This window comes from Schistocerca nitens, chromosome 9, assembly GCF_023898315.1.
Source record: "Schistocerca nitens isolate TAMUIC-IGC-003100 chromosome 9, iqSchNite1.1, whole genome shotgun sequence".
In the NCBI taxonomy this organism is placed as follows: Eukaryota; Metazoa; Arthropoda; class Insecta; order Orthoptera; family Acrididae; genus Schistocerca; species Schistocerca nitens.
This window is the reverse complement of record NC_064622.1, coordinates 182,287,572-182,359,660: the sequence shown is the minus strand read 5'-3', so window position 1 is coordinate 182,359,660 and position 72,089 is coordinate 182,287,572.

Here is a 72,089-nt window from a genome sequence, read left to right as displayed (position 1 = left end):
TGCCTCTGCTTGGGCCGATATGTCTCATTCCGAATTGTTCCCTTATCACTGCTATCCCATTCCCGTTGCCAGCTATCTGACCGCCACCTCTTTAAGCAGGGACTTATTTCTTCCCATTTTATGGTAGTTATTCTGTTAAGTCTTCCCTCCTTCCAACATGCTGCAGCGCGATGTGTGAAGGTGTAGTCTATCGTGTACACTCTCAAAACAGCAAACAGAGCTTGAAGTGATGTGTTCCTGAAAGCCCCCGACAGTCTGAGCAACACACATCATTGCCTTCTCCAAACAGCTGTTCTACTAGTAACAAAGCTAAGGTGGCTTGCCCATGTACCTAGTCGCAAAGCGTACAATAGACTCAGAGATGGCGCAGTGGCATGTACGAAGTGTGACAAGTGATAATATAAAGTGTTCAGTGATTACCCTGGCTAATTTGCCTAGTAGTCGTTTAGCCTTCCAGGAGACGATTTGTATGTGGTTATGAAAGCTTAGTAGCTCGTCAGTATGTATGCCAGCGTATCGTGTTTTCCTGTGATGTGTTATGGAAACGTTTGTTTGTGCACTACTGACCATTAAAATTGCTAAACCACGAAGATGACGTGCTACAGACGCGAACTTTAACCAAAAGGAAGAAGATGCTGTGATATGCAAATGATTAGCTTTTCAGAGCATTCACACAAGGTTGACACCGGTGGCGACACCTACAACGTGCTGACATGAGGAAAGTTTCCAACCGATTTCTCATACACAAACAGCAGTTGACCGACGTTTCCTGGTGAAATGTTGTTGTGATGCCTCGTGTAACGAGGAGAAATGCGTACCATCACGTTATGGCCTTTGATAAAGGTCGGATTGTAGCCTATCTCGATTGCGGTTTATCGTATAGCGACATTGCTGCTCGCGTTGGTCGAGATCCAATGACTGTTAGCAGAATATGGAATCGGTGGGTTCAGGAGGGTAATACGGAACGCCGTGCTGGATCCCAACGTCCTCGTATCACTAGCAGTCGAGATGACAGCCACCTTATCCGCATGGCTGTAACGGATCGTGCAGCCACGTCTCGATCCCTGAGTCAACAGATGGGGACGTTTGCAAGACAACAACCATCTGCACGAACAGTTAGACGACGTTTGCAACAGCATGGACTATCAGCTCGGAGACCATGGCTGCGGTTACCCTTGACGCTGCACCACAGACAGGAGCGCCTGCGATGGTGTACTCAACGACGAACCTGGGTGCACGAATGGCAAAACGTCATTTTTTCGGATGAATCCAGGTTCTGTTTACAATATCATGATGGTAGCATCCGTGTTTGGCTACATCGCGGTGAACGCACATTGGAAGTGTGTATTCGTCATCGCGATACTGGCGTATCACCTGTCGTGATGGTATGGGGTGCCATTGGTTACAAGTCTCGGTCACCTCTTGTTCGCATTGACGGCACTTTGAACAGTAGACGTTACATTTCAGATGTGTTACAACCCGTGGCTCTATCCTTCATTCGAACCCTGTGAAACCCTACATTTCAGCAGGATAATGAACGACCGGATGTTGCAGGTCCTGTGCGGGCCTCTCTGGATACAGAAAATGTTCGACTGCTGCGCTAGCCAGCACATTCTCCAGATCTCTCATCAATTGAAAACGTCTAGTCAATGGTGACCGAGCAACTGGGTCGTCACAATACGCCAGTCACTACTCTTGATGAACTGTGGTATCGTGTTGAAGCTGCATGGGCAGCTGTACCTGTACACGCCATCCAAGCTCTGGTCGACTCAACGCCCAGGCGAATCAAGGCCGTTATTACGGCCAGAGGTGGTTGTTCTGGGTACTGATTTCTCAGGATCTATGCACCCAAATTACGTGAAAATGTAATCTAGTACAATATATTTGTCCAATGACTACCCATTTATCATCTGCATTTCTTCTTGGTGTAGCAATTTTAATTTCCATTAGTTTAGTTAGCCTAGTAACGTTATGTAGACTGGCTGCTATGTTAATAAACATACCCTCTCCTGTCAGCAACTTAAGCCTATTCTTGCACCGAAATGAGTGAAGTTGCAGCCGTAGAATAAGTGACCATGTAAAAGTTCTGGTAGCTAACGCCAGCGTTAAAACAAAATAAAGTATTTTGTTCTGGTAGGTAATGCCAGTGGTAAAAACAAAATAAAATAATTTCTACTTTTCAGCGCCCTCTACTCCATATTTGAACTTATGAGTTGAATGCATATACGGCTGAATGAAATTAATAAAATTTTTTTTCAGCTTAAGGCTGAAATAAAAAATACAGTTATCTAAAAGGCCAACATATAACTACCTTTGTAAAATTACTGACGCGCCCCACATAATGCTAACTTCCCGTAAATGTGACCCACAAGAGAGGGAAGAAACTTAAAATGCAGTATTGTCATTGAATTAAGAGACTGTCTCCTTTAGGTCTCATGACATGCCCTGAATTGCGTCAGGATTATGTAACTTATATGAACCCCGCGAAGCATCGTAAATCTACCTAATGTTATCTTACGTTTGGTGCAGTTAAATGAACGCACTATTCAGGGACTACGCAGCTTACGCAGAATGTGGAAGATTGTTTAAGATGGTCCTGGTCTGGAGGCGCTAGGCGAGCACTAAAGTTTGCACAGCTCGTCGCCGTAAAATGTATCTCTTGGACCTCATTATGTAGTGCAGATAAGGTGCAAACTCTGTGTTGTCTTCAGAGAAGTGATCGTGTGTTAAGTTCGCTGTATTTCTAAGCGCAAACGTACTCTGAAGAGCTACGAAAACTGGTACACCTGCCTAATATCGTGTAGCGCCCCCGCCAGCCTGCGGAGTTGCCGCAACATGCCGTGGCACGGTCTCGACTAAAGTCTGAAGTAGTGCTGGAGGGAACTGACACCATGACTCCTGCAGGGCTGTCCATAAATCCGTAAGAGTACGAGGGGGTGGAGATTTCTTTTGAACAGAACGTTGCAAGGCATCCCAGATAGGCTCTACAATGTTCATGTCTGAGAGTTTAGTGGCTAGCGGAAATGTTTGAACTGAGCCCAGTGTTCCTGGAGAAACTCTGTGCCAATTCTGGACGTGTGGGGTGTCGTAAAGTCCTGCTGGAATTGCCCAAGTCAGTCGGAATGCACAATGGACGTAAACGAATGCATGTGATCAGACAGGATGCTTACGTAGTGTCACCTGACAGTGTCGTATCTAGATGTGTCAGGGGTCCCATATCACTCCAATTGCGCACGTCCCACATCATTACAGAGCCTCAAAAAGCTTTACCAGTCCCCTACTGACATGCAGGATTCATAGATTTATGAGGTTGTCTCCATACCCGTAGACGTACATCCGCTGGGTACAATTTAAATAAGACTCGTCCGACCAGGTAATATGTTTCCAGTCATCAACAGTCCAATGTCGGTGTTGACGGACCCAGGCGAGGCGTAAAGCTTTGTGTCGTGCAGTTATCAAGGGTACACGAGTGGGCCTTCTGCTCCGAAAGCCCATATCGATGATTTTTCGTTGAAAGGTTCGCACGCTGATACTTGTTGGTCCAGCATCGAAATCTGCAGCAATTTGCGGTAGGGTTACACTTCCGTCACGTTGAACGATTCCCTCCAGTCGTCGTTAGTCCCGTTCTTGCAGGATCTTTTTCCAGCAGCAGCGTTGTCAGAGGAGTGATGTTTTATCGGATTCCTGATATTCAGGGTACCCTCGTGAATTGTCGTATTGGAAAATCTCCACTTCATCGCTACCTCGGAGATGCTGTGTCCCATAGCCCGAGTGGCGATTGTAACACCACGTTCAAACTCACTTAAATCTTGATAACCTGCCATTGTAGTAGAAGTAACCGATCTAAGAGCTACGCCAGACGCTTCTTGTCTTATATAGGCGTAGTCGACCGTAGCGCTGTATTCTGCCTGTTTACATATCTCTGTATTTGAATACGCATGCCTATAACAGTTTCTTTGGCGCTTCAGTGTATATATTACTGTAAAAGTAAGATGATTGGTAAATCCTAGAATTAACTGGTGAAACGTAAGGCTTACCATCGCGGTGTGGTAAAAGTCCGAAGTTTCTTATTATATGCAAGGATTTCGAACTTTTACCGTATTCACTAAAAAAATCAGTTTCTCAATTTGTATTTATTGAAATATTACGTACTTTCAACATTCTTGCATTCCATTGTGATTAGGCACTCCGTCTTCAGGCCACAAGTGGCCCATCGGGACCATCCGACCGCCGTATCATCCTCAGTTGAGGATGCGGATAGGAGGGGCGTGTGGTCAGCACACCGCTCTCCCGATCGTTATTATGGGTTTCTTTGACCGGAGCCTCTACTATTCGGTCGAGTAGCTCCTCAATTGGCATCACGAGGCTGAGTGCACCCCGAAAAATGGCAACAGCGCATGGCGGCTGGATGGTCACCCATCCAAGTGCTGACCACACCCGACAGCGTTTAACTTCGGTGATCTCACGGGAACCGGTGTATCGACTGCCCATTGTGATTATATTGAGCAATATTCCATATTAGAGAAAATGTTGTAAAAAATGTTACCATGTGAACGTTAATTTTTGTTACAACAAGGCTGACTATTGTAGCATGTCGAATTACATAATATGGAAGACGATTTGGAGAAGCATGTTTTAGCTAAACACTTTTTTAAGCAACTGCACTTTTTGAACCCTTGTCCTCCAACAAAACTTTGTTTGGCAACCACTTCCCGTAGACTAATTTCTTCTCTTGCTACTTCTTCGACGTTGATTAAATTTTCCTAGTGTACAATGACTTCCGTTTACCAGATTTGGGACGTCCGCTGTGGCCGAGCGGTTCTAGGCGCTCCAGTCCGGAACCGCGCTACTCCTACGGTCGCAGATTCGAATCGTGCCTCGGGCATGGATGTGTGTGATGTCCTTAGGTTAGTTAGGTGTAAATAGTTCTATACGAGGCTGATGACCTCAGATGTTAAGTCCCGTAGTGTTTAGAGCCATTTGAACCATTTACCAGCTTTGGTACCAAGATGGTAGCATTCGTCATCCTGAATATTTACTTACTTAATGGCTCATTGCTTAAAGCGTTCAGCAGCTCTTTTCAAATCGATGAAAAGCAACATATGGCAGGGTTAGGAACTTCAAATCGAAGGTTGGACACACCAGTATCTATTTATAACACGTCAGTGCAGGATACCTAGCTACAGATAGAAGTTAAGACCTGCAGTGTGTCAGGCAATTGTGTGATAAGTTTCATAATAAAATAAATCTTGTAGAGTCTTACAAAAATTTTCTTCTTCCACATAAATTTCTATAACTTCACTAGTGTGCAGTTACGATTATGTTGTTTGAACCTGATATTTGTGCGAGGAAGGTTTTCCCGCAATGAAGGGAACGAAGTGTAGCCGCCGAAGCTCACTGAGAGAATTCAGTTTAAAAACTTATGTTCGAATTATCAGCGCTCAGGAAGTGGTACAAGACATTGACGCTTCAGTGAGAAGCAAAATAAGTATTTATTGATATGCAGTATTTCTATGTTTACTGTGAGAATAAAATAGTCACAAACTACAAATAGATGTCGCTGCGTGTGAATTCCTAAGGGTCCAAACTGCTGAGGTCATCGGTCCCCAGACTTACACACTACTTAAACTAACTTATGCTAAGAGCAACACACACACCTGTGCCCGAAGAAGGACTCGAACCTCCGGTGGGAGGGGCCACGCAGTCCGTGACATGACGCCTCTAACCGCACGGCCACTTCGCTCAGCAAATTAGATGTCAATCTAAACTTTATCCGAAAATGATATTCATCCTAAGACAGGATCAACTGTAACAAATATCATGTTTCGTACTTAACTGTTCCATGTTCTTCACCACGTCAATTAAAATATACGTAAATTTCATTACGTTATCATTTCTCAACAATGCAGCTGCTTTAGGAAATCACTTTGCTGCGAAAGGCATTAATTAACCATAGTGCAGTGATAATACCCGTAGAACTACTAGCGGCCGTAGAACAGAGTCGTCAGCAACAGTTTCTCGTGCGGAGCTGCCTTGTTCCATTCCTCCTCCCCTCCCTCTCCTCTTCTTCTTCCACAACTCGGCGTGGGCTCGCCAGTTCCCCACCGATGGAGCGTGAGCATGAAATAGCTCTTATGAGGAGCGGCCGTTTGGGGCGATAAGCTGAGAAACCATGTAGGGAGTGCATCATAATTATTTAGTCGACCTCAGTGTTTCTTCACCTGGGCGTGATGGCGTGAGGGCTCTTCGATCGGCATATCGTGAGTTTTTGTTTTGGAATTCACGAGGACACGCTGAACCAGTTGATAATATGTGCACAACTGTCCTGAAAGCATTCACAGATATGTCCTGAAGAAGAGACACCACCCATTTATGTAACTGATTCACCTGCATGGGCATTGCATCCACCTTCTCCAGTGCGGATGCACAAGTACCTCCTGTGAGTTAACGTGCATTTCGCTCTCATTTAATTATATGGTCGAAAGATTCAGCCTTCAGGAATTGTGAAACGAACCCTGTTGTCGAGGACCGAGTGCTACAAAGAGCGCAGATTCGCCATGAGATGGGGAAATCGTGTATTTTGCTGAATGAAGCCTAAGCGCTGTAGTATGCGAGTGAGACAGACGAGAACCTACGTCATAGGGAAACCCTGTAGAAGCTGTGGTCAAGGAGACATAGCAGGGTCAAATATGGCGGATCTAGGATCGGCTGTAAAGGAAAACATTTATGAAAACTATTGAATTCTGTAGCAATTCCGGGAATGAAGCCACAGCAATTTTAATCTACCATCCTTCATAAATTTTCATGGTAATCACAATAGAACTTCAATATTGTTCATATCTATAATAGTTTAGGATTTACTGTTGAAGTGAAATTAACAAGTTTTGTAACAATGATCTCAATGCTAAAATCTGAACGCTTTGGTCGATCTTAACGAGCGATATTTCATACAGAAGAGCGTCATTAAAATGACAAACGTTGTATATATCAACTCTGTAACTTTATTTGTTTAAAAGATATAGTTAATTTAAATTATCAGTATTCTCAGTTAAGCATCAGATCATCATTTCCTCCACACAAAACACATTGAACGATGACAGCATGACACCTTATTCAATCATTAGGTAATAGAATATTTGTTTTAGGTTTAGTGCATGATAGTTACTTGTGTTCTTTATTTATTTATCAGAAAGCACATTGATACAATGCTACTGGCCGTGACATACAAAGTTAAGAAGGAAATTGTATTGGTTATATGTAAAAGAATTTAACGTTTATTATTTAATGGATATTATTGTTACTTTATTTATAACGTGAAAGTGGTCAAGCTTTGATTATTCAAATATGTTAAAATGTAAAATAATGTAGAATAAGCTGTAGGCAATCAGATGGATGGCCTCAGGAAAGGGAGCTGTCCTCGTCAGTTGAGCGAAGATGTTCGGCGCATGGGTAAACGCGACCGGGGACAGGCGGAGAACAACACTTCGGATTGAGACGCGAAAGTGGATAGTCGGTCTTTAGGCCGCAATTACGTGAAACGACTTAGAAAATTTCGCGTTGTGTGGTATCGAGGGACTTAGTCTCTGAGCGCAGAGCAGCCGCCCACCTAGTGCAAACTCTAACTTTTCGTGTAAATGACGAGGTGGAGTATCTGACTTGTGTTTCGCGAAGAGATTGTGAATGATCGAACTGTGTCAAATGGATGTGCTCTCGAGTGTAACAGTAACTCTAAATACGACCACTTTCGCTGTTGGTTCGCTTTCTGAATAAACATGATTCTAACCAAATCGCAATTGTGTGGCCTACATCATTTATGGGTCGTTAATTTAGTTCCCGATATTGTTATTATTGTTAGTGGTAGAGAAATTGCCCGCGAAAGGCAAAGGTCCCGAGTTCGAGTCTCGGTCGGGCACACAGTTTTAATCTGCCAGGAAATTTCATATCAGCGCACACTCCGCTGCAGAGTGAAAATCTCATTCTGATTGTTAGTGTATGTTACATTAACTTTGTACTTCGCAAACTTGCCATCAGCCAGACAATTTAACCAAAGGGTCGCAAGTGTCTAATTTAGTGCGTGTAATGCGACACGTGCGGTTCAACCCGTAGACGAGTTTGAGCCAAGACATTTCGATGAAGGGGAACCGCATGTGATCCGGAACGTCTCTGGGATGTTAGCTCGCACTCCGACCTCCTGCGGGAATCTCAGAGTAGTGCGCATTGAGGAAATGGATAGGAACTGCGGATCGGTGGCGCTCGGTGTGAATGTGGGTCAGCCGTTAGTCGTTCTGAGACAGCCCACGCAGTTGTGATAACACAGTGTCCCGTATGGCCAAGTAGTTAACGCACCTTACTAGTAAGTGCGAAATCCTGGCTTCGAATCCCGGTCCAGTGTACCCTTTTCAGTCATCGCCGCTGATTCCGCATAATGTTCCGACACAGGTGACATCGGTAATCTTCTTCCCCCCTCCACCTTCAATTTACATACCCCTGTACTTGTTTACTTTAACGTCACCGCATTATTAAGATAACGATCAAGCGGGTCCAACTGCAATAATATCGTGGTCAAGTAGTAGTACGATAACAGAAACTTAAACTTGGATCCGCAATAGACCCGTTGCGAGATAATTGCGAGCTGCCATAAAGTTCTTTATCAGTTGAAATTGCAGCCCAATTACGCTGCAGATTTTGTAGGCAGAGCAGTCACAGCCTCGACATATAGTTTTGAAGACAACGCCGTTTCATATGTAAGTTTCGCAGCTTTCTGGCTACATCATTAGGTGCAGTAAAGTGAAGTCATGATCCGCTCGAGAGAAGAGAACCGCGCGATTATAGTCAAGAGTTTTCACTAAGTAATGGACGTCAAACATAAAAAGCGTAAAATGACATAGAACGTTCCAATGATACTCATGGTAACACAGAAGCGTATCACGTGAGCTTTCTATATTAATTTATGCTGTTTTATGTTTTGGTTTTCCTATTCCAGGTAGATAGTGACTTAATGGAATAGTTTACAGTTTCATTTTTTTTTTTTTTTTTGTTTGAGTCACGATTCCTCTCTTGTGACAACCTTTTCATCTCACAGTAGCGCTTGCAACCTACGTCCTCAATTATTTGCTGGGTGTATTCCAATCTCTGTGTTCGTCTATAGTTTTTGTCCCTTCCAGCTCACTCCAGTATAATTGAAGTTAGTCCCTAAAGTCTTAATATATGTCTTATCATCGTGTCCCTTCTTCTTGTCAGCGTTTTCCATGTATTCCTATCCCCGACGGCTAATCGGAGAGCATTCTTATTCCTTGTCGAAGTTGGCCCATCTAATTTTCAACATCCTTCTGTAGCGCCACATCGCAAATACTTACATTTTCTTCCGTCTGGTACTCCAAAAATACATTCTCAGAAATTTCATCCTCTATTGATTCTATTAAACTTCTCTTGAGCAGGAATGCCTTTTTATTTAAGCTAGTCTGCTTTTTATTTCCATCTTGCTCCGTTCATAATGGATTATTTAACTGCCTTTGTAGCAGAATTCCTTAACTTCGTCTACTTCTTAATCACTAATTTTGGTGTGAAGTTTGTCGCTGTTTTCATTTATGCTACTTCTCATTTCTTTCGTCTTTCTTCGATTTACTCCAAATCTATACTGTGTACTCATTAGACTGTTCATTCCAATCAACACATCACGTAATTCTTCATTTTTATTGAGAATAACAATGTCATCAGCGAATCTTGTGACTGATATACGTTCACTCGGAATTTTAATTCCACTCTTTAACGTTTCTTTTCTTTCCGTCATTGTTTCTTCGATGTATAGATAAAACAGTTGGGGCAAAAGACCGGAGCCCTGTCATACACCCTTTTTAATCAGTACACGTCATTGTTTGTCTTCCAGTCTTGATATTCCTTCTTGGTACGGGTACATATTGTATATTACCCATCATTTCCTACTGTTTACCCTACTTTTTCCCAGAACTTCGAACATCTGCCATCATTTAATATTGTCGAACACTTTTTTCAGGTCGACAAAGCCCATGAACGTGTCTTGATTTTTCTTCAGTCTTGTTTCCATTATCAACTGCAACCTCAGAACTGTCCCTCTGGCGCCTCTACATTTCCAAAGTCAAACTGATCGTCATTTAACAGTTCCTTAGTTTTCTTTCCCATCCTTCTGTGTATTATTCTTGCCAGCAGCTTGGATGCATGAGCTGTTAAGCTGAATGTGTGATAATTCTCGCACTCTTCAGTTCTTGCAATCTTCGGAACTGTGTGGACGATGTTTCTCCGAAATCGTGATGTTATATCGCCAATCTCTTACATTCTACACACCGACGTGAATAGTAGTTATGTTGCCACTTCATCAAATGATTATAGAAATTCCGATGGAATGTTATCTATCCCTTCTGCATTATTTGATCTTAAGTCTCCCAAAGCTATTTTAAATCCTAATTCTATTACTGGATCCCCTATCGCTTCCCCATCGACTGTTGTTTGTTCTTCTGTCACGTCATTAGAAAATTCTTCCCTCTTTCTTTAGTGTACTCCTTCCACCCATTCTCTCGCACTCTTGCTTTTAATTTCACCGAAGGTTGTACTGGCTTTTCTATATGCTGAGTAAGTCTTCTCGACAGTCATTTCTTTTTAGATTTCTTCAAATTTTTAATGTAGCCATTTCGTCTTAGCTTCCCCGCGCTCCCTATTTATTTCACTCCTGAGTAGCTTGTATTTCCGTGTTCCTAAATTTACCAGAACGCTTTTGTACATCCTTCCTCTATAATTTTTATCCTCTATAGACAATTTTAGTATTCAGCAAACGTATACTCAACCATGTTGCTCTAATACTCACAGACAAGTGAATGATGCTCGTTCCAGCTCAGAGACGTAGGATAGACATCAGACGACATCAGCCGATGTGACGTAATCGTGCGCCACCACCGAGCGACTTGGCGCAGTGGTTAGCACACTGGACTCTCATTCGGGAGCACGACGGTTCAATCCCGTCTCCAGCCATCGTGATTTAGGTTTTCCGTGATTTCTCTAAATCGTTTCAGGCAAATGCCGGGATGGTTCCTTTAAAAGGGCACGGCCGATTTCCTTCCCAATCCTTCCCTAACCCGAGCTTGCGCTCCGTCTCTAATGCCCCCGTTGTCGACGGGACGTTAAACACTAACCACCACCACCACCACTATGCGCCACCATGATTAGCCTGTTTCATACCTATCTAGCAAACATGTTTACAGGCGACTGTGACACAGTAATGCTGCGATTCCGGACATGGGCTTCTATGCAGAATATTATGTACTGTCTCCTCTCTACAAGTCCTAGAAGACTGTAACATGAATTTCCGAACGCCCGGTGGATGTAAATGTAAATATAATCTACGTATTAAGATGTCATTCCATGCATTTATAGGAACACAAAACTCACGGAAGAATGTTGTCTCTTATTGATCGAGAAAACTAAAGGCGGAACTTTTGTTGTTGATTGTCTCTCGGTAAACATTTTCGTACTAATCCTTCATTTTCTCAGTCTGCCTTAAGTATTTCTGTTCTTATCAGCTCAACTGCTGTAATGTTGACTCATTTGTTTAAAATGTGACTGAATGAAGACTAACACACACTTACACAGTTGCTACATGAAGTATTACCATCGTGTATTCTCCAGGCGCAATTCTTATGCTTGCTACAACGAATATTGGACGTAGAGACCTCACCTCACGTCATGTAATGGGTGTAGTCTTACGCCATTAAAACGTATACTGTGACAGCGCAACCAGTGGATATAGTACTAAACCAATGAAACCTCCAGCTAAATAAGTGTAAACTCACTCTCCAGGTGATTCTTATGCTTGCTAAAACGAAATATTGTTCCGAGGGACCTCATCTCACATGGCGTAAAGGGTGTATTCTTGCGCTTTTAAAACAAATTTTATGACGGCAACAGTGCAGACAGCGGATATAGTACTAAAATAAATGTAAGCTCCAGCTAAATAAATGTAAATTGACACTCGTGGCATGAACTTATACATTCTACACTGATTACTGAACCGAGGACATTGAACCTTGCATTGAATATACTACAAATTAAGCACTTAACACAATCCAACAGTCCTTAAACATACTTTCAACTATCAAGTTTCACATACAATGGTGAGTAGAAGACTTCACCAATAACTTAACGCTCGTAAGACCAAATAACAATACGATAATCAATACTGAGCGAACATTCCGGGATGTATAGACGTATTTTTCTTTAAAGTAGTACCAGTTTGTCTTACCGCGAAAGAGACGTATTCCTTCTACACTCCTTGAAATGGAAAAAAGAACACATTGACACCGGTGTGTCAGACCCACCATACTTGCTCCGGACACTGCGAGAGGGCTGTACAAGCAATGATCACACTCACGGCACAGCGGACACACCAGGAACCGCGGTGTTGGCCGTCGAATGGCGCTAGCTGCGCAGCATTTGTGCATCGCCGCCGTCAGTGTCAGCCAGTTTGCCGTGGCATACGGAGCTCCATCGCAGTCTTTAACACTGGTAGCATGCCGCGACAGCGTGGACGTGAACCGTATGTGCAGTTGACGGACTTTGAGCGAGAGCGTATAGTGGGCACGCGGGAGGCCGGGTGGACGTACCGCCGAATTGCTCAACACGTGGGGCGTGAGGTCTCCACAGTACATCGATGTTGTCGCCAGTGGTCGGCGGAAGGTGCACGTGCCCGTCGACCTGGGACCGGACCGCAGCGACGCACGGATGCACGCCAAGACCGTAGGATCCTACGCAGTGCCGTAGGGGACCGCACCGCCACTTCCCAGCAAATTAGGGACACTGTTGCTCCTGGGGTATCGGCGAGGACCATTCGCAACCGTCTCCATGAAGCTGGGCTACGGTCCCGCACACCGTTAGGCCGTCTTCCGCTCACGCCCCAACATCGTGCAGCCCGCCTCCAGTGGTGTCGCGACAGGCGTGAATGGAGGGACGAATGGAGACGTGTCGTCTTCAGCGATGAGAGTCGCTTCTGCCTTGGTGCCAATGATGGTCGTATGCGTGTTTGGCGCCGTGCAGGTGAGCGCCACAATCAGGACTGCTGCATACGACCGAGGCACACAGGGCCAACACCCGGCATCATGGTGTGGGGAGCGATCTCCTACACTGGCCGTACACCACTGGTGATCGTCGAGGGGACACTGAATAGTGCACGGTACATCCAAACCGTCATCGAACCCATCGTTCTACCATTCCTAGACCGGCAAGGGAACTTGCTGTTCCAACAGGACAATGCACGTCCGCATGTATCCCGTGCCACCCAACGTGCTCTAGAAGGTGTAAGTCAACTACCCTGGCCAGCAAGATCTCCGGATCTGTCCCCCATTGAGCATGTTTGGGACTGGATGAAGCGTCGTCTCACGCGGTCTGCACGTCCAGCACGAACGCTGGTCCAACTGAGGCGCCAGGTGGAAATGGCATGGCAAGCCGTTCCACAGGACTACATCCAGCATCTCTACGATCGTCTCCATGGGAGAATAGCAGCCTGCATTGCTGCGAAAGGTGGATATACACTGTACTAGTGCCGACATTGTGCATGCTCTGTTGCCTGTGTCTATGTGCCTGTGGTTCTGTCAGTGTGATCATGTGATGTATTTGACCCCAGGAATGTGTCAATAAAGTTTCCCCTTCCTGGGACAATGAATTCACGGTGTTCTTATTTCAATTTCCATGAGTGTATAACCGAGCAACTATGTTACACTATGAGTGCGTTCCGTCCTTGGTTCTATAGGAAGAGAAACCACTGTACTAATATCACACAACTATCGAAAAAGAAATACTTTCGAGTAGAACAGTGCGTGTATCTTCATTTCGATGTGTGCACAGAGAGTAAGCAGCTTAGAACCGATCTTACCTCACATCCTCCCTCATTCTTCTCGCCCCAAAGGTAGGGATACTCGTTTCCAGGCCTGTTCTCTTCTGTCTCTGAGGTACGCAAAGAGTTCCATCCACTGGAGGTGCTCTGTTACAGTCGGTGTTGTGTTAACAATGCTATACCGTTTCCGGTCTACAGCAGTAGTGGTTCTGCTTTCCCCGGGCGTGTTCTATCTTCTCGCTTGTGGTACACAAAGAGATCTGATGTGTCGGCAGCTGGGCCAACACCTTGTAGATAGAGGTGGCTTAAAAAGGCACGCGAGACTAACGCAGACGGGCGTGAAGTACTGGAACAGGATACGTAATTAATGCTATGAAGAAAAGAACGGAGCTTCTCATATACTTATCTTTAATTTCTTCTTGTACATCTCTATGGTGAACACAAGTGAGACTCTAATTACAATCACTGTAAGGCTAATGGCGCCTTGCTAGTTCGTAGCCATTAACTTAGCTGAAGGCTATTCTGTCTCTCGCCTAATGAGAGAGAAAGTCTTCGTACGTCTAGTCGCTAGCACTGTCGTCCGTACAACTGGGCTGAGTTCGAGTCAGTCTCTCGAGACCTGCCTTGTGGTGCGCTAGGTTTGCGATCACACAGTGGCGACACGCGGGTCCGACATGTACTACAGGACCGCGGCCGATTTAAGCTACCACCTAGGACGTGTGGTGTCTGGCTGTGACACCACAAGATCCATGTGCTAGCAATGCTCTGATTTGGCCGATGCTGGGTTGACAATGATATTCTATTTCAGGTGTGCGGAAATGAAACATATGTCTAGGATATTTCTGGAACAATAGCGAGATACACTCGACTGTTCGTCAGAAACGGTAAACGGCGTGCTACGACCCTCGGCTATGTGTCGCCGTGGGAACAGGCAGCACTCGCCAGAGAGGTGGACGCTGTAACTGGGGGGTCGCTATTCAGTACGCTGGCTCTGACCACCCCACTGCCGCCGTCCGCTTCCTGCAGTGCCTCGTCAGCCGGGGTGGCCGAGCGGTTCAAGGAGCTTCATTCTGGAACCGCGCGACCGCTACGGTCGCAGGTTCGAATCCTGCTTCGGGCATGGATGTGTGTGATGTCCTTAGGTTGATTAGGTTTAAGTAGTTCTAAGTTCTAGGGGACTGATGACTTCAGATGTTAAGTCCCATAGTGCTCAGAGCCATTTGAAGCATTTTTTGCAGTGCCTCGTCGCCCGAGCACTCAAAATCAGTGTCTGTGGAAGTCACCTAAGTAAACTGTGATGCATGTGGGTATTACGTACATTTCAGAAACATGAATATCAATATAGAACAGCGGCTTCCATGCTATATATTCACATGTCGGATGAAAATAGTTATTTTTGCATCTGACAGCAAGCTACAATTCGCGTCCTTCCCTCCTCGTTATTTCGTAACATCCAACTAAGTAGAACTACAAACTTGATCTAGGATAGTGTTGTCGATGACAGATGAGCAAACTGCCGAATTCAGAGCTCTATAACAGTAATTTTTGTTGCATTTTTCACAATTTTACCAGGATTGTTTCGTAATTTCAACGTATTTTACTCAATTACTCGAGTTGAAAACCACTGCTCCCGATGACTTCTCACGTCAACAAAACGCCTCATCGCGTCGATCTCGTGATGGTGTCAGCCATTAACATTGCAGCAACTTTTGTATCAGTATCTCCCTCTCTCTAGAGTCTACCATTACATCGTACCTCGTTACAACCCCTCTCAACCTATTCCTGCATCTACATCCTACCATCCTTTAGCGCATATCCATGTCTATTTAGAGGCAGATGATTCTCTTTCCTAGGAATGCATCCAAGACAACAGTCAACCTGAGTGTTTTCCTATTATCTCGCCTTCAGCTACCTAGTTTCAACTACTTTGCAGATCATCCAACTACCTACTTTCTGCCGCTTGCCAAGAATTATGTAAAAGGCGCGTGTGGAATAGCGTAAATAGGAGATTATTTATGGGTTTTCGGCAGCTTGAGGTGTTCCTGCAGAGCAGTGGGCTGTGGATGACCGAGAAAAGTAGTAGTTGAAATAGGTACCTGAAGGTAAAGCGAGCCTGGTTTCGGACCTATATGACTGAACAAGCTCTTAAACTTTAGGAATCGTCGTCATAAAGAAGCAATATCCTGTAGAAAGTTCTAAAATTTCATCAGTTTCCGATGAAATAGGTACGAAACAGGGATTGCCTGGCCTTCAAATTACGTAGCTTCAAGTTCTTTTTTCCAGGTCATCGATCTACCCACTGCTTTGCAAGAAAACCTTACAGTGCCAAAAATCCATAAATAGTCTCCTATTTGCGATATTCCAGATAAACTTTTTGCATGGTGATCTTGCAAAACAAGAGAAGGTGTGTAGTTGGGTGACCTGAAAAAGTAGATGAAGCTAGGTAGTTGAAGGCAAGGCAACTCTCGATTCTTAGCTATTTGATCGAAAAGTGCTGAAATTTGGAATTTTCATCATAATATTGTTTCTTTATGGAGAAAATTTCTAAACGTTAAGCACTTGTTCGGTCTCATAGGTACAAAACGAGGGTTACCTTGCCTTCAACTACCTATTTCATCTACTTTTCCAGGTCATCCAGCCACACATTGCTCTGCGAGAACACCTTAAACTGCCAAAAACCCGTAAATAGTGTCCTGCTTATGATATTCCACATGCGCCTTTTGCATGATTGTCTTGCAAAGCGGCGGGAAGTGGTAGCTGGATGACCTGAAAAAGTCGTTAAATGTAAATGTCGTGTGACTAGGGCCTCCCGTTGGGTAGACCGTTCGCCGGGTGCAAGTTTTTCGATTTGATGCCACTACGGCGACTTGTACGTCGATGGGGATGAAACGATGATGATTATGACAACACAACACCCAGTCCCTGAGCGTAGAAAATCTCCTACCCAGCCGGGAATCGAACCTGGGTCCTTAGGATTGACATTCTGTCTCGCTGACCAGTCAGCTACCGGGGGCGGACGAAAAAGGTTTTGAAACTAGGTAGTTGAAGGCAAGGCAACCCTCGTATTGTACCTATTTAAGATAATAGGAATACATTCAAGTTGACTTCTGTTCTGTATGTTTTCCTGGGAAAGAGAAACATTCGCTTCTACATTGACATGGATCTGCGTTAAAGGAAGATGGAATGGAGATGGAGTAATCAGTTGAGAGGGTCTGTAACGAGGTAGCGTTTAATGGTAGACTGATGATGCACTCTAGAGAGGGGCAGATGTTGTGGCAGGTCATGTATCGCACATTTAACCATTTTTTTCTGTTCTTCTCTTGGGCTGTATCAGTTGTATGGCATAACCAGCGTTCAAAAATGGTTCAAATGGCTCTGAGCACTATGGGACTTAACATCTGTGGTCATCAGTCCCCTAGAACTTAGAACTACTTAAACCTAACTAACCTAAGGACATCACACACATCCATACCCGAGGCAGGATTCGAACCTGCGACCGTAGCTAACCAGCGTTCAACTTATGTACAATTGCGTGTGCTGTGTGTGATTTAGTGCGCTATCTACCTACAATCGTTACCAGCAAATCTCCCCATACCATAGTCAGTAGAGGACTTCCAACGCATTTGTGGTGAATTATGTCTACCAAACCAAACCCATGGGAAACCTATTTCGGCACCCTCCTCAAGACGAACGGAGATGTAGGCTAAGTACTCCGTTTGTATGCCACATCTTGGACATAAATCGAGTCTTTAGTTTTATAAAAGCAGTGATTCAAAGTCAGTGACAGGTGTTTGTTAGGTTCTGCAACCCCCTCCCCTGTGTATACATTTACTTGACAGATGTTGTGTGTGGAAGACACTGTGTCCTGCTCACGGTGTTAGTGCAGCATGGCGTATAATTCCTATGTCGCACAACACTGCTGTGCATTTGTCTATTTCCTCAAAAGACTTTGTTTCACGCATTTTAGGTTGATAACGATCACTTTATAGGTGTAATGCGAGCATTCCATAATATCGGAATCGTATTTGGACGTGAACAGTGGGCGCTATACAGGTCTGGAAAGCTATATAGTGCATGTATCACAAAGAATCTATGCTTTTTTCCCCTGGTGTAGAAGGTAACAGTTTTATCATCCTGAAGTTTCTACCATAGTGAATGGGACAGAATACTTGCAGGGTGAATGTATGTCAGGTGTTGGAAAACATATCTCCTGCAATAAAGTATCAACAGTGTTCATTCCACACGACTCATATATAGGAAATCACGCTGCTTTAACAGTACAACACGTTTAAGTGAAGAACCGGGTAGCCTTAGGAGTGTGTGTTTTGTTGTACAGTGTTGTACAGCCATTTTTCTCTTTTCAGTGCCTTGTTGGCATGGAATCCAAACACTACGTCAATACTACAGAAAAGATAGCACAAGTGATTCACGTAAAATGCTTTTAACTGCTTCCGCCCTGAACTCCATCAAGCATAAACTATACGTTTCTTCTTCTTCTCAGTCGTCTATCGCCACAACAGTCTCAAATGTATCAGGCTCGTATCTACTATACGTCAATAGGGAGTGGTGACCTCCTCAGCATGCATGTATCTAGAGTGATCGTGTGTAATTGTATGTGTGATGCATAACTGGTACCGGATAGTCTTCGCAAAACGGCAGTTACGCTATTGGAATGAGAATACCGGTCTATATCACTAGCATCGGTTGGTTGTATAAGTTTCGAACATGTTTTATTCTCTCTCCGAACGCAAACTATCGAAGTGTATTGAATTGTTTCCTTCACGAGCTATTGTAGCGGTTACAGTACTTTTCTCTTTCTGGTCAAATCCAAATTTTGTCGGAGCAATGTTGCAGGGAGGGTTGGTTAAAGACAGAGGGAGAGCTACGAGATGCAGAGAGAGAGACCATCTAGAATTTTGCTGAGAATCCTTAGCCGATAGGTTCAACGAAACAGCGGCTCGTTTCGAAACAGAGGACAGAGTGCTGCTGTGGATACGATTCGTTTGTTGGGGTGGTAATCATCGAAGGTGTTGGTTCAGAGTGCTGCTGTGGATACGATTCGTTTGTTGGGGTGGTAATCATCGAAGGTGTTAGTTCAATCTCCGACTTTATCCTACGAACGCGAGAAAATTTTGTGACTCCCATCCACAAAGGGAAGATGGTCAATCGTAATAAAATCTTAGGGATTTAATAAAATGGTTCGGGTAAGGAACGTAGTTTTTGTACATCCTCTCTGCTGCTGGCCATTTCTCAGACCACGAAACAGTATTTATCTTATATGATGTAGGCAGTGTAACGGGGTTCACGATACGTCCACATGTATATAGCAACAGCAAAGTAATGGAGATGGACGTGATGAGACGTTTTGCTGACATGAGAAGTCGTCTAGAGCAGTGGTTTTGAGCGAGAGTAATTGAGCAAAATACGTTGAAATTACGAAAAAAACCTGGTAAAATCGTGAATTTGACGCAAAAGACGTAAAAGTGAGTAAAAATATTACAAAAATGATTGTTATAAAGCTCCGAACTCAACAGTTTGCTTATCTGTCATCAACAACGCTATCGTGGACCAAGTTGTCAGTTTTACTCAGTTGGATGTTACAAAATAACGAGGAGGGAGGGGCACGAATTGTAGCTTGCTGCCGGCCGGAGTGGCCGTGCGGTTCTAGGCGCTGCAGTCTGGAACCGAGCGACCGCTACAGTCGCAGGTTCGAATCCTACCTCGGGCCGGCCGCTGGTGGCCGAGCGGTTCTGGCGCTACAGTCTGGAACCGCGCGACCGCTACGGTCGCAGGTTCGAATCCTGCCTCGGGCATGGATGTGTGTGTTGTCCTTAGGTTAATTAGGTTTAAGTAGTTCTAAGTTCTTGGGGACTTATGACCTCAGCAGTTGAGTCCCATAGTGCTCAGAGCCATTTGAGCCTACCTCGGGCATGGATGTGTGTGATGTCCTTAGGTTAGTTAGGTTTAATTAGTTCTAAGTTCTAGGCGACTGATGACCTCAGAAGTTAAGTCGCATAGTGCTCTGAGCCATTTGAACCATTTTTGTAGCTTGCTGTCAGATGTAAAAATAACTATTTTCATCCGACATGTGAATAGATAGCATGGAAGCCGCTGTTCTATATTGATATTTACTTGTAGCCGAGGGCCGTAGCACGCTGTTGACCCTTCCTGACGAACAGTCGAGTATCTGGCTATTGTTCCAGAAATTTCCTAGACATATGTTTGACTTCCGCACACCTGGAACAGAATATCATTGTCAACTCAACGTCGACCAGATCAGAGCATCGCTAGCAGATGTTTCTCTTTGTGTACCACAGGCGAGAAGATAAAACGGGCCTGGGGAAGAAGAACGAGTACTGCTGTAGACCGGAAACGGTATAGCATTATTAACGCAACACCGCCTGAAACAGAGCACCTACAGTGGTTGGAACTCCGCGTACCATCAGGGACAGGAGAGAACAGGCCTGGAAACCAGTATTCCTACCCATGGGGCGAGAAGAATGAGGGAGGAGGAGAGGTAGGAGGGAAGGTAAGATCGGTTCTAAGCCGCTTAGTCTCTGTCCGCACATCGAGGTGAAGATATATGCACTGGAAAGCTTTTCTGCTGATAAGATTATTACGTCTCCCTCCTCATAAGACACAATGGCACCACTCACAGGAAAAACAAGTCTATGTATCCCGGAATGTTCGCTCAGTATTGATTATCGTGTCGTTATTTGGTCCTAACAGCCTCAAGTTATTGGTTAAATATTATGCTCAGCACATTGGAACTTGTAAGCTGAATGTATGGTTAAGGACTATTGGATGGTATTAAGTGCTTATTTTATAGTTTATCCAAATCAAGGTCCAATGTTTACGATTCAATAATCATTATAGCATGCATGTTGATACAATGTGGGTGAATTTACAGTTATTTAGCTAGAGATCCGCTTTTTGCATTGTTGCTTCACAGCATTCATTTTAAAATCGTAAGACTGAACCCTTTACGCGATGTGAGGTGAGGTCTGACGCTACAATATTCTTTGTAACAAGAATAAAAATCACACCTGCAGAATACGCGATGACAGTACTTCATGCAGCAAATGAGAGCTCTTGGTTATTTAGTCACTTTTTAAAATAAATGAGCAGCTAAGAACGGCAACACTTCAGCGAGTCTGTGAAAATTATTGCCTACTACGTAGGTTTTTACCGAGAGACAACCAGCAGCAGAAATCCCATCTTTTGTTTTCTCGATAAATACGAGACAACATTCTTCCATGAGTGTTGTGTACATGTAAATGGATGGTGTCACATCTTAACAGGAAGACTAAATTTACATTTATACCTAATGCTTACTTTGCAAGCCATCATACAGGGTGTGGCAGAGGGTACCATGTACCACTATTAGTCATGTCCTTTCCCATTCGATTCGCAAATAGAGTAAGGGAAAAACACTACCTACATGCATCCATATGCGCGCTAATTACTCGTATCTTATCTTCATGATCCTTATGTAAAAAGGTACGAGCGCGGCAGTGGCGCCTTCTGCAATCAGCTTCAAATGTCGTTTCTCTAAATTTTCTAAATAGCGCTCCTCGAAAAGAGGTTTTCCCTCCACGGATTCCCATTCGAGCTACCTGGCGTGTGTAATCCGACTGCAGGAAAAATTACTCACCATGCAAAGGAACTCTCAAGATCAATTCAATTAATTAGTCAATCAATTTGATACCAATGATGTGCCGCCAGGAATGTGGAAGTGTGGGCGAGGACACCACGGATATGGGTCGCGGATCAATGTGGCTCATATTCCTCGAGTTTTGAGACCTGAAGAGCTTAAAGGCAGCAGTTATGGGCCTGGATGCTGCGTTTGATGATACCATTATCATGGCAAAGTTTCTGGCCCTAGAAATATAATTCCGACGCCAAGAAGATATGTAATAGGGCGAGGCCAACAGTATTGCTATGATTGCATCGCCGCCAGTTTAAGAGCCACTGCAAATTACGCCACCACTACCACCAGCGTTCCACTAAATTCTTGATATTTGACACTCTGTAAATGGACCAGGTATTTGCGAAATTTGGTTGATTTTAATAATAACGGTGGTGTTACTAAAAGCTCTATCTTACACCAGTGGTTATTGTAATTCACAAACCTGGACAGGAATCCTACCCTAGTGAATGTAATTTTGAGTGTCATAATTTATTATGAGAAAGTGGTTGAACTTGAATTTAATGTTGTGTTGTCATTTTCACAGCTAATTATATTTTTGAGTTGGTCAAAAAACAGCTTATGAAAGCACATTTATTATTTAAAGAGTTATAGTTTGTTGTGCTTTACTTAATTAATAATTAATGATAAGAATACTTACGATTTCTCATACTTACTGGTGTAATTTTCTTAATAAGCATGGCTCTTCAAGCCATGAAAGTTTAAGGGTCCTCATGTATCAGCCTAGTTAGTTAATGAAGCAATGAAAAGACTCCTTCAGAGCCAGTGTAGTTAGATTTGCATTTTGTTTAGATTAAGAAAGAACTATTTACTGTGTTATCTGTTGTAATGTACGTTGGTTAATGCACAGGCATAGAGACCCTGTACTAAGTAGTGAAGTTATACATATTGATCATTAGCAGGCCCCCTGATTTTCTCTGTAAGTATTGCTACTAGTTTCATGTGTGTGTGTAATTGGTTTTACAAACTGTTGCACCTAGTTCATTTAAGGTACGTGTTGTTGAGAGGCATATGTTGCTGTATACTGTCTTACTGTCCATTTGTTTATGTGACTTACTAGTTCGTAGCACATTTATCTGCAAGGTTAGGTTACTGTGTTGTAGTGTGATCAGATATAAGGGAAGAGTTCAGTGTGTGTGTGTGTGTCAAGGAAGGTTAGGTTAGCCTTAGCACTGCCTTCTGCTTTATCATTTTGCTTGACATAAGAATGACTAATTTGGCTGGCCATCGGTTTTAATATGTAATGTTACAACTTGCTTTTGTGCTGGGAGAACGACTGTTTCTGGCCTAACTGTTTACTGTTAGTTATACTCTGCTGGAGTGTTTCGGAAACGAATCCCAGTATGATTGTTCTGTTTCCATTAGGTTATCTCACGGTCAACTATTCAAAAATTCCTCGCAGAGGTATAAAGTTAACATCGGTTGCCGTTTAAGGTGGTCAGTGGTACCTTTACAAATCATTTACCACACCAAGAAATTTAATAAAATCACTTCTCACTAGAAACCGAGGAGACAAAGAAAATATGGAGGGATGAAACACGGATAGCGTGGGAGATCCTGGTGCGCGGCTCTTTTGGCTACTGACAAGGGGAGGCCGCCAATTGTGAAATTCAGATTCGATTCATACTGCGCAAAATAAAAGCTCATGACCAGAGGTGTAACGTGGCAAAGCACCAAGATGCACTTCTCAGCCGTTGTCGAGAAAATCGCCAGTTAAAATAAACCGTTGCTGTGAAATACTCTCTACGATTAACCGTTTCCTACAGCGTTGTGGCGCAGCGATAAGCGCTCGGGTTCATAATCCGAAGGTCGCCGGTTCGAATCTCGTGCCATGCAACCATATATATATATATATATATATATATATATATATATATATATATATATATAAAATTCCCGGCAATCAGTTGCAACAATTATGCCTATAATAAGTTGTTGAAAGTCGTTTGTCGTGGAAAAACTGGCGACTTCGAACATCATTATGTTTTCCGCAAACAAAGTTGTATTTCACAAATGTTATTAATTGTCTTCATAATGTTAACCACGTATAGTTAACGGAAGACGTAGAAACGATATTCCGAAACAAATACGTATAGCGTAAGTCAAACGTTCGAATTAGAATAGAGACCCCACGAACACAAACTTGCTGTGGCAGGTATGAAATATAATCTCCGTTACTCGCTCGTTACACTTGAAGGACAGATGTTGAATGGGCCGAAACGAGCCGCCGCATGACAGCGTAGTTGCCTGCTAACTTCGAAAGAAGGTAGATGCGGTCCCTAGCGCAACTTATAACATCGTCGAAAATCAGTGCGGACAGGAGAGCTTTGGTACACCCTGTTAAACAAACGGAAAAGTGGAGGTGGTATATATATATATATATATATATATATATATATATATATATATATATATATATATATATATAATAAAAAAATTGCATGGCTCGAGATTCGATCCGGCGACCTTCGGCTACGAACTCCAGCGCTTACCGCTGCGCCCCGACGCTGTAGAAAATCATTAATCGTAGAGAGTATTTCACCGAAACGGTTTCTTTTAACTGTCGATTTTCTCGACAAGGGCTGAGAAGTGCATCTTGGTGCTTTGCCACATTATACCTCTGGCCATGAGCTTTTATTATGCGCAGTATGAATCGAATCTGAATTTCACAATTGGCGGCCTCCCCTTGTGAGATTAATCCATCATGACGTTTGCTTCTCAGGATAAAGCGTCGTGGTTTCCATTTTTGATAGGCAGGCAACTGAACAATTAGTCAACAAGAGTGAAATCTTGAAACGAGTGGGACAACACATGAAATTTGTGGACGCTTGCGTTGTATCAACTAGTATACACTATTGCGAAATTGACAGAACTAATACTGAAGCTCTTACTATGGAATTTTGTTCGATAAATGATTCGTTAGACTCGTCGTCCTCGTCCAGACATAAGTGGAAACGAAATTTTTGTTTCTCTACCTTTAAGCGTTAAACTTGTGTGGTTTGTCCTGTAGGTGGCAGTTACTACTTGCCACAAAAATTATTTACGGCAGGAGGTACAACGTCTCAAAGCGGAAAATGAGGGACCGTCGTCAGAACAAATGTTGCATTGAAACTTCCTGGCAGATTAAAACTGTGTGCCCGACCGAGACTCGAACTCCCGAGTTCGAGTCTCGGTCGGGCACACAGTTTTAACCTGCCAGGAAGTTTCATATCAGCGCACACTCCGCTGCAGGGTGAAAATTTCATTCTGGAAACATCCCCAAGGCTGTACCTAAGCCATGTCTCCGCAGTATCCTTTCTTTCAGGAGTGCTAGTTCTGCATGGTTCGCAGGAGAGCTTCTGTAAAGTTTGGAAGGTAGGAGACGAGATACTGGCAGAAGTAAAGCTGTGAGACCGGGCGTGAGTCGTGCTTCGGTAGCTCAGATGGTAGAGCACTTGCCCGCGAAAGGCAAAGGTTCCGAGCTCGAGTCTCGGTCGGGCACACAGTTTTAATCTGCCAGGAAGTTTCATATCAGCGCACACTCCGCTGCAGAGTGAAAATCTCATTCTGGAAATGTTGCATTGTGTTTCTCAAACCCGACTGTTAGAAAAGATGCGAGCTTTGGTAGTGAGTATGTCGCCTAAGTCCGGCACATTCGTGAGATAGGCTGGGTCCTCAAGTCACAAAAATCAGTCAGTTCCTTATAACAAACAGCATTTACTGTTTCATAAAATGGAAGCGCTGTATGCCATATACACTGGGGAGAAAAACGAATGTTTTGCAGTTTGGATGTATGAGACAGTAGGTATTGTTAATAACATGTGTGTTATTTCAGTCTGAATGGTGTGATCAATCAACTAGAATGGATGACCTCTCTCCCGAAGAGAGGCTCATGAATTTCATGAAAGAGTCAATTATGATGATAAAGTGCCTGTTTAGACCGCATTAAAGGGCCACTGTATAATCGTATCCTTTCTCGTCCAACAACGCAACCAACGTCTTCCGATTCACCTACTGAACTGAAAGTTACAGAACAAGTAAAATCGAATTACTTCACCAATTTCAGCGATTACCAAAATGTACAGCAGTGTCAGTAGTAAAACAATCCCGTTGCTGTAATACGTTATTTACTCAATGAAGGGTGACATGGTTCAAAATGGCTCTGAGCACTATGGGACTTAACATCGGAGGTCATCAGTCCCCTAGAACGTAGAACTACTTAAACCTAACTAACCTAAGGACATCACACACATCCATGCCCGAGGCAGGATTTGAACCTGCGACCGTAGTAGTCTTGCGGTTCCGGACTGAAGCGCCTAGAACCGCTCGGCCACCACGGCCGGCAAAGGTGACATCGCATATCAGGCGTGACATGGTTGGATGTTTAGATTCAATAGTGGGGTCACACAAATCTCAGTGATACAATGTTACACTTCCTTTAAATAAACAGTGTACCTCGATTGTTATCAGGATGGTTAACAACCAGTTCAAAATATTTTCAAATGACCAGTCAGCAGATCGAAAAATCTTGTGAACTGCTACAGAAATATCTTTGAGTGAAAAAATGTAACAACCCTAGCTAGCCTTTTGTTTGCTTTATTGAAATAAATGAGTCACTGTTCAAAGTATTTTCGTAGAAACTGAAACGTACCGCTAACAGTTCTTTTCGAATTCATACTATCTCTAATTCTGTTGTTAAAAAATAAACTGATAGTCAAGATCGCAGGAATTCTTTTTAATCAATGATTACTGATTTAACATGTAGGTTACAAATTTCGGTATCATTTTTATTAGACAATATAATGACGTTATAATAATTTTTATGCTTGGAGTTACAATATTATAAGATAGTAAGAGTACTGAATTGGCACTTTTGAAACAGAAATTCAGCAACAGTTGCATTTGGAAAATTATAACTTTCATGTTTATATACATAGAACTACTCTACCGTGCTAAGACAATCTTCTTGTACTGTGAGAAAAATTGACACTGATTTATATATTGTTCTAAAAAAATCAGATTCGCCAAAATTGTTTGTAAATTGTTTATCGATTACCGGTTTAGCCAGAGATGTGCTATCATCATCGGATCTCTTAACACATTAACAAAAGTTCATTATCTTTACAAACAAGTTCCTATGATGACAGCATAGATCTGTCGAAACCGGTAATCAATAAAAAGACTTACAAACGATCTTGGCGAACCTGATTTCTTAAGAATAATATAACAACTCAGATCGCCCCCAACAGATGACATAAAGTCAGACATAAGTTAATTCAGGTCCCCAACTGGCAGAAATATTTAGAATTCTCAATGAGGCGAGGGGTGGTTCTTAGCCTCTAGTCGATGGGTGGCACCAAGAAACGAGTGTTCCATACGATGTTCACGCCCGTGAGTGGTATTGAATCGTGCTACAGCAGTCGGTTAGTCTATGCCAAGCTTCCTGGATGGTGAGTCAGTTGCCAGGCACTCAATGAAATCCGTCCTTGTTAGTCTGCGTGAAGCGGTCGTTACAAAAGTTCTAACCGTCCGTTGTGGGAAGGACAACGCTAATGTCTTACAAAATGGACCAGAATTGACTATTCTGAATGAAATTTTTGTAACTAGACGAAGTGAATTACACATTAATGCGTCTCACTTTCCGTACAGGTAAGTTTTGAGCGCTGCTTACCTGAAGTACGGGACAAATGGAGTACTGAAATACACCACAATCAAGATGAGCAAATTTACTTCTCTACTAACGAATAAATAAATATTTCAGTTAACAAAGACAAACAACAGAACATTCTCAGAATTTCGCATCATAAATGCGCCAAATGCTGCTTTTTATGTTGTAGAATGTCTTGCTTATAATATGAGTTTAAAAAATTCCAATTCGCGAGCTTTTCCTTATTTCCCGAAAACACAACTTTTATCAATTATCATACTGCACGCAGTATGTTCAGAAGATGACGCTGATATGTCAACAAGTGGACCGAAGTTTACGGGGTTAATTTTAGACTATTTTCAGGTTATTATTATAGTGATCTACTACCCCTTGTTGCGTGGGAGGGAAGTAAATTAGGCAAATAAACACTTCAGGTAGTGGAGAGTGAACAGTGAGTAGAACTAACAGCGTGAAGCAAATTTGACGTGATTGTGTTGTGCTTTATTTAACTGTGATGAGACGCAGAGAGTCGACGTTCCACAAACTGAATATCAGAGTTGAGTGGAGTAACAATTCGGTCTAATGACTCTGTAACAAGACACAAGTCTATAGAGGTTCCTGGTATCAAAACACTGACCGAATACCGGAGATCAACATCTGAAACAATGCCAATGGAGTTGAGAGTCGCTGTTTATAACAGACTGTGATGGAATGTGAACTGTGTACTGTAATTAGAGTTCTATCTCTAATATCGGTGTATTATTTACCACAGCACTAGTGCAATAGCAAAACTTTCAATCCTGTGACGCCAGTGCTTCCTCTGTACTCTAAAAATGGGACTAAATGCGGAGCGACCTCACACCGGGGGAGAGAAATGTGACCCAAAAATTTGTGGAGGCAAGCAGTCTGAAACAAAGTATGGAACTAAACAGCCCTGACGTCAGCAGTGGGAATTCCTGTGATGTACTGCATGTGTAGGTGGGAGTGCAATGCTACGAGCGCGCTGTTTGCTTTTTCCTCGTGCTGGACACAAACGCATGCGTGGCTACGTGCCTTTATATGCAGGGTAAAAAGGGAAACACTGCAGAATATGTGGGAGACACAGCGAGAATAACTGTGAGAGAAAGATGACAACATGAACTAAAAATATGAAGCCGCCTGCCTTCCACGAAGAGAAACGTCAAATCGAACTTCACTTGGTCACTTCTGTACTGCACTAGATCATGTGGATGCTTCTTAGCTCCAAACAGGGCAATGACACAAATGTCACAAACCCATGAAATGCAACCGTCACAATGTATTTAGTAAATTATTCGTTACTTAGGTTTATTAGAGTAAACGATATCTACATCATTCTTTTTTTCGGGTCAAGGCGTAATGTTGTGTTCTAAAGTCCACGTTGGTAGAAGGTCGGCAAGTATAAATTGAAAAGGGAAGATTGTTTACCTTGTTTGGATCCATATCATAAATCAAAGAGTTACTTACGACCGATGATAATACGTAGGCCTTACACAATGCAAAACTGCAGTTTCTAAATAAAAATTGTGGTGTCTGAAAGAAAGAGATTGTACTGGACTGAAATACAACGATGAATTATTTCACAACATAATGGGCAAGTCCAATAAAAGCAAAGTTTTTTGTAAAAGCAGTGTCAAGTGTGACTAACGTTAAAACAAACCTGTTTCATTTACTTGTATCTAAAGAATATGAAATCCACAAGTTATTGTAACTAGTACTAATCACTGCAGCGTATATATGTATCAAAAGGACGCGGCTGGAATCGTGATTTGAGGGGGGCCTTGGTGTTCGGCTCCTTCGAACATGGGGTAAAAGTTTTTGGTTCAGCCTGGACCATTGGTCATTCTTACAACCATCCCAACTTTTGTCTTAATCTACCTATGTTACGGGAATTTTCTCTGCCCGAGGACATCATTTCATCATCATCATCATCATCATCATCATCATGATTCGTGACAGTGGGTAGATTTAATTGAGTATAACTTAGACAGTGCAAAAATTGGGACTTTGTACGGGCGCTGACGACTGCACAGTTGAGCGCCTCAACAGCCAAACATCATCATCATCTCTACCTATGTTACGGCACATTAAGCAAGGTTTGAACGACAAACTGGACACGATGTCCAGGCAAATTTTGCAAACTGATTAATTCCCTTTTTCAAAATATTTTAATTCTGCTGAAATTAATGCTCAGTTAATAGCACCATGACAAGAATCTACTGAAATAATACTAAAACAAACTATTCCACTCTTGAGTGATTTCGTCGATTGTATCTGAAGTAATGAGTTCATCTAAAGCATTACATGGTTTTTGTTGAAGTGTTCCTGCGTCACAGTCAATAGTGTACAGGAATTGTTAAGAACTTCTACAAAGAATCAGTTCTATATTTTCACACACATTACTGTACACACACATAGTTTTTGTGTTAATATTTTTTTGGGAAATTTTCGTTTTTCTGTTGCTGTACACAGTTAGTTCTACTTATAGTTTATTTTGAAGCGAATTAATTCGAGTGATTACTAATAACGTATTTCCCCAAATCCACAACTCCCGTCGATATACGTATTTTTTAGTCTTTTGCTGTCGAGCGTGGGAGATCCACGGCTTCATATGTGCGTCTGAAAGTCTTTTAGCTCTATACATAATAAACGAACCTCTCGAATGATCTTGGATTATTTTAATTGTGTACATAAACAAGATTAGATCGATGCACTGAAAGACTGAAATATCTTGCTGTCTCAGTGAGTGAGTGTTGCCACCTCCGACGTAGGCAAAATCACAGCAGCGCCATCTTGGAAACATAGGCACCTCTTGTATGCTAAAGGCATCTGCTAATACAGTCCCCAAAACAACCGACCACGCAAGTACTACTGCCAAAATAGACCCTCTTTCAGGTGAGAATGTTAGTGACGTCGTTCCTATTGCCTGAGATAATCTCTCCGTCAGAAATAAGTGTTTGGTGTCTCAAAAGTAAGTACTGTTAAACTTATGTTGATGCGTAATATATCAGTGCATCCAAAAGGACACTGCGAATCTCTTACAAATTGTCGGTCCCGCTCGCTTAGAAACTGTGTTTGAAATATTTCGATTGAGCTGGTTGAAAGGGATCGAAATGGTTAAAAACTCAGAAAAAAATCACTGGGAAAATGGCAATCTTAAAGCATAACAGAATGATATCTTGATTACAGGATTACACAACTATAATTGCATTTCATCTACACAAATTATCATGATGTTTTTTGATATATCCTTATTCATGTTTTAACTAATTAAATTAATAAATATTAACTTTAAAAAACTCTTATAAAACCATTACATCATCATATGTAGCAGTGTGAAACTGCACAAACACTACCACTGATTTCCTTTTCCCCGCCGTACCTCCAGCGGCTATTAGTCCAACTACATAAATGGAAAATTTGGAAAACTCTCGCCTCCCTCTATCTCTTGCCAATCACATAGTGAAGTAATCCTTATTTTCAACCGTTCATAGTGTCGATAAAAACAAGAACGTAGAAATAGTCCAGTTGCATTAATGGTAAGTTAAAAGTCTCTCCCCTATCCATATTCACATCTAATCAAAGCACAGCAAGATGGTGGATATAGACCAGTTGTGTGCGTTACACAACATCCACCTCCACTTTCCAACCAATCAGGGTGTAGTATTTAAATGATGTGTCAGATTATTTTATTTCTGTTGTACACTTACCTATCTCAAATGAATCATAGTGTAGTATTAAAAACAGTGCCAAATATGATATAAAAGTTAGGTAACACTCAGATTGAAGCCAAAAATATTCAGCACTTCCAATAGACGTAAAAACAGTGTCGAACTGCATTATTTATGTTCACATTCATACCTCTAAAATAGCACGAAATATGCAGTAAAAATCAGATTAAAGACAAAGATATTAAGAATTTCTAAAAGATGTAGAGTGTCAAATTACAATATTTACAGACACATACATACTTCTGATGTAGCTCAATCTGCACTGTTCCCAGAAATATCCAAAACAACTATCAAATATACGTAAAGTAGTAGTTGCTTAAAATGCCGAAGATGTGATCAAATATGTTAGCAGTACTATCTTCCAAACAATCGTTAATGGACTGGCTGACCAGTAAATTTCGTTCAAAGCTATATACCATTCGCTATGGAATATTATAACGCGTATATAACACATGCTCTGTAATTAAAAAACAACATTTGGTTGTAAAATATAAATAACAAACTAGGAATTCATAATTGTCGAACATGAATTTCAACTTAAATACTACTCTCCAAACTCTGAAAACTCTGTTTCATTTCTCAACGGCTTGCTGTCACAGTAGGATAGCTTCACTCTTGAAAAGCGACAAGAGTTCGTTCTCACTACCATGAGTTGTTACCACTGCCAGCAATAGTTGTCTGTAATGGGTAAAATAATTCATAGTTCGGTCTATGAACGCACTTGGTTTACGACACAACAGAGCTTAAATTTATTAACTGCCACATTTATGAGGTCATAATATTCTCTATCGGCTGCAAAATACATCAGCAACAAAAAAGTGTGAAGCACATAGATTAACTGGAAACCTAGTTGAGGTTAAGTACAAGAAAAGACGATGTAAGGTTCAAATTACTTACTTTACTTCATGTACGATGTCGCAACAGTCTAAAATACGTCAGAAAATGTAATGTCTATGTTACAACAGTGTATAAATATATGAAGTGTATTCAGTATTTGCAAAAAGTGCGATCTTTATTTGCATTATCTCTCAAAATTATTTTCCACACACATGTTCCATCATTATTGTGAACTCTAAGAAGAGTGTGTCAGGGGAGAATGAAGATAATGTATCACTACAAAAATGTTATTTATAACAATTATTGCATAAACGTCTGAGTTCCTATTTGAGATTAAGTACAAAAAAAATGGCTGTAAGGTTCAAATTAATTACTTTACGTCAGCTATGACTCCGCAATACATTCTAAAATGCCTGAGAAAAAGTAATGTTTATGTTTCAAAAGTATCTAAATAGGCAAAGTGTGTTCAATCTGATAATGCATGTGTACTGTCATCACCTAAAGTTTCTTTCTTTCATCACCAGTTTAGAAGGGGGCGAGAGAAGATGAAGCATCACAAGAAAAAATTCAGTCAGTGACAAGTATTACTAAGACAGACGGATGCTACATTTCAGGAAACTGTGGCTCACTAAAATAAAGCCTGTATCAACAACAGCATCATCTAATAAAAAGTATTATCGAACATTTACACTAAATGATACTTTTTCCCTTTTTTAGTGAGTGAAGGAATAAGATGTTTGTTTTTAGGAAGGAATAGGTATTTTATTACAATATACCACTGAAAATTTGAAACGATATATATTATTTATAAACATGTATGTATGGGAGATATAACCAAAGATGATAACAGTAAGAGATGTGGCGTCTCCAAAAATGTTGATATCTTTCTGTTTTTTCTGAGATTTTTCTCACACTTCGCAAACGCAATGAACCTTCAAATATTAAATATTCTAGCATCTAAATGCTCGGTATTAATGGTAAAAATGCATACAATTTGCATGTTTGTCGTAATAAATAGAAGATCACTACGAAAATTCGAGCAAAGTGAAAGTTGAACCATTTTATGTACGGCTTATTACACATTGGAAGCACAATTAAGCTTCAAATTAAATATTGCCCTATCGAAATTGTCTGTATTACTTATGAAAACACTCGCAGCTTGCATTTGGCATTACTGGTGTGATATTTTAGGTTAAGTCGCACTCATGTACGACGAACGATGAGATACTTTAGGTTAAGTCGCAGTCGTGTGCGACGAACGTTAAGTATATGTAAAACACTTGCAAGTTCTATGAATTCTTAAAATTAGATGGCTACCGCAAGTGATTCGGCCATTCTCTACAACTTGGAAATATGTAAAGTATTGGGTATTTATCTATAGGCACTCTACCCTCTACTGTAATTTACTTTGATGTAAGTTAATTTCCCCTGATCACAGAACATTAAACAAAATGGCTGTAAATATTACGAAGTATGGCCCTTCAAAAATGCAGGATGTGTGAGTAAGGGACCTAACCCATCTAGTAACCAATGTCGTTAAGTCTACGGGTCTGGTGGGGCACTAATTGCGTGCAGGCCCTGCCCTAATCCGTTGAGCAATTTCGATTATTATTGTTTTATTGTTTGTGTTTTGCCATTTACTGTCTGTGCGTCTGTCGAGATATCGCATGTTCAGTTGAGAAGATGTCTATGGTAGAAGAACTACTGAGCAGGATATGTGAGCATTCTGTGACAACTATTTTTTGAGCTGTCAGATCAATAGCAACCATCTACAGCCCAACAGATGTCTGATCCAAGCTGGCAGAAATACTGGATCAGGACAACGATCAGCATCTTCGTTACTACACTCTTTTTTTTTTAATTCCATAATGGTGGTCTACTCTAATGTCGAAACAAAATAACCTGCATGTGTTGGACATTAACGAATGGTGTTTGTAATGTTTAAAGATAGAACAATGGCGACGGTGAATTATTATTATTATTATTATTTTAATGTTTACCTACCTGTCAATACTACAGTTTGTGAGCGTATGCCTTTTCATTTTCCCAGCATCACTAACTATGATCCGCTTACCTCGCATCTTCTAAAGTTTCCTCGTAGATCTTGTCTCGATTGGCTGCTTTCCCATATTGGCGAAGGATTAGAAGTGCAGACTCTGCCAAACTGAGGTGGCAGTGTGGGAGAAAATACAGTGCTACGAAATAAAATTAACAAAACATAGAATGCTACTTGATTTTTATCCATTAACGTTTAGCGGTAATCAAGAAACGGAAGTAAGATTCCGATTACGTTCATGCTAACCACTTTCAGAGCACCGCAAAAGGACACAAACTAATGATTCACAATATTAAAAGACGCTCAAAACTTCACTCGACGCTCACCCAAGCATTGTTCAACACGCAAATGATTTTCGGTGAATCGTTGAACTATACCGTCCAAAGTGCGTGTTCCATTTGTTCACACTTGCTATAAAACCTCTAGTTACTTGTTATACAACGTTTTCCAAGGCACTGTTAATTACGTCGAACAATTGCAGCTTCGTAATCTACGTGACCATCCCGATGAGTGTTGCAGCGATCGTACCTGGTATTCGTAAAAGACTCGTAGTGAGTTACAGTAACAGCCTGGCACCTCCTTATTCTGTGTTGGCTACTGATTGGCCCGTCGTTTTCCACCAATGACAACTAAGTTAAAATGTTATTTTCATTTACGTTGTTACCTTAATGAGTTTATGAAACTATTATTACCCTTCCGTCAATGCAGCTGATGTTGGCGGTATGGCTGGAAGAACATATCAGTGTTCAAATAATAAATATTGACTAACAACACCGTAGTGCTTCGCGCCGTGCGAAGTATGTGATTGTCAGCTGTCTGTACGATACTCGAGCATGATGCAGTTACCGGTAGCAGGCGTGTTCACACGCTCTGAAACCAATAGCACACAACTCAATGCGCGGTACCCTCTCCCTACCTTGGCTGCTACTGAATTTTCTTGTACGACCGATGGCAAGCAAGACTGAAATAAAAATCTAATGAGGGGGAAAAATGGCAGAAACGCCACATGTTCATACCTGGATAAAAGGTAATGCTCTTCGTCTAATCTAGTGAAGTATATATAAGTTTGTAAAGATCATATTGCAAAATATCGTTTGAAATGACGTAATATTAAGGGTGCTTACCTTCGATATAGAAAAACTTTCACGCAGTGGTGAAAAATACGATATGCATCTCGTCTGCAGTCCCACCATGGCATATCAGAATTTTGCGTTAATTAAGAATTATTGCTAGTCTTCCTCACTCAAGCCTGAGAGACGTTGCGGGACTAAAACCTTTCTCTCTCACAGCTCCACATTTACGACATCCCCATAAAGCATAACAACTTTTTTCTCTTTGATGACAGGGAACCGCACGTGTATCATTAAAGTCGTTCGTGTCGGCCGCTTTTGCTTCGCCCTTCGTAGAGTTGCCCTGCTAGCAGAATGATGCAGGCAAATTTTAAAGATTGGAGCATGCCTTCTTTATATTTCGCTCGCCGTAGTATCGACTATATTCTCTGAACAGTAAATTTTATCTCGGAGCGATGGGTTGCACCTTATGACATTTTAATACACAACAGTTTTACTAGCTGTTTGCGAAGTTCTTCCTAATACCACTCCGAAATTTTGTCTGTGGAATTCGATTTGATCTTGTACAGGTGACTGAAAAGAGTTTCAACGGGTTCAGCTATACAGTAATTGCCGTCCACGTCGACAGTGTCTCTGGAAACTTTTCTCACCGGTGAACGTATCCCCTGCATTCTGTCTACGAACAATTGGAAATATAACTGGGGAAAGAAGAATAGTTTCAGGGTACTTCTGAGAAATTGTATTAAATGCATCGTGCAGCCGGATTCATCTCATAAAGAACATACCAAGTCACTGCGTGAAATTGTAAGAAATAAGACTAATTGTACGTCGTAATGCACTGAGGTGGCAAAAGATATGGGATGGCGACATGCACATATACACATGACGGTAGTATCACGTACACAACGTATAAAAGGGCAAGACATTGGCGGAGCTGTCAATTGCACTCAGCTGATTCACGTGAAAAAGTGTCCGACGTGATTATGACTGTGTGACGGACATTAAAAGACTTTCAACGCGGAGTGATTGTTGGAGCTAGACGCATGGGACATTTCATTTCGGAAATCGTTAGCAAATTCAATATTTCGATACCCACAGTGTCAACAGCGGGCCTAGAATACCGAATAGCAGGCATTACTTCTCAACTCAGACAACACAGTAGCCGATGGCCTTCACTTCACGACCGAGAGCAGCGGCGTTAGCGTAGAATTGTCAGTGCCAACAGACAACCAACACTGCGTGAAATTACCGCAGAAATTAATGTGATACGTACCACGAGCGAATCCATTGGGACAGTGCGGCAAAATTTGACATTAATGGGCTGTGGCAGCAAACGACGGGCGCGAATGCCTTTGCTAACAGCACGGCATCGCGTTTGTCCTCTCCTGGGCTCATGACCACATCGATTGGATCCTAGACGACTGGAAAATCGTGACCTGGTCAGATGAGTCCCGATTCCAGTTGTTAAGAGCTGATTGTCGGGTTCGAATGAGGCGCAGACATCACGAGGCTGTGGAGCCAGGTTGTCAAGAAGGTATTGACCAAGATGGTGGTGGCTCCATAACGGTGTGGACTGTGTTTGTATGGAATGGACTGGAGTCTCTGGTAGAACTGAACCGATTATTAATGCTTACGGTCAGCTATTTGGAGAGCGTCTGCAGCCATTCATGGACTTGATGTTCCCAAACAACATTGGAACTTTTATGGATGACAATGCGCCATGCCACCGGGCCACAACTGTTCACGATTGGTTTGAAGAACATTCCGGATAATTTCGTCGTCCAGATCACCGGTTTGAATCCCATCGAACATTTATGGGACGTAATCTAAAGGTCAATTGGTGCATAAAATTTTGTAACGACGGCACTTTGCAATGTGGACGGCTGTAGAGGTAGCATTATTCAATATTTCTGCAAGGGATTTCCAAAGATTTTTTGAGTACATGCCATGTCAAGATGCTGTACAGCGCAGAGGTCCGACACGATATTGCGAGGTATACCATCACTTTTGTCATCTCAGTGTATCTGTTACGAAGCTGTGCGAAAAGTGTTCCACTATTTCTTTCTTCTTCTTCTAGAAATGAGTGGATTTATCTCAGAACTTACGTAATTACTTGCTGATGGTCACCAGTGGTTCCAGAACGCGTATTAATCACGATGATTCTTTAAGCTTTCTGGAGTTCTGTTCAGGAATCATATTGTCATTTGCTGGTTACGTTTTTCCTTGAAAGGGTACTTATTGACAGACGACTTTTCATAAGTCGCAGTTACTTCCGCGACACGAAGAGAGAAAATGGAAAATGTTCTAAGCCCCAAATCTCAGATGTCAAGAGAATCAAAAAGCAATTTTTCTCTTTACGTACGTTTATTGTATCCAGACATCTAAGAAGATATTGTGACACCACGGAATAATGATGCTCACCTCATCACTGGATAAAAATACAGAGATAAATTAGAAAATAAATAATTTATCAAAAACTTTCGAAGGGCCACACCAGGAAACCGAATGGCCTAAGTGCTACGCTGGAAGTTTTCTTTTGTTACAAGTGTCACTAATAGATGGGATTTACTTTTTATTTATGATAAAATTACGAGAGCATGCTGAAGAGTAATGCTTTCGAATTTTGTATTGAAAACTGTCAAAGCTTTTGAAATAAAACAAACTTTATGAACGTGAAATGTCTTCATTCCTCATATCTACACATTTAGTTGGTTGCGTAATCACCTTAGCGACGAACACAATTCTCACAACGAAAGGCCAGTTTCTTGACACCGTAACTGTAGGATTTGCATCTGTGGTCTAGGGGAGCCGGCACGGTAGCATACAGTGTGCGGTTAGAGGATAAACTTGAACGGGTGTCATGGGTCGCCCGCCCCGAAAAAGTGCAACAAACGTTAACGAACAAAATGAGATTAAAAAAAAGAGAGAAAGACAGGATAGCGTCTTGGATTAGTAATCAAAATGTCCTCGGTCCCAGGTTCGAAACCCGCCACCGCTTTTTAAATTTTGATTAAAAATCAACATTGGCGGCCGTAGACTTCCGTCATAAGAAGTCACCCTCTTTCTGCCAAAGGCCTTGTCGAAGATGGCACCGGGGCAGACCGAGGTTCAGGGCACTCTCTTATCCTAGGACTGAGAAAACTGTACCTAAAGGCGGAAGAATCAGTAATGATCAACGCCATGAGGATACAGAAAGCAATGGAAACGGCTGCATTAAAGACACATAACGTGGATCCACAGGACATGTGGCCTTCAGTTGAAACAGTGTCATCATGATCTCTCCATTGGCAAAATATTCCGGAATAGTCCCCCATTTGGATCTCTGGGAGGGGACTGCGAAGGGGGAGGTGACGATGAGAAAAAGATTGAATGACCAATGAAAGGAAAACGTTCTAAGAGTCGGGGCGTGGAATGTCAGAAGTTTGAACGTGGTAGGAAATTTAGAAAATCTGAAAATGGAAATGCAAAGGCTCAATATAGATATCGTAAGGGTCAGTGAAAGATAACATGTGGTAATATCAACATCAGCAGAAAATGGTATAACGGGAGCATGATTCGCTATGAACAGGAAGGTAGGGCAGAGAGTGTGTTACTGTGGATAGTTCAGAGATAGGGTTATTCTTACCAGAATCGACAGAAAACCAACACAGACAACGACACTCCAGGTACACAACTTGACATCGCAAGCTGAAGATGAAAATATAAAGTACATGAGGATAGTGAAAGGATAATACAGGACGTAAAGGGAGACGAAAATCTAATAGTCAGTAGTAGGGGAAGGAGTAAAAGAAACGGTTACGGAGAATATGGGCTGGGGACAAGGAATGAGAAAAGAGAAAGACTAATTGAGGGGGTTCTGCAATAAATAACGAATACTCTGTTCAAGAATCACAAGAGGAGTATGTATACTTGGAAAAGGCCGGGTGATACGGGAATACGAGGGTCGTCCACAAAGTAAGTTCCGTTTGTTTATATAAAACAAACCTGTATAGATACAGAAAAAATAGTTGTTATACAAAAATCTACATTTGTTAAGTTACTTTTCTACACAGCCTCCGAAATTTTGTAGGCACTTGTCATAGCGTGGCACAAGTTTTTGTATGCGTTCTTCATAGAAGGTTGCCACCTGTGTATTCAACCATATGGTAACATGTTCTTTCAGCTCGTCATCATTGTTAAAGTGTTGACCCCCAAGGACTGATTTTAGGTGTAAGATGAGATGTAGCGCGTCAAAAACTGAAGTGCGCTGCCCATCCGTTGTTTTTGTGTTGTTCAGTAAGAATTTTGGGTACCCAGGGTGAGAAAAGTTTCCTAAATTTCAGTTTTTCAGTAACAATTTCATAAATCAGTGATCGTGAGATTTGCGGAACTTCCATAGTAAGGGCACTAAGTGTACGCTTACGGTTGTGCTTAATCTTCTCTTCAATTGTATGAACCAGTTCATCAGTAACCACAGACGGGCGTCCACTTCGTTCTTCATAGTGCATTTGATCACGTCCTTCATTGAACAGTCTGACCGATCTTCTAACCATTGAATTACTCATAGCATTTTGTGCGCAAATCTCGCAGATTTGCCGATGAATTTCCTTTGGTTTAACTTTCTTTGCATTTAGAAAACGAATCACAGATCTGATTTCGGACGCGGCGGCATTTCCAATTACGGTTGACATTATAAAGAAGCACTACAAAGTACATGTCGGCAGCAGCGATCTGAAAATGGCGTGCATGTCTTCTCCTCGAGTCAGAGTAACTGCCGCGCATGCTCGGAACTGCGATCGTAGCGTTGCCACGGATAGAAATAGAAACGAAACACTTTGTGGACGACCCTCGTATTTCAGTTAGATTACGTCATGATCAGGCAGAGATTCCGAAATCAGATACTGGATTGTAAGGCGTACCCAGGAGAAGATATAGACTCAGATCACAATATAGTAGTGAAGAAGAGTAGGCTGAAGTTTAAGACATTAGTCAAGAAGAATTAATACGCAAGGAAAAGCGATACGGAAGAGCTAAGGAATGACGTGTTACGCTTGAAGGTCTCTAAGGCCATAGATACAGCAATAAGGAATAGCTCAGTAGGCAATACAGTTGAAGTGATATGGACATCTCTGAAAAGGGCCACCACAGAAGTTGGAAAGGAAAGCATAAGTGTAAAGAATGGAACTGTCAAGAAACCATGGGTAACAGAAGAAATACCTCAGCTGATCGAAGAAAAAAGGAAGTACGAAAATGTTCGGGGTAACTCAGAGGTACAGAAGTACAAGTCGCTGAGGAATAAAATAAATAGAAAGTGCAGGGAAGTTAAGACGAAATGGCTGCAGGAAAAATGTGAAAAAATCGAAAAAGAAATTATTGTGGGAACGACTGACTCAGCATATAGGAAAGTCAAAACAACCTTCGGTGAAAGTAAATCGGGAGGGTGGTAACATTAGGGGTGCAAAGGAATTCCACTGCTAAATGCAGAGGAGAGGGGGTAGGTGGAAAGAGTACACTGGAGGCCTCTATGAGGGGAAGATTTGTCCAGTGTCATAGAAGAGGAAACAAGAGTCGATAAGGAAGAGATAGGGGATCCATTATTAGAATCAGAATTTAAGAGAGCTTTGGAAGACTTAAGATCAAATAAGACAGAATAGATAGATAACATTCCATCAGAATTTCTAAAATCGTTTGGTAAAGTGGCAACAATGCGACTATTCCCATTGGTGTGTAGAATGTAGAAGTCTGCCGACATACCATCTGCCTTTCGGAAAAATATCATCCACACAATTCCTCAGGCAGAATGAGCTGACAAGTTGAGAATTACCGCACAATCTGCTTAACAGCTGACGTATCCAGGTTACTGACAAGAATAATATACAAAAGAATGGAAAATAAAATTGAGGATATGTTAGATGACAATCAGTTTGGATTTAGGAAAGGTAAAGGCACCAGAGAGGCAAGTCTCACGTTGCGGTTGATAATGGTAGCAAGGCTGAAGAAAAATCAAGACACGTTCATAGGATTAGTCGATCTGGAAAAGTCGTTCGTCATTGTCAAATGATGCAAGACGTTCCAAATTGGAGAAAAATAGGTGTCAGCAGTAGGGAGAGACGGGTAATATACAATATGTGTAAGAGCCAAGAGGGAAAAATAAGAGTTGACGTCCATGAACAAAATGTTCGTATTAAAAAGAGTTTAAGACAATGACGTAGTGTTTCGCCCTACTGTTCAATCTGTACGTCGAAGAAGCAATGATGGAAATAAACTAAGGTTCAGGAGTGGAATTAAAATTCAAGGTCAAAGGATATCAGTGTTACGATACGCTGATGACATTACTATCCTTATCAAAACTGAAGCAGAATTACATGATCTGCTGAATGGAATGAACAGTCTAATGAGTACAAAATATAATTGAGAGTAAACTGATGAAAGGCGAAAATAATGAGAAGTAGCACAAATGAGAACAGCCCGAAACTAAACTTCAGGATTGATTGTCACGAAGTAGATGAAATTAAGGGCAGCTAAATAACCAATGACGGACTGAGCAAGCAGGACATCAAAAGCAGACTAGCACTGACAAAAAGGGCTTTCCTGGCCAAGAGAAGTCTACTAGAATCAAACATAGACCTTAAATTGAGGAAAAAAATTCGGAGAATGTACGTTTGGAGCACAGAATTGTACGTTAGTGAAACGTGGACTACGACAAAACCAGAACAGAAGAGAATCGAAGCATTTGAGATGTAGTGCTACAGACGAATGTGGAAAAGTAGGTGGACTGATGAAGTAAAGAATGAAGAGGTTGAGCACAGAATCGGAGAGGAAAGGAATATGTGGAAAACACTTACAAGGAGAAGGACTGCATCATAGGACATCTGTCAAGACATCAAGGATTGACATCCATGGTACTGGAGGGATCTTTAGAGGGCAAAAACTGTAGATGAAGACAGTGACTGGAATACATCCAGCAAATAGTTGAGGATACAGGTTGCAAGTGCCACTCTAAGGTGAAGAGATTATGACAGGAGAGGAATTCGTGACGAGCCACACCAAACCAGAGACCAGTCAGAAGATTGATGACTCAAAAGAAAAAAAAGGAAAAACACCTGCAGAAAATGTGACATTGTTGACTGAGCTGCAACCTCATGTCTACGTGCACCGCTTGATCACTGATTAGAAACCAGATGAAAGTCGGATGGGGTCGGGTCGGATCTGTATGGAGGATGGTCGATGACAGTGAAGAAAGGGCCTTGCATTGTTTCAGATGTCGCAGCGCTCATATGTGTATTGGCACTATCAAACTGAAGGAGAGGTTGCTCCGTCTGTGGACGAACTCTTCGAATTAGAGCTTTCAGTTCTCTAAGGGTGTCGCAGTTCCTTGTAGTATTTACTGTGTTATCCCACTCTTGCCTGATTCCTGTGTCTGTGTTATCCTGCCTGTTTCGCCTGACGAGTTATTCAGCCCGAGCCCTGTTGGTTGGTCGCCTTATGGTCGTCCACCCCGAGCTCTGTCACACACGTTGCGGTTAGCACCACCGCTTCTTTCATTACTAGCACGGGCGAACACAGCGTCTCCCATAACTGGTGTCGATAAAATTATCTCCGCACACAGCTTTCATTCGTCTATGGATTTCAATTGGAGGGACGTTTTCTGCGGTTAGAAACTGGATTACAGAACGCTGTTTATCACGCACTGAAGTTGTAACGTTACAATAAGCCGTGTTACACGCTACAATTTGGATCCCTCTAGCTACTGATGGTTGTAACTTGCGTCTGCGAAGCGGGAAAGTCTAACGAGTAATATGCATGACATATAACAACTCAAACAATATCTAGAACAGAATAAAAAAATGGTTCAAATGGCTCTGAGCACTATGGGACTTAACTTCTGAGGTCATCAGTCCCCTAGAACTTGGAACTACTTAAACCTAACTAACCTGAGGACACCAGACACATCCATGCCCGAGGCAGGATTCGAACCTGCGACCGTAGCAGTCGCGCTGTTCCAGATTGTAGCGCCTAGAACCGCTCGGCCACCCCGGCCGGCACAGAATTACTTTTCAGTACGCCTTCGTACATGAACACAGAAGTAGTAGTTGAACTAGTGGAACTACAGTCAGCAAAAACCGAATGCTCATTTCTTTTACATTCTTTTACAAGAGAATAAAAAAAATTACAATCAAAGGAAACATCTCTCTTTACTCCAAAAAACCAAGCTTCTGATCACATGTTTCAAAGTTTACTGCAAAAATCTCTGTGTTATTGTGGAAGAAATGGCAACATCATCAACAGATCTTTCTGTCTTACAACTGGTAAACGTGGTTGATCTTTCTGATGAAGCACGGCGTGGCATACAGCTGCGATGGTTTTTCCTCATTTGAACACGTTGAAATTTTTATGTTTGTTTCAGAGTAAGAAATTTTTAATAGTTGAGACGTATTTGTACGAGACACTTTGATCGTATTACATACTGAAACGTTACACGCCTGCATTGACGTAAGTGTTTCAGAAGTTCTGTTAAAAGGTGAATTGACACTGAATTGACATTTCTGCTTGCTTTTCGAATCGTAAAGAGAATGCTGGCACATAGTACTACAATGAAAATAAGAAATGTGTGAAGGAACTTACGAAGGAGAAAGTGCAGTTAACAAATGTACAGTTCCGAGAACATTAAATGTTTTAAATCCAAATCTGACCTTACAGTGGATGTGTACCCTTTAGGAATAAAACATACTTCAATAGTAATTAATTATATTTATGTTAGAAATTACGTCGCTTTGAAATGAAGATCATTTGAAACAGTGCATGGTGTCTTATCGATAAGTTTACAGGACGATGTAATGTCTGGGCGCTTAGAAGTAATCTTTTGGATGTAACGTCCTTAGTTCGGTTGTTTTTATCAGTTCCATGACCTACTGCTCATATGGTTTCATCAGCGGTGTGCATGAACCAAGATAAATCGCAGCACTTACTGAAAAATGTCTCCCCCCTATTTACTTTATTTCTACTACAATTTTTTTGTTACCGTGACTGTTTTAAAGGCTTTAATAATTCACAAGAGCAAATGTTTAAGTGCTTTTTTTTACTGTTATCTGGAATTTAAAGGTACCATTTTTGTTTTCGTAATATGATCGCAACAGCATGTTATTGGAAATCTGGATGAGGAATTATAAGCCGCAGAGGTAAATTAATGTCGGTAAATCGTGTTACAGCGCAGTCGACCAAACATATGTCGATGTATTTAAAATATGAGAGAGAGAGAGAGAGAGAGAGAGAGAAAGAGAGAGAGAGACGAGAAAGGAATACCGTGGGAAGCAGAGAGGGATCTACCAAACTTCGCAGCAGGTGCTGCTAACACACGCACTATTTTCAAATACGAAACAGCACTACGTTCAGCTAGTCATACACATGTAAATGACAAAGCCATTGAAAAATCGGCATTGTCCTAGTTTTAAGCGAATAAAAAAAGGTACAATATGTCGCCAAATCGAGGCGGTGTGTGATGGCGGAACAGCAGTGAACAGTAATTTATGCAACAGCTGTCAGCCGATGAGCGTGTAAATGATCTTATTAAATCTACAATGGCCTTTGAAATGACTGAATAGACCGTAACATGTGGACAATGTTTCACATACTGCATGACGGTGCATCGACTGTGCTTTATTAACACTGCGTCAGCAGACTGTTCCGAGTTACTTCGCCCGTACATTATTTATTGAAAATTGGAATGTAATACACCAACATTAATAACTAGCAACACCACAAAAAGAGAGGGAGCAAGGTGGCGCAGTGGTTAACACAATGGACTCGCTCGCATTCGGGAGGACGACGTTTCAAACCCACGTCCGGACATCCTGATTTACGTTTTCCGTGATTTCCCTAAATCGCTTCAGGAAAATGCCGGAATGCTTGCCTAATCCGATTGAATCGATGACCTCGCTGTTTCGTCCCCCTCCCCCAAGTCAACCAACCAACTCCAAAAAAGAAGTGTTCGGTCAAAGAAAGTAGTTGTAAAGTACTGTATACGTTAGACCTTCAGTTTAAAGTTATATATGAACAATTTTTAAAAATTTTCTGGAAACTACACCTAAGTTTAGCAGGACTTGACGGTTTGTCGATGTAGTGCTAAGGTGCATGTGTGGAGAGCGAGCGGCCTTCGGATCGAATCCAGCTTAATATTCGACGAGAGGTGTCGGCAGGAACGTCACGTAGTTTGAATTTCACCCTAAGCTGTAGGTCCCCTTTCCCCGGGTGGAGAACACTGGGGACACACAAAACCTGCTCTCGGCTATTGAGGCACACGAAGTTATTGTTGTTAGTATACCTATCACAGAAGACTGCTCCAGTGTTTGGTGACGTTAATCAAGGACACCTTGCGGAAAACGCCGAAAATATTTCTCCACACGTTCCCCATTATTATAGCTACAGAGTTTTATGAATGGGTCCGTAACTGAGATTCTGTTTTAGAATTAGAAGCTGTGCGTCGACATTAAATTTAAATTTTATTTTATTTATTTGTATTCATTTGGTTCGCAGTCCCTTCTCAAGTGGTCCTGTATAAAAATAAAGCATAAAGAGTGAGTGTCACCATAACCAATTTTTGGTAAGTTACATTATAGCACTATTTTACTCTCATTAATTTACGTAGTACACATTATAAGATTAATCTATGCACTGTATAAAAGTAGTTCAGATCATAAATACATACTTAATCCGCAAACAAATAGTTATACTTCGTCACATGAATAAAATAGGTATTTATGTAGTTGAAGTTAGTTGGTTGGTTTTGGGGAAGGAGACCAGACAGCGTGGTCATCGGTCTCATCGGATTAGGGAAGGATGGGGAAGGAAGTCGGCCGTGCCCTTTCAGAGGAACCATCCCAGCATTTGCCTGGACTGATTTAGGGAAATCACGGAAAACCTAAATCAGGATGGCCGGACGCGTGAAGTTAGTGAAAGAGCCAAGAAAGAACAATGATTATAAACCATACTCTCTAAATAAATACATAATCTGAAGAATTGCATGTTTGCCATCGATTACACAAATTTATTATTTATTTTCTACCGGTTATTCTCGTAGCCACCATCTTCGCAAGAAGGTTACACCAACAGAAACAAACGAACAAATTACACGCAGGGTAAAAGAAATGAATTTTCCAGTTGATCTAGGTAAACACGTGGAAGTGCTGATAAAAAACCTATACATTATGTGGATATGCAATTCAACTTTCAATTCGATTAATTAACTCTGGTGCTTTTCAGTTTAGCCAATGTAAAGTTGAATTGCATATATATCTAAAGCAGAACTTTCCTTATAAGTACTTCCATAAGTTTATCTTGATCAACTTGACAACTTATTTGTCTTATGCTGTGTGCACAATGTTCGTTTTTTTCTTGTACAGTCGCCCTGTAATGGTGGTCGCTGCGACCGAAATTGGTAAAAAATCATAATAAATTTACACAGAATGTTTCAAAAATACTTTTACAATTTTTGGGGACAGGCTCCCGACACTAAGACAAGGACAAAATCTTATATAAACATACATTAGAAATACCTTCATTTTCAAGTTATTAATGAAAGTCGACGAAAGTCAGCATGGAGGATACTCTTACTTCACTAGCAACTCATGTATCCGTACCATCTTACAAAAAAAGCCTCTAGGTCCAAACTAATAACGTCTTACGGGTATGTAGAAAAGCTTTTCCTTCGGTACATCAGCTAGTCCTCTCTCTTGGTGTTTTCTCAGTCTAAGAATATTGTTGAATAGAGCGTATCTGTCCCCTTGCGTCCACCTTAGAGAATGAAGGAAAATTGTTGGGTGACTCGAGGAGGAGTGAGGGTTTTTTCGTGAATCTAGTATTTTGTGATTTTCAAACATTAATAATAATAATAATAATAATCATAATAATTACGTGTGTTTCATTGTCAGCGATCTTGTGCAAGTCTTTCAGTTGCTTGTCACTAGCTTACCCCAGACATTCACCTGAGGAAAGCGGACCTACAGTTTAACATGGAATCCGAAACGTGTGTCATTCCTGGTGAATCTTCACATCAGTGAGAGGAGAATGCTAAGCTAAAGGCAAGAAGAAAAAATCTGAGGCCCAACTGGGATTGGATCCCGCGACGTTTCGGTTAATCTACAAAATTGATTTAATAAAGAAGACATAATATTTAGTTTAATAAGAACGAACGTGACTGTGTCGACAGCCGAGCCTTTTTCTACAACAGCCAGAACAAGCAATATTGCAAGGACAAGAAGACAAAATTTCCAGAAGTTGTGATTAATGGCAGCTAGCCCTAAATGTGGAAAAATATAAGTTAATGCGCATGAGTAGGATGAGCAAACGTGTAATGTTCGGATAGAGTATTACTAGTGTCCTGCTTGACACAGTTAAATCGTTTAAACATCTGGGCGTAACGTTGCAAAGCTCTATGAGGTGGACCGAGCATGTGAGGACTGTGGTAGGGAAGGCGAATGGTCGATGGGAGAATTTTAGGAAAGACTGCTTCACCTACAAAGGAGACCGCATACAGCACGCCGGTGGGACCTATTCTTGAGTACTACTCTCCGGCCGAAGTGGCCGAGCGGTTCTAGGCGCTAGTCTGGAACCGACCGACCGCTCCGGTCGCAGGTTCGAATCCTGCCTCGGGCATGGATGTGTGTGATGTCCTTAGGTTAATTAGGTTCACATAGTTGTAAGTTCTAGGGGACCGATGACCTCAGATGTTAAGTCCCATAGTGCTCAGAGCCATTTTGAGTACTGTTCGAGTGTTTGCGATCCGTACCAGGTCGGACTGAAGTAAGGCATCGAAGCAATTCGGAGGCGGGCAGCAAGATTTGTTACCAGTAAGTTCGAACAACACGTATAAATACTAACGGAGATGCTTCGGAAACTTAAATGGGAATCCTTGGAGGGAAGGCGGCGTGCTTTTCGAGAAGCGCTGTTGAGAAAATTTAGAGAACCAGCATTTGAAGCTGACAGCCAAACGATTCTACTGCCGCCAACATACATTTTGCGTAAGGACCATGAACACAAAAAAGAGTGACCAGTTTTATAGGCGTGCATGGCTACACTTAATTTTCCCAATTATTAAGTAGAGAAGCGTATTTCAGTTAATTGTACTTCAACCTAAAGAACCGACCAGTTTGGCCAATGTTGTTCGCATTTTAACTGTTACACTGAATTTTGTAGATCTTTATCATATTTATCAACTTTCAGATTTAAATCATTTCTTAATTGACGTCTTAGCATGTTGTAGGTTTTTAAATGTGGCTTCAACTTTAGCCGACCTAAGAATATTAGCTACTTTCTGTGATAAATTACTGTAATATAGAATTGCGAATTTCTTAACAGTCTGTGAGGCATTCCCATTCACTTCCATGTGCTGTTCCTAACATATATAATTTGATTACTCATGTAATTTATTCACTGTGTTTTCATGGTATCCGTTAGCTTCTTAAAATATTGAGCTTACGCATTCTGTTCTTTTGTACCGTTTACACAATGGGTCTTTAAATGATCTATCTTCTGGACAGCAAAGGGTGGAAACTTTTTGGCCACTTGGGTGGGAAGAATTGTTATATAACAGAATATCCATTGTTGTTGGCTTCCTGTACACTTTGAAGGCATGCCTACCATCTTGCTTCATAATATATAGCTCGATATGAGCTTCCTTGATTGACAGCGTGTTAAATTGTATCACGCAAATCTTTAAAATTATTTACACTTTCCATAATCTCACTTTCCACTCCATCTATCAAAAACAGTGTGCTATCCATATACCACTTACAGTAGAGGATTTTGTCAAGGGACTACAGCACAGCAGACACTATTATCTTCCCCAGATGATTGATAAAAATATCCACTATATTAAAGGTATACTGGAGGAGATAGCCGGTTCGTCTTCTTTCACATTAAATTTGTTGTTAAAAGAACAGTAGTTACATTTACGATGAACTGAAATAGCTGAATAAATTCTTCGAGTAAGTTGGCTCTAATCACCTCTACAGCCTCGTCAACAAGTAAATTCAATATAGAATTTTAATGTCGAGTAATACGAAGCAAGACGTGTCAGAACTAGGCTTATACTTTGTCTGATTAATATAGCATTATTGCTAAGTGAAAACTATCATCTGAGTCACAAAACACCTATAAAATTTTATTCAGCATTTTCGAAGTTTTATATGAAGGCTTATTCATGGAGTTTGCAATCGGACTAAAGGGGTGACTTTTTTGTAAACTTTTCTCCTTCTGCTAATAACAAAGACACCAATCTCAGTAAACTTTGTAATGTTGCATGTACCATTTGGTAAGGTACCCAGAAATTTCGGTAATATTGTTTTCTTAAAAGGAACATGCAATGTCCTGTTGATATATAGTTATTAACCATCAATAACAGTAATATTTTCATTATTGACCTTAGTAACAATCACTTTATTAATATCAAGCTTGTCATTAATAGAAGTAACTGTCTGGCAATTTATATTGTTAGTGTGACCATTATTAGAATATTTATCTATTTTGGCCCTAATGGCTTTAGCCTGTTTCTGTCAATTGTACCCTTTGTCACTTGCATTTAACTTAGCCACGTCTGTCACTGTTTCAGTCGCTTCAACCTATTACATCACTTTTTTCTTGTTTAAAATGGGTTGTATGTTAAATTAGCAGCAGAACAGCAAAAATGGGTTGCGTGCAGCCAGTGATAGTTTCACAGTGTCAAAAACAATTCATGAATGAATAAAACTTTAACAAAAACAAAAAATAATTTTTTGCGATTTCCTGGAAAATTAAATTAAAGTCTACATTCAATATTTAACTCTGTAAATTCTGCTCATGTACGAGGAGCGTTCAATAAGTAATGCAACACTTTTTTTCTCGGACAGTATCGATTGAAAAGAGAGGAACTTTTTGTGGGACTACGTATGACATTCCTATTTCGTGACGTTGCTGTAGGTGGCGGGGCTATATGCAGCCTTCAAAATGACGTCTGTATGGAAGTGAATTTCAGACAGAGAGCTGACATTAAGTTCCTTTTAGCGGAAACCCAGTTACCGCAGATATTGTTAGGCACTTGCAGAGTGTCTGTGGAGACCTGGCAGTGAACAAAAGCACAGTGAGTTGTTAGACAACGCGTGTGTCATCATCACGACAAGTTCTTGCGAACCTGTCTGATCTCCCACATGCTGCCAGGTCACACATAGCTGTGACTCCTGCAGAAAGCGCAGACACTCTCATTCGTCGTGGTCGATGGATAACAATCAGGCACCTCGATACACAACTGTATGTCTCTGATGGTAGTGCTGACACACTCGTCCACCAGTTGGGGTACTTTATCGACCCAATTCGTTAACCATCAGCAGGGCGCTATCCTCTTCACCATAAATTCCGAGAAAGTCTTGAGTGAAACAAATAGTTAAAATAAAAGATTCAGTTAAATTTACAGTTAATTTTCAATTAAGTAATTACAGTAATAAAAAAGCAGTAATAAATGTAATTGTTCATATAATGCTGCAGTGCTGCTATAGAAAGTAATTTCAAACTAAAAATGGTTTAAATGCAGTTCATATTTCTATGAAAAAAAACTTTGGGTCTCTTGCAGTCAAAGCAGTTTTCATGATTTTATGTTGTTTCCTGCAAGCGATAATGTACCTATTTCTACATACCTTAGTTTTGACAAATAGTTGCTGCGTCATATGAAAGTTTTTACAGAATCATTTGAAAAGCTATGAGTAAAGAACGGTAGTTAAATTTTTCGTAATTGTTGCAAGCATCCAAAAGATAGCGTTGCGGTGAGTTACGTGATACAGTACAGTTTCTATTAAGTGTTGCTAGTCGTTGTATATTATTGGTTCACATAATTATAATTAACATCATTGCATTCCAAATTAACGTCACTAGTGTTCATGTTACAAACGCGTCTTCTGTGTATGAGCTCATGCGAGTGCATTTTTACAGTTGCTGAATAATCATTCTTGCCTGGTGTTTGCGTCATTTCAAAGTTATTACAATCGTTTACCAAATTTAACTTCAGCTCTTTTTGAAGCTGGCGACCGTTTTTTATCACACCATCTAAATTCATTCAAACAAACTTTTGTATGCGAGATTACGGCTAACTACAGTGAGACTTTAACTTCTAACCATTTTATTTGCATTTCGATCGTTGTTGTAGAGAGTAAACGCTTGTGCGATAACGATCAGATTGTACCTATTGCATCAGTAAGCACTGATCTTCGGATTTGATGTCTTGTTTCGATTAACTGAGGACATTAGGGATACGCGCCACAAAAACCTATTTGTAAACCGGAGAGTATATATACGTTATAAACTACGACAGAGATTTCCAACCTGATAATTCCCTATATCAGTGGAACAACTGCAGTGGCTTGAAAGTCATTTTGAACTATTGTAATGAATGACTTACAAACCGATTCTTACGTTGCACCGTCTCATATACTTCAGCCCTTTTCCACTTCCTTGCTACTTGTCTAAGCTCCACAGGGTAAAAAAGACTATAATTGCCGAGGGAACAATTTGCTGTACCGGATAATTTAGTACGTAAAGGGAGATGAAAGTCTAATGGTCATGAGCGACTGAAACGCGATTTTAGGGGAAGGAATAAAAGAAAGGGTTACAGGAGAATATGGGCTAGTGGAAATGAGAGAGAAGAAAGACTAATTGAGTTCTGGAACAAATTTCAGCTGCTAATAGCGAATACTCTGCTCAAGAATCATAAGAGGTGAGGTATACTCGGAAAAGGCTAGGAGATACGGGAAGATACTTATTAAAAACATGGTCAGAGAGGTTCTGAAATCAAATATTGAATTGTAAGGCATGCCCACGAGCGTACGTAGATTTCGATAACAATTTTGTAAAGATGAAGAGTGGGCTGAAGTTTAAGAGCTTAATCAGGAAAATCAGTGCATGAAGAAGTAGGACACATAGGTTGGAAAGAGAAACATAGGTACAAGGAAGGTAACTGCGAAGAAACCATGGCTGACAGAAGAAATACATCAGTTGCTCGACTAAACAAGGAAGAAAAAAATTCCCAGGGAAATTCAGGAACACAGAAATACATGTGGCTGAGGAATGAAATAAATAGTAAGTGCAGGAAAGCTGAGGCGAAATGGCTGCATGAAAGATGTGAAGGAATGGAAAAAGAAACGATTGACGGAAGGACTGACTAAGCATATAGAAAAGTTGAAACAATTTTTGGTGAAACTAAAAGCAAGGGCGGTAACATTAAGAGTGCAATGGGGATTCCATTGTTAAATGCAGAGGAGAGAGCGATTAGTTGGAAACAGTACACAGAGCGCCTCTTTGAGGAAAGAAGAAACACGAATCGAAAAGTAAGAGATACGAGATTCATTATTAGAATTGGTATTTAAAAGATGTTTGAACTACTTAATTTCAAATAAGGCAGAACGGATGAATAATATTCCACGGGATTTGTACAAGCTTTGAGGGAAGGGGTATCAAAAAGACTACTCACTTTGGTATGTAGAATCTATGAGATTGACGATATACTGCGAGACTTCCGGAAAATACATCATCCATACAATACCAAAGACAGCAAGAAGTGATAAGTGCGAGAGTCATCGCACAATCAGCTTAACAGCTCACGCACACGAGCTGAAGGCGAGAATAATGCACAGAAGAATAATGGAAAAAGAAAATTGACCATCTGTTAGACGACGGTAAGTTTGGCTTTAGGAAATGTAAAGGTACCAGAGAGACAAAAAAAATAAAAAAAAATTGTTCAAATGGCTCTGAGCACTATGGGACTTAACATCTGAGGTCATCAGTCCCCTAGAACTTAGAACTACTTAAACCTAACCAACCTAAGGACATCACACACATCCATGCCAGAGGCAGGATTCGAAACTGCGACCGCAGCGGTCGCGCGGTTCCAGACTGAAGCACCTAGAAACGCTCGGCCACCCCGGCCGGCCCAGGGAGACACTTCCGGCGTTTTAATTGATAATGAAAGCGAGACTGAAGAAAAATCAGGACGCGTTCAGACGAATTATCGACCTAGACAAATGATGCAAGATGGTCGAGTGGAAATTATCAGAAAAATAGGGATAAAGTATAGCGAAAGGTGGGAGCACAAGAACCAAGAGGACCAATAAGACTTTAAGACAAAGAATATAGTGCTCGGATTAAAAAGGATGTATGACGGGGTTGTAGTCTTCCGGCTCTAGTGTTCAATCTAGAAATCGGGAAAGCAGTAACGGAAATAAAAGAAAGGTGCAAGAGTGGGATTGAAATTCAAGGTGAAGGGATATCGGGGATAAGCTTCGCTGATGACATTGCTATCCTCAATAAAAGTGAATAAGAATTACAGGGTTTGCTGAAGGGAATGAATAGTCTAATGAGCGTAGAATGTGGACTGAGAGTAAATCGAAAACATACGAAAGTAGTGAAAAACAGCCGAAATGAGAACAGTGACCAATTTAACATCAGAATTGGGATCACAGAGTAGACGAAGACTACCTAGGTAGTAAAATAACCGAAGATGGAGGACACAAAAAGAAGACTAGCGCTGGCAAAAAGGGCCGAGAGAATTCTACTAGTTTCAAACATAGGCCTTAACTTGAGGAAGAAATTTCTGAGTATGTACGTTTAGAGCACAGCATTGTATGGTACTGAAACATGGACTGAGACAACAGAAGAGAATCGAAGTATTTGAGATGTGGTGCTTCAGACGACAGTTGAAAACTGAGTAGACTTACAAGGTAATAAATAAGCAAGTTCTCCTCAGAATCGACGAGGAAGCGATTACATGGATAACACTGGCCAGAGGAAGGGACAGGATGATAGGACGTCTGTTAAGGCATCAGGCAGTAACTTTCACGGTAGCAGAGAGAGCTATAGAGTGTAAAACTGTGGAGGAAGACAGAGATTGGAATATATCCAGCAAATAATTGATGGCTTGGGTTGCGCAGGAGAGCAGTTCGTGGCAGGCCGCTTCAAAGCATTCAAAACAGTGATTACTGAAAAAAAATGAGAATGCTACACTAAAGGTTAAAGGGGGGACGTTGATGAAATTGACCAAAAATGTCAATTTTCGATTTATTTTTTATTTGTTAGTAAGCCGGCCGATGTGGCCATGCGGTTCTAGACGCTTCAGTCTGGAACCGCGTGACCGCTACGGTCGCAGGTTCGAATCCTGCCTCGGGCATGGATGTGTGTGATGTCCTTAGGTTAGTTAGGTTTAAATAGTTCTAAGTTCTAGGGGACTGATGACCTCAGAAGTTAAGTCCGATAGTGCTCAGAGCCATTTATTTGTTAGTACAAATCATGGACAATAAGGTCCCAAAGTTTCTATGTTGAAATGACATTCGAAGTGCCTGAAAATTAATTAAAAGTGTAACGCGACCTCCCCGCCACGCTCATGTTTTGAAGCAGCACTTCAATACCAGCTCAGCGAATTGCCTGGAATTTTGCATGAATTTAAAATTGCACTTGTGGCGTTATAATTAAAAAATTATGAAAATTGTCCTATTTGACCTATTCCAAAAACCTCATGAGAAAAGCTTACAACATATAAAGAGATGAAACAGAGAAATTTTTGTAGAAATATCTTGAATACTTTCTGAGAAAAAGGAACATATATTATGTTTTTAAAATAAAACTTCAAACTTCATTCAAAAAAGTTGAATATATATAATCAGAGGATTTTATATGTAAAAGTGTTACTTTCATGTAAAGCGTGGTATAAAATTTCTTTGCCATATCTCCAAAACTAAGGGTTTGGTGCATTTGTGAAATAGTGTGTGTTTTTCATCAACGTCCCCCCTTAAACTAATATTTTGATTTAAGAGTACTGTTTTTAATTTTAACGTAATCTTGTAATGAATTTTTGGTTGATACTAAGATGCATAATTGGTTTATTGGTATTTATAAGTCTATGGATCAATTAAAGCTGGTTTTCAGCGAAAAATAATTTTCACACATAAATTTTCATGTGACACTCAACCTTCTAAAATTTTAAACGACTCAATGGAAAGTGTTTAAAGAATGAATGAATAAATGACCGAGTATTCTTATGACAATATGTTTTATAGTTCTATTAAATAACATATCATTGTGTTGCATAGTGTGAAGTGTATCCCAAGAGAATCTTCAGGTAAAATTATAAATTCCCGAAAGCATACTTACGCAGTACCCTCTGCCCTCTACCTACAAATAGTGAATTTATTTTATGGAGTACACAGAGTCGGGAGGTGATCTGATTTTGAGGGGCTGCATCTCCACCGCTCTCCTACGACGTCCGATCTACTCTGCCCAGCACGCTCTCCTTTCTGTGCAACTCCTCACAGATTTATTCTATAAACTACGAGGAGCGCCTTATCCAGGTCAGCGGAAGACAAAAGCAGTGTCTATAGTCCTTACACGCAATCCAAATCCTTTTCTTAATCACTTGAGAACTCAGCGTTGCACTATCAACTTTTAAGGAAATTAAACTGCTGGAGAAGGCAGGAAACAGCCAACTCCCTCCAGCTGAAATGCGCCACTGATGAGTTTGCACTTGGTCTAACGGGGCAGAGCTCTTTGGTCTGAATATTTGTGTCTGTTCAACATCTACCCTTGCAGTTCTCGCCCTGTGTGACAGACACGCTGTAATATATCGGGTCTAAACTTCGTGTTTTGCAACACAAGTGATCTTTGCTCTCCGGATCGTAGGATTCCACAGGCGCAATTAAAAAAAAATCTTTGTCGCCCTTCTCTTTCGCTCGCTGCATTACAAGAAATAATATATAAAATTTCGCCGCTATTTTACAATCCCCATCCTGCTGCAGTACTCTGGGAGATTAGCACTTTAAGATAGCTGTTTGGTCATACGATAAATGTACTACAGTTGTAATTTATTTCAAAGATATTATCTTCTCTTTTAGAATCGAATGCAAAATAATAAAAAATGAAACCATTTTGATTCACATGAGCTAATAAAAAGAGTAAGAGGTAGTCAAATGAAAATGAGATAGATGAAAGAAAGTAAGTAAACTGTTTATTGTTTCAGACACAGTAGCTTATAATACATTGATCCCACTGTGACAAAAGGCGGTCAATGACTTCATTGAACTATGTTTACGATTAACTACGGAATCTACCTCTACATCTACATAAATACTCCGCAAGTCACCGTACGGTGCGTGGCGGAGGGTACCCTGCACCACTACTTCTGATATTCTTTCCTGTTCCACTTGCAAATAGAGCGAGGGAGAAACGACTATTATGTGCTTCCGTATGAGCCCTAACTTCTCGTGTGTTACCTTCGTGCTCCATACGCGCACTGTATGTTGACTGATCAACAATCGGTCGGCAGTCTGCTTCAAATGCCAGTTCTCTCAATAGTGTTTCTCGAAAAGAAGATCGCCTTCCCTCCAGAGATTTCCATTGAGTTCGCGAAGCATCTCCGTAACATTTACGTGTTGTTCGAACCTACTGTAACAAATCTAGCAGCCGTCCTCTGAATTGCTTTGATGTCTTCCTTCAATCCGATCTCGTATGAATCCCAAACTTTCGAGCAGTACTCAAGAATAGGTCACACCAGGGTCATACATTCGGTCTCCTTTACTGGTGAACCACTCTTTCCTAAAATTCTCTCAATAAACCGGATTCGACCACTCGCCTTCCCTACCACAGTTCTCACGTGCTCGTTCCATCTCATATCGCTTTGCAACGTTATGGCCAGATATTTAAACGACTTGACTGCGTTAAGCAGGACACTGGTAGTACTGTATCCGAACATTGCAGATTTGGTCTTCCTGCTCATCCGCATTAACTTACATTTTTCCACGTTTGGGGCGATCTGTCATTTTCACACCAAATGGAAATTTTATCTAAATCATCTTGTATCTTCCTACAGCTACTCAACTTCGACACCTTACCGTACACCACAGCATCATCAGCAAGCAATCGCAGATTTCTGCCCACCCTGTACACCAAATCATTTACTTATATAGAGAACAAGAGCAATCCTATCACACTTCCCTGTGGCACTTCTGAGGATTATCTTGCCTCTGATGAACACTCGTCGTTGAAGACAACACTCTGGGTTCTATTACTTGAGAAGACTTCGAGTCGCTCACGTATTTGTGAACTTATTCCATATGCTTGTACCTTCGTTAACAGCCTGCAATAGGACACCGTGTCAAATGCTTTCTGGAAATCTAGAAATATGGAATCAGCCTGTTGTCCTTCATCTATTGTTCGCATTATATCATGTAAGAAAAGGATAAGCTGAGCTTCGCAAAAGCAATGCTTTCTAAAACCATCATGATACATGGACCTATGCTTCTCACTCTCAAGAAAGTTTATTATATTTGAACTAAGAATACTTTAAAGGATTCTGCAGCAAACAGAAATTAGGGGTATTGGCCTGTAATATTGTGGGTCCGTCCTTTTACCCTTCTTATACACTGGAATCACCTGCGCTTTTCTCCAGTTGCTTGAAACTTTGTGCTGGGTGAGAGATTCACGATAAATGAAAGCTAGTTGACGGGCCAATGCCGTATAGTACTCTTTGTAAAAGCGAACTGGGATTCCATCCGAACCTGGTGATTTATTTGTTTTCAAATCTTTCAGTTGTCTATCGACGCCAGGTATGCTAATTACTTTGTCGTCCATACACGAATCTGTCCACTGGTCAAATGACGGTATGTTTGTGCGATTCTCCTGTGTGAGCGATTTCTTGAACGTGAAATTTAAAACTTTGCCTTTCGTTTTGCTATAACGAATGCATTCTGGCGTGTACCTCTTCGTCCGAAGCAAATCGACTTCCACGAATGTGTTTCTTTGTTCAGGGTTCCAGAAATATAGAAATTGCTTGGGGAGAAACAGGGATTGTGAGGAAATTGTTTAAGGGCTTCGAAAGTTCTGGAGCATAATCGAAACAAACTTGCCAGCATGTGGGACCTCTCTGACTGATTCTTTTCTGTTTGACACCGTGCGACTCCAGGGAGGATGTTACATGTATTTGTGGTAATGACCCGTGTGACATTATCTTTGGTGGAGGGACACGCTGGTAAATTATTGGCTCGTTACATTGCTCATTCTCACGACGTGGTTAATGCACTGGACAACGCAAATGAAAGACAAATTGCGTAAAGTATTCCAAGTCAGGTAATTACAGGGAAGAAATAAGAACAGATCGTTTTCAGACGGTGCTACAAGTCACCCATTCTCACCGTTATCCCCATCCCTAGCGATAGTAAGGTTACCTTACTCCCACAGTATCAAATTTGGTTGAAACTGCTCCAAGTGTTACTAACGTATGTTTCTGTGACAGGCCTTTGTGTCTCCACCTTCAGCATCAGTGATGCTAGTCGTGCCTTGTATTGTATTGTATTGCATTTTATGGAACTGGGGACCTAGAAACGACGGAGAGGCTTCGTCCCTCCCTTAGCCCGCAGTGGTACACAGTCTCACAACAGGCTACAGCAGTCCACTCATCCCTCCGCAGCCCCACACCCAACCCAGGATTATTGCATGGTTCGGCCCCCAGTGGACCCCCTCGGGAACGTCTCACACCACGAGTGTAACCCCAGATGTTTGCGTTGTAGAGTAACTATGGTGTACGCGTACGTGGAGGTAGTGTTTGTGCAGCAATCGCCGACATAGTGTAGCTTAGGCGGAATAAGGGGAACCAGCCCGTATTCGCCGACGCAGATGGAAAACCGCCTTAAAAACCGTCCACAGACTGGCCGGCACACCGGATCTCGACACTAATCCGCCGGGCGGATTCGTGCCGAGGACCGGCACGCCTTTCCGCATGGGGAGCAGTGCGGTCGACCGGGCGGGCCTTCCACAGTAACTGTTTCTATACAGAAAGTGATACGTGTGTCAGTTTTGGCAGAAACTTCTTGAGAAGTTACAGAGATATAACGATATGTCAGTGTCTTTACAACCTCTCCTTCCCGCAACTCTAGCTGGTGACGTAATCGTGGTTGTCACCATTCAGTCAAGTGGCCGCGAGAACTATAGAGCTGATACTAATATAGGCCGTTGTTAAATATTTTTACTAGTTACGCCCACGAGTACCCGGTATCAGCGAGCCCAACAGCTGTGGATCTTGCTGAGACGCTGTTCTTCAATAAACGGTTCTCATTGACTCCCTAAAAGAATATAGCACGTCCACGCACAACTCTTAGGGTCGAATAACGTATTTTATTCCCACAATATTTTTATACAAATCATTGTACAAATAATTAGTCATGTATATTGAAAGTGCTCCAGACTTCCCTGAGTTAAGCTTCTGTGTAATCCCATTGCCCCAACACTGCGGGTGGTAGGCAGTTCTTACCCCCAAAGTAACTATCGCGCGGGTGCTTACAGCGCCGCATCAAAGTTGCATCGTCATTGGATGAATGGTATATGAACGCACTGAAGACGAACAGACAAATATTCGTTTTTACATGTGCTAGATTTAACATCGAAGCCGGATGCTTCTAATGGCGTCACAATCGTAAAAACGGGCTAAGGGAGGGAAGTGTCTGCATCTGTCTGTGAATAATGTCAACTTTGTTCTGTGTGTTATCGTATTTTAACTGTTTATATATCTTATTCTCTGAGGTGTCATTTGGGTACTAGCCCAGCATTTGACTTCACAAGCGTGGGAAACTGCCTAAAAACCTTCACTTAGGTTCGCCGATGCACCAGCTCTGGTGTGGCGCGCCTGCCAGTATTGTCAGCTAGCACCCGTGTGGTACACTATACGAACAGGGAATGATAATAATTAACTAAATTACCAAAAGCAATTATGCTGGATGAACCAGAAGTTCATTGAGAGAATTTTGAAGGTTGTTCAGGGATAATTTCTCCGTGTTTTGGTATAGGAGACCAGTGGTCTTCGTTGGTTCTTTACCAAGTCATTGCATTTCACGTTAAATAAGAAGGACCGTTGCGACAATTAAAAATCTTTATTCAAAGCCGTAACCAGTTTCGCCTAATGTATCTGCTTCGTGAGGTATTTTCCTGTGTACAAATTCTGGCAGTGGCAGGTAACAGAAAATAATACCGATTAGGTACGGTGACTACGCGCAGTCAGTACACGGAAGCGATCTAATTAAAAGCCGGAAAAAGCTCTAGCAGACAGATTTACATCACATAAACGTATTAGCCAATTCTGATTACTTAAACGAGTGATATTCCTTCATTCTCTCCACGTTTCAAAAACATTTTTATCTGTGTATTATCTGAGAAAGTTTCAAAATTATTTGTAATAGTAATTTGGACATAAGCGATTTAAAAACAGAATGTATTGTTTTTGATTATTATAGTTCTTTTTTTTTAAATGTACAGAGAGCCCCAAACTTTTAAATCTGTCTACCTAGTTACTTACACTTATTTGCTACAAAGTGCGTGCGCGGCTTCCCGCGTAGGTCACACTACAGCTTACAATTAATTTAATACTGGCAACCGCAATATTTCCTCCACAGGTTGCCTAAATTAGAAATAATATACGACATTCTAACAGTTGTTTCTCCATCAACATTTGAGATGTGGTTCTTTTGCAGAACATCTTTTAAATTATTTATTTCATATCCACACGATCCCACTTTTGACGTTGTCACTACCTTTTTAAAAGATATATACCTTGATGAGAATGTTGGGGAATGTGCTGTTTCCGGCTTTTAAACAAGTTACTTGTGTGAATGCACTGTAAGTATACACAAACCTAATCCCTTCTATTTTCCATTACCTGCCATTGCCAAAATTCTAATAAGTTCTTTTACATGTTTGTATATAGAAGAACACACAGTCATGGATATTTAACACTCACAGCGATGCTTGTTATTCATCGTGAAATATTTCTACGGTGGAAGCCCTATATATAAAGTATTCTGCATTTCGTTTGGTTACTTATCCTCATTTACCTTTGTGACTTTTTTACCAAGACTTTACCGCACTATATAGCAAATTTCAACTGTATTGTCCATGTACCTTCTTTGCAAAAATAAAAAAAAAATGTTTCCCATCCTCTCACGTTACCTGCTGTTGTCAACACCACTACCCACTTTACTCTTCGCCCTCAAGCTTCCATTCGGTCACTGGTTTGTTTTTTCGGCAGTATTACTTGTACGCTAACAGCGATACACAGGACTGTGTATACATTTACTAATGAAGAGTTGGCCAATATGCACCTCGTTTTCCTGTTCAGTGAATGTAATGGAAGAACGGCACAGTTGCTGTATGCAGGGCCGCACCCACAGCGGCGGAAAAAACCCTGTGATAGTAATCTGCATCTCAAGTTCTTGTGCTATTTATTTATTTTGTGTTCTAAGCTTTCGTGATTGCATGCTTCAGGTCGTGTGGAAGGTATTTTTATAGAAACAAATTCGGGTACGAAACCGAATAAATGGTAATACTTCTCAGTAACGAGCTACCAGTGACCACGGTCGCTTATACCAAAATACTCAGATAATATCCATGATAAACCTCTGAAATACTGTCATTGGATTTCTGGTTCCTGTTTTAGATGTGACGTAGGAAACAGAAAAACAAGGCACTTGCTGTGCTAGAAATACTATGTAAGCTGAAACTTCCTGGCAGATTAAAAATGTGTCCCCGACTGATAGTCGAACTCGGGACCTTTGCCTTTCGCGGGCAAGTGCTCTACCAACTGAGCTACCGAAGCACGACTCACGCCCGGTCCTCACAGCTTTACTTCTGCCAGTATCTCGTCTCCTACCTTCCAAACTGTGCCTAAGCCATGTCTCCGCAGTATCCTTTCTTTCAGGAGTGCTAGTTCTGCAAGGTTCGCAGGAGAGCTTCTGTAAAGTTTGGAAGGTAGGAGACGAGATACTGGCAGAAGTAAAGCTGTGAGGACCGGGCGTGAGTCGTGCTTCGGTAGCTCAGATGGTAGAGCACTTGCCCGCGAAAGGCAAAGGTCCCGAGTTCGAGTCTCGGTCGGGCACACAGTTTTAATCTGCCAGGAAGTTTCATATCAGCGCACACTCCGCTGCAGAGTAAAAAATCTCATTCTGGAAACATCCCCCAGGCTGTGGCTAAGCCATGTCTCCGCAGTATCCTTTCTTTCAGGAGTGCTAGTTCTGCAAGGTTCGCAGGAGAGCTTCTGTAAAGTTTGGAAGGTAGGAGACGAGATACTGGCAGAAGTAAAGCTGTGAGGACCGGGCGTGAGTCGTGCTTCGGTAGCTCAGATGGTAGAGTACTCGCCCGCGAAAGGCAAAGGTCCCGAGTTCGCGTCTCGGTCAGGCACACAGTTTTAATCTGCTAGGAAGTTTCATATCAGCGCACACTCCGCTGCAGAGTAAAAATCTCATTCTGGAAACTATGTAAGCTCTTCAGTAACGTTCAGGACTCACTATCTAAAAATCACCAGTTTTCTCCTCCGATTGCGTAAACATTCTGTTGGCACCCATCTACATAGGGAGAAATGATAAGCACGATAAAATACGAGAAATCAGGGCTCGCACAGAAAACTTTAAGTGCTTGTTTTTCCCGTGCGCTGTTCGAGAGCGTAACGGTAGACAGACAGCTTGAAGATGATTCATTGAACTCTCTGCCAGGCACTTTATTGTGAATAGCAGAGTAATCACGTTGTTGTAGATGTATATGCTGGAAGATTCCAGTTGGATTACATAATGGTCAGACAGAGATTACGAAATCAGATATTGGATTTTCAGGTGCACACAGGAGTAGATAAAGACTCAAAGCACAATATACTACTGACGAAGATGGGCTGAAGTATAAGCGAATAGTTCAGAAGAATCGATGTGGAAACAAGTTGGATAATGAATTTCAGAGGAAATGTAAGATGCCTTTGAAATTCTCTAAAGCTGTGGATACTGCAATAATTAATAGCACATTACGCACTTCAAATGAAGAGGAATTGACGTCTCCAAAAATGACGATCACGGGAGCTGGACAAAAACAGATGCACTGAGGGTAACAGCGAAGAAACCTTGGTTAACAGATTAAAGATTTGAGTTTATCGACGAAAGAATAAACTACAAAAAAGTTTAAGGAAAGATCGAAATGCAGCAGTAAAAGTTACTTAAGAGAAAAGTAAGTAGTATATGTAGGGAAGCAAAAATGAAATCGATGCAAGTATAATGTGAAGGAGCAGAAAAAGAAATGTAAGTCGGATGAAATGATTCAGCATACAGAAAATTCAGAACAATCTTCAGTGGAACTCAAGACGGAGACAGCAACATGAAACGTTAATGCCAACTGCACTGTTAACAGCGTAGGAGACAGCAGATAGGTAGAAAGAGTACACGGAAGTCCTCTACAAGGGAGAGGATTTGTCCGACGACGATGGAAGAATAAATAGGAGTAGATATGAAGGACAGAAGATCTAGTATTAGAGTCAGAATTTAATAGAGCTTTCGAAGAATTGTGACCAAATTTCTTCGAAATTTCTAAATCCGTTAGGGGACGTTGTATCGAAAAGACTGTACAAGCTGGTGCGTGAAGTCAGTGAGACTGGAGACATACCATCACGAAGAGGGAAAGGACACTTAGCTTGACAACTATAATTCAGCAGCTTCACATCTCATGCATCCAAGTTTCTGGCGAGAATAATCTACAGAAAACTGGAAAATAAAATTGAGGATGCGTTAGTTCACTATCAGTTTGGCTTTAGGAAAGGAAAAGGCACCAGAAAGACATTTCTGGCGTTGCGCTTCATGAGGAAAGCAACAATTAAGAAAAATCAAGACACGGTTACAGGATTTATCGACCTAGAAAAAGTGTTCGACAACGTAAAATGGAGGAACTTTTCGAAATTCTGAGAAAATTAGATATTAGCCATAGGGAAAGAAGGGTAATAAACAAAATGTACCAATAGGAACAAAAAAGAAAGACTTTAACAGAACGGAATTCCTGGATTATAAACGACGTAAGACAGTCTTTCGACCCTAATATTCAGTCTGTGCATCAAGAAGCAATTATGGAAACAAAAGAAAGATTCAGAATCGGAGAATTAATATTCAAGGTGAAAGAATATCAGCAATAAGATTCGCTGATGAAATTGTAATCATCACTGAAAGTGGAGAAGAATTACGGCAACTGTTGAATGGAATGAACAGGCTACTGAACACGGAATGTGTATTGAGAGAAAACTGCAGAAAGGAAACAGTAACGAAGAATTACAGTAATGCAGTAATTGTGGACTATGAAGTAGACGATGTTAAGAAGTTCTCCTCTTTTGGACAAAAAATAGTACTTGACCGGTGAATCAAAGACGACATATTGTAAGTAGGCTGTTTATGTTTTCTTATTGGCAACGTTACGTAGCGCTCTGTATGAAAATCACTGGCTGTGCTGTGTGCAGTCTGTGGCTAGTTTGCATTGTTGTCTGCCATTGTAGTGTTGGGCAGCTGGATGTGAACAGCGCGTAGCGTTGCGCAGTTGGAGGTGAGCCGCCAGCAGTGGTGGATGTGAGGAGAGAGATAGCGGAGTTTCGATATTTGTAAGAATGGATGTTATGAACTCCTATATATATTATGACTTTTGATGACTATTAAGGTAAATACATTGTTTGTTCTCTATTAAAATCTTTCATTTGCTAACTATGCTTGTCAGTAGTTAGTGCCTTCCGTAGTTTGAATCTCTTATTTAGCTGGCAGTAGTGGCGCTCGCTGTATTGCAGTAGTTCGAGTAACGAAGATTTTTGGTGAGGTATGTGATTTGTGAAACGTATAGGTTAATGTTAGTCAGGGCCATTCTTTTGTAGGGATTATTGAAAGTCAGATTGCGTTGCGCTAAAAATATTGTGTGTCAGTTTAAGCACAGTCATGTATAATTGTTCAAAAGGGGACGTTTCAATATAAAGCTGACTGAAAAAGGCACTGAGGGCAGTTCATCTGTGGTGAATTTGTTACTGTGTAAATACTTATACGCTCAATTTGAACTTCAAGATTCACTGCAGTTTAAGCGAGCTGACGGATGGCTCCATGTCTTTAGTTCATATATTTTACTGCCTCAGAACGCTCTCCTTGCACTGTAAAATCAAGCAATTAAATTTCAGTGTTATACCGTAACGATATTACAGACTTTCAGGAATGGTGGAGAAGGGTAAATGTATTATTTTGAGGTAAAGTTACCTTTTCCGGAAAAGACCAAGTCGAAACCTATAAACGAGAACCATTCTGTTTCCTCTGATAGTGGACTTGCTCTACTCCAACCGCTTTGCTTTCCATACTTTGGGACGAGATAGCATGACCAAAAAAAGAAAAAAAGTCCAGTAAACTTGGAGTCGAGGGAACATACCATAAGAGCTATGAGAACTTTTTAGTCTTCGCTACTTTGACACACATCTCTTCTACGGAACAAGTGCACAAAGCTCTTACGGTATGCTGTTTAGAGACCACCTTAACTACAGACTTTTTTTTCTCTTTTGATCCATCTCCTCCCAAAATATGGAAAGCAAAGGGCTTGAACAGAGAGATTCATTGTCAGAGGTATCAGAGAGATTTTCGGTTACAACTTTTGACTATGTCGTTTCCGGTTCTGGTTCAAATGGCTCTAAGCACTATGGGACTTAACATCTGAGGTCATCAGTCCCCTAGACTAAGAACTACTTTAACCTAACTAACCTAAGGACATCACATACATCCATGCTGGAGGCAGGATTCGAACCTGCAACCGGAGCAGCAGCACGGTTCCAGACTGAAGCGCCTAGAACCGCTCGGCCAAAGCGGCCAGCTTCCGGTTCTGGATCTTACCTCAGATTGATTTTTCTCATCTATCATAACTGAAACTTTGTAACAACATCACTGGTCACCATGCATATTGTGTTCGACAACGTCCGTGCGAAACAACCATCCGGAATAAATTTGTCCATGATCTGAATAAACGGATAATCAAGATTACTCCTCTGGTTGTACACCACATTTTTAACCTACAGCATCATGTCCCTAACGTTTTTCCTTCAATATTCTACATCCACTTATAAATTTGTTGAGTAATTTCACTGATTTATCTGTGTTAAAATAAAATGCCTTATGACTGATTAACGCTTCTGTAATGGTTTAAAGCAACAGCGCATGAGAGAACTCAGCTTGTTCATACTAGCCATATTCGAGATCTGTGGTCACATACTCGCCCTCTTGTGGTCAGGCAGTAACAAATTGATGCTCTCTGGTGATTAATTTCTCATTACCTTCTACGGTGCCCCAGTGAGGTTGCAAACATTGGCTTTAATTTTAGAAAGGAATTTCCGAGAACGTACTTTTGGAGCACATTATTGACAATAGTGAATCATTGACTCTCGAAAAAAACCGAAAAATAAGACTAGAAGCATCTGCTGTGGAAAGACTTTGAAAATTAGGTGGACTGATAAGATAAGAAATGAGGAGGTGCTCCGCAGAATCAATGATAAGGAAATGTTTGGAAAACACTGTCAAGAAGAAGGGACATGATTACAGGACATATGTCAAGATATCGGGGAATAACCTCCGCCGTACTAGAGCAAGTTGCATGGGATAAAAATGTAGGCGAAGACTGCGTGAAGAATACATTCAACAAATAAATGAGGGCGTAGGCTGCAACTATTACTCTGAGATGAAGAGATGTGCACAGGAGAGAAAGTCTTAGCAAGCCACAACGAACCTGCTAGGAGACTGAAGGTAGTGCTAGAAGAAGGTATGTGTGATGAATTTTTACGTGGGGAGTAACATATACATTTCACTCAGCCTAAAATTAAACCTTGTTCTTAATGTATTGTGACAGCGGTTAAGTTATTATTCAAAGATTTAAGGCCAAGTATACACGCAAAACAAGCCTTATGGAAGCTGTTATTTGGCTTGACATTCATGGATAGAACTGTTGGATGCCCTCCTGAGGAATGTCGTGCCGAATTCTGTCTGACTGGCGCGTTAAATCGTCAGAATCGTGGCTGGTTAGAGGTCCCTGCCAATAATACTCCAAACGTTCTCAACTGGGGAGCTAGGGTTTCGTAAGCACGAAGACATGTAGGAGAAACCCTGGCCTCGTGCGAGTGGGCGTTGTCTTGCTGAAATGTGAGCCCAGTATGACTTAACGTGACAGGCGACAAAACAGAGCGTAGAATATCTCAACCGTACCACTGTGCTGTAAGGGCGCCGCGGATAACAACCTAAGGGATCCTGCTGTGAAAATAAATGGTGTCTCAGACCGTCGCTCCTGGTTGGTGGACCGTATGGCGGGCGATAGTCAGTTTGCTATCCCATCGCTGTCTAGAATCTCAATTTCTGGAGTAGAATTGTCTTCTGCGACGAGTCCCGTTTCGAAATAAGCCCGGATGACCAGCGAAGACGTGTCTGGAGACGTTCCGGGCAGTGATGAGATCTCAACCAGAATGTTGCCCGCCGCACAGCCCGACAACCAAGAGTGATGGTATGGGGTACTATTTCTTTTGATAGGAGGCTCCCTTTGGTTTTCATCCGCGGCACTCGTACGGCACAGCGGTGCGACGATTTTCTACACCCATTGGCCTTACCGGGGAAACAACTACACTCATGCTCATAAATTAAGGATGATTGCAGAATGTGGTGCGACACAACGTGGCACTACACAAAACTGGCGCTAATAGCATAGGCACATACGGAACACACACGACACAGATGTGTAAGTCCACGATATTGGTGATCAGTTGAGAAAACCGTCCCGAAACACATGTGCTACAAAGCACCACTGTTTCCTGCATATGTACCCCGACATCAGTATAGGATATGATCACCATGCACACGTACACAGGCCGCACAACGGGTTAGCATACTCTGGACCAGGTGATCGAGCCGCTGCTGGGGTATAGCCTCCCATTCTTGCACCGGTGCCTGTCAGAGCTCCTGAAGTGTCGTAAGGGTTTGAAGACGTGCAGCGTTACGTCGACCGAGAGCATCCCAGACGTGCTCGATGTGGTGTAGGGCTGGAGAACAGGCAGGCCACTCCATTCGCCTGATATCTTCTGTTTCAAGGTACTCCTCCACGGTGACAGCTCGGTGGGGTCGTGCGTTATCATCCATCAGGAGGAAGGTGGGACCCACTGCACCCCTGAAAAGGCGGACATACTGGTGCAAGTGGCTCTCGGCACTATGGAACTTAACATATGAGGTCATCAGTCCCTTAGAACTTAGAACTACTTAAACCCAACTAACCTAAGGACATCACACACATCCATGCCCGAGGCAGGATTCAAACCTGCGACCGTAGCGGTTTCGCATTGCAGACTGAAGCGCCTAGAACCGCTCGGCCACACCGGCCGGCTACTGGTGCAAAATGACGTCCCGATACACCTGACCTGTTGCAGTTCCTCTGTCAAAAACATGCAGGGGTGTACGTGCACCAATCATAATCCCATCCCACACCATCAAATCACGACCTTTCAAGGACATAAAGGGGTTGGTATCTGGTTCCTGGTTCACGCCAGATGAAAACCTGGTGAGAATCACTGTTCAGACTACAGCTGGACTCGCTCGTAAACATAACTGAGATGATAGACTAGGGGTCAGTGGAATGTACCTTTCAGGTCTGCGGAGGAATAAACCATGTCTGTTCAGTCGTCTGTAGACTGTGTGTCTGGAGACAACTGTTCCAGTGGCTGCGGTAAGGTTCCGAGCAAGACTACCTGCAGTACTCCGCGGCCGTCTGCGGGCGCTAATGGTGAGATATCGGTCTTCTTGTGGTGTTGTACGCTGTGGACGTCCCGTACTGTAGTTCCTGGACACGTTTCCTGTCTGCTGGAATCGTTGCCATATTCTTGAGATCACACTTCGTGGCACATGGATGGCCGGTGCTACGACTTGCTGTCTTTGACCAGCCTCCAGTCGCCCTAGTATTCTACCCCTCATAACGTCATCAATATGTGTTATTTGAACCATTTTCAACACACGGTCACCATTAGTACGTTTGAAAACGTCTGCACAGTTACTCGCTGCACCGTACTCTGGCATGCGCCAACACACCTCTGCGTATGTGGACTGCTGCCAGCGCCATCATGCGACGACCGCAGGTCAAATGCACCACCTGGTCATACCCCGAGGTGATTTAGACCCGCAAACCGCCCACCAGAGCGTTGTTTCACCATGTATCAGCATTATCCTTAATTTATGAGCATGAGTGTATTTTATTCTATGTACTTTAGTTCCCAGTTTAACCGATTGCATAATGAATGAAGTAAAAGTTTAGGGATTAATGCGGTCCATAACGGACAAAACTGATACTGTTGCTTCCCTGAGGTCTTGGTTGCTTTTCTGGAAAAATGCTGACTGACCTCGGCTCACGTAGGCGATGTGGCCGTCCGTTCGTTTCGCCGCTTCCCACGCAGCAGGGTTCGCTGACGCACTTCGCGTTGACGTGCGGTAGCTCGTCTTTCATTCTAACGAGCTCCCCTTGTTGCGTGTCTCTCAGCTGTCACACATCGCCACAGTCGCTGTCGATACGTCACATCAGTGGCTGGTGCTGTCGCGTAGTTTCAATTTCTTTTTCATGCCAAGAGCACACGTCTCCCCACGACATGACACACTTCCGCCCCAGCGGTACACGAAGTAAGAAATGTCAACTTTAGACGGAAAACCGATATCTATTGTGCATTTTGCCACTCACCTAGAGACTTTTCGTTTCAGAAGCTACTCATTTGTGTGTGTAGAGGCTTTCGGAAATACTTTGGTACCCATGACGCGTTTTATGCCTTATGACGAGAACGAGGATTTCAGAACGTCAACGGAGGAAGTTCTGGTATTATGATTTACCATTCATTTTTGTAGTTGTAGCCGGTCGCTGTGGCCGAGCGGTTCTAGGAGCTTCAGTCTGGAACCGCGCGACCCCTACGGTCGCAGGTTTGAATCCTGCCTCTTGCATGGATGTGTGTGATGTCCTTCGGTTAGTTAAGTTTAAGTAGTTGTAAGTTCTAGGGGACTGATGACCTCAGATGTTAAGTTCCATAGTGCTCAGAGCCGTATGAACCATTTTGCAGTTGTATCTCCAAGTTGAACGCATTCTCAGGTATCAATCACACTTTATCATAAACTTCAACTATTTGGCAATAAGTATTTGTATGCTACCAAAAGATGAGTTCTTAAAAAAATCCTTTACGGTAAGTCCGCATATATTTGGACATGCCCGCATCTTCGACGCTCAATATAGCTTCCGTACACATTTTTACCATTTATGTTTATGTTCAATTTTTTAGTTTTGGAAATTAAAAAAATTTAAATTTTGTTTTTATCTCGTATCGTCAACAAATTATATACTATTAATTTCCATTATTGAATTAAAGCATTTGTTATTTGCTTACAGTCGACCTGTTATTCTAGTAAAACGGAAAATATCGATTCATATGGTTTACACCCAACATTTCGATTTTTTTAGCTTAGAGGAAGGTGTGATGTCTACGTTCCTTGGCTGTCATTATTTACCTTCCCCTTGGTTTCCACGTAACAGTTTGTTTTTGTGCGGTACACGATCTATTTTAGCAAACTATTGTATTTATCCAGTTTACTTGTTGTTTGTTACGCATGTCTTACAGCTATTTCAGAACATAAAACTGAGTTGATCATGCTTCAATCGGCAGTCCTAAAGGGATTAGTCCAGCTCTCGTAGGAACACTACAGTCACTTAGTTACGGAAATCGTAATTTCTTATTCAAATCCCAAAAAACATCCCAATCTAGTACCAGTGACCTGGACTTTACTATAGATAAGAGCTACAGCGATCATGCTTTTGTATTTAAAACAAAGAAAAACTTTGTAACACCGCCAAATAGATCCAGACAAGAATCACCGTCAAAGCATTGAGGTGTCCTCATTTTGGGGTCTCGGAATATGGAAACCTTACTTGGATTGCTAATATTCAATAGTCGGGAAATATGGAACAGTGCTGTGAAAATGCAGATAATCACGTAAATGGGGTAAAGCATATTTTATGTACACAAAATAAAATTGTAAGATTGTTCTTCATTTGGAGTACTTATCAGTAAAAGGGGAATAATTTGTTTCCATTACAGTGTTGTTAAATTTATTAACTTCTAAACAAAGCTCTGAAGCCAATCTTTGTTTATGTATTAGAGGCGATTTCTTTACATTCACGCATTTGCAGGTTACAGATCTAATCTTCGTTCTCAGCACTTGCAAAGTTAAGGTGCATTTTATGAACAACCAAGTATTCGATATTGCTCGACATGCGCTCTTTGGACTTCACAAGGTAACCATAAAACCAACTGTATGCATGACCAGAAATACGTAACGATCGACTTCTCTTTTACTTAATAAATTGCATAGTTTCAGTGAATATTTTCAGTTACTGTTGCATACTTTTGAAGGCGTAGCTTCAAACAATTTGTCAAACTACTTAAACAATTTTTATGCGCCGTAACTCACACGATCTCTGGAGAAGATCTGGACTCACTACAGAGCATCACGGGAATATCATTCGTCTCGACGGTGAGAAATAACGGTGTTCCGCGTTGCCCCACTATCCTATAACGCACGAAGTTCATCTACTATATGAAGAGAAGACATATTTGATACAAGCCTCAAATACGGATATGTCAAGTATTGTTCGAACTGTTGTGATAAATGACACCACATGTTATTACTGTAGCAGGCTTTGGGCCTAGGAGAACGAACATGTATAAGTAATCTACTGTACAGTTGCTTGTGAAGTGGAGTCTCTGAAGAACCATCACTAGAGAAAGAAACGGTTTGATCTGGTAAGTGCTTTGTCGCTATGGGATCGTTACCTTGACGCTAGAAGGAGCAAGAGTGGGAAGTAATTGTAGAGAACAAGCATTATTTCTTTTCAATCAGTCTAAAAATAATAAAACATAATTCCTTACGAGAGCATAATACCATTTTTTGGGGTGAGTAAATCCGCTACAGTGGTAACTGATATCCTTTATTTGGATGAAACCGTGCACAAGAGCCGGGTTTCATTTTCCATTTTCAGGCACTACAATATACACTAGAAACTAAGAGATATTGTATAAAATTAATTGACATTAAAAGGGTTCATACAAATATGAACATTGCATACGAGTAAAACGTAAGCTACCCATCACGTAAAAATCCAGGACATTTATTAAGTAACATGCCATATCCCGTGTGAGTGTGGCATGAAAAGGTTATTTGAGTCAACTTGCACCGCAGTGGGTAAACGGGGCCTAACCGAATCATTGCCAGCCAAATGCAACCAACCGCGAACGACCGGACAAGTGGCATAGGGTTAAGAAAGAAAATGAATGCCAAATTGTGAACCTCAAAA